The sequence below is a fragment of the Columba livia genome, assembly GCF_036013475.1.
Source record: "Columba livia isolate bColLiv1 breed racing homer chromosome W unlocalized genomic scaffold, bColLiv1.pat.W.v2 SUPER_W_unloc_5, whole genome shotgun sequence".
Lineage (NCBI taxonomy): Eukaryota > Metazoa > Chordata > Aves > Columbiformes > Columbidae > Columba > Columba livia.
The window spans coordinates 3,829,076-3,901,164 of record NW_027043000.1 but is presented as its reverse complement, the minus strand read 5'-3'; the positions used below and the strand labels follow the sequence as shown (position 1 = coordinate 3,901,164).

At 40.4% G+C, this 72,089-nt stretch overlaps 1 protein-coding gene across 1 annotated transcript; it reads right to left on the bottom strand.

The window, feature by feature from the left end:
* Positions 1–27,724: 27,724 nt before the first annotated feature.
* LOC135577511 (T-cell receptor-associated transmembrane adapter 1-like) lies at positions 27,725–35,785 on the bottom strand (the record flags this gene model as incomplete). Its single annotated transcript, XM_065047646.1, has 3 exons — positions 27,725–28,003; positions 35,094–35,152; positions 35,731–35,785. Coding segments are annotated over 3 exons (393 nt in total), but the record flags the coding sequence as incomplete, so codon positions are not given.
* Positions 35,786–72,089: the final 36,304 nt, after the last annotated feature.

Here is a 72,089-nt window from a genome sequence, read left to right as displayed (position 1 = left end):
CGAGATATCCATCTGTGCTTATCAATAAGTTTGCATTCCATTGCTAGGTTTACCAAAACATGTGTCTGGTTCTCCAGGAAAATGCAGCTAATATGAAGGCTTTAGCTGACAGGCAAATTCACTAAAAGAGAAACTTGTTTTTAGCAAAACCAGGACATTCCACCCCTTATAATATGCCATTCACTGAATGCTTAAACCTTATCAATACAATCTATCAATACAATCTAATTAATCACTACTACTATATATATATATACATATGTACATATATACACAGGAGTAACTAATCAGTGGACCATCCTTTAAAAAGTTCATTAAGTTCATTTTGTCACGACAGTCTCCCAGGGCAGGAAAAATGGTACAAGTGCATCTCATGACCACTGTTTGTGGGTTAAAGACATCAACTTCGAAGAAGTTGTCAGGCGCCACTCGAAGAAGCTAGCTTTGGTTTCATCATCACTGTCTTGATCTGAAAGACACTTATTAAATACCGTTAGTATGGCAATTCACATCATGCAGTTCAGTATTGCATATTTTCACCTAAACTCAAATCCCCTTGAGGTTCACACCGAACTTCTCCATCCTTAAGCAGCACCCACCAGGTGCTGCCAGGTCCCTGGGCAAAAACAATCCCAGGAATGGGCTTGCCTTTGCCTGAGGCAGGAGTAACCCAGACTGCCTTTCCTAACATGTTTTTCATGTGTACTACAGGGACTTTATCTCCTTCTACAGTCCGTAGAATTTCTGATTGGGCAGGCCCGGCTCAATTGGTTGATCCCCTGGTGTTGACCAACCAAGTGGCTTTTGCTAAATGTGAATCCCAGTTTTTAAAGGTTCCACCACCAAGTGCATTTAGTGTAGTTTTTAACAAACCATTGTACCTTTCAGTTTTCCCAGAGGCTGGTGCATGATATGGAATATGATATACGCACTCAATACCATGTTCTTTGGCCCAATTGTCTATAATACTGTTTTTGAAATTAGTACCGTTGTCTGATTCAATTCTTTCTGGCATACTGTGTCGCCAAAGGACTTGCTTTTCAAGGCCCAAGAAAGTTTTTTGGGCTGTAGCATGAGGTACGGCATATGTTTCCAACCATCCAGTGGTTGCTTCCACCATTGTAAGTACATAACACTTACCTTGATGTGTTTGTGGAAGTGTAATATAATCAATCTGCCAAGCTTCTCCATACTTATACTTTAACCATCGCCCCCCATACCATACAGGCTTTAACCGTTTCGCTTGTTTGATTTCAGCGCAAGTTTCACATTCATGAATAACCTGTGAAATAGTGTCCATAGTTAAATCCACCCCTCGATTGCGAGCCCATTTATATGTTGCATCTCTACATTGATGCCCTGAAGCATCATGAGCCCACCGAGCTAGGAAAAGTTCACCTTTATGTCGCCAGTCCAAGTCCACCTCAGCTACTTTAATCTTAGCAGCTTGATCCGCTTGCTGGTTGATTAGATGTTCCTCGGTGGCTCGACTTTTAGGCACATGAGCATCTACATGCTGAACTTTCACAGGCAGGCTCTCTAGCCGAGCAGCAATGTCTTGCCACAGTGTGGCAGCCCAAATAGGTTTACCTCTGCGCTGCCAGTTGCTTTTCTTCCATTGCTGTAGCCACCCCCACAAGGCATTTGCTACCATCCATGAGTCAGTGTAGAGATAAAGTATTGGCCACTTCTCTTGTTCAGCAATGTCCAAAGCCAGCTGGATGGCTTTCACTTCTGCAAATTGACTAGATTCACCTTGTCCTTCAGTGGCTTCTGTAACTTGTCGTGTGGGACTCCACACAGCAGCTTTCCACCTTCGATGTTTTCCTACAAGACGACAGGATCCATCTGTGAACAGTGCATACTGCTTATCAGTCTCTGAAAGAGTATTAAACGGTGGTGCTTCTTCAGCACGTTTTACTTCCTCCTCATCTGGAGACATCCCAAAGTCTTTGCTTTCTGGCCAGTCTGTAATCACTTCTAAGATCCCTGGGCGATTGGGATTTCCAATTCGAGCTCGTTGCGTGATCAATGCAATCCATTTACTCCACGTAACTTCGGTTGCATGATGTGGAGAGGGAATCGTCCCTCTGAACATCCAACTCAGCACCGGCAGTCGAGGTGCCAGGAGGAGCTGTGCTTCAGTGCCGATCCCTTCTGAAGCAGCTCGAACTCCTTCGTATGCTGCTAGTATCTCTTTTTCAGTTGGAGTATAGTTGGCCTCAGATCCTTTGTATCCTTGACTCCAGAAACCTGAGGGTCGACCTCGGGTTTCTCCTGGTGCTTTCTGCCAGAGGCTCCAGGTAAGTCCATAATCTCCGGCTGCGGTGTAGAGCACAATTTTAACATCTAGTCCAGTCGAACTGGTCCAAGGGCCACTGCATGAGTTATCTCACGCTTAATTTGTTCAAAGGCTTGTCGTTGTTCTGGGCCCCACTCAAATTGGTTCTTTTTACGAGTCACTTGATAGAGAGGGCTCACAATCTGGCTGTAGTCAGGAATATGCATTCTCCAAAAACCTACAATGCCCAAGAAAGTCTGTGTCTCCTTTTTATTAGTAGGTGGAGACATTGCAGCAATTTTGTTGATCGCATCCATTGGGATCTGACGACGGCCATCTTGCCATTTTATTCCTAAAAACTGGATCTCTCGTGCAGGTCCCTTGACCTTGCTTCATTTTATGGCAAAACCAGCATCCAAAAGAATCTGAATTATTCTCTCACCTTTCTCAAAGACTTCTTTCTCTGTGTCGCCCCATACGATGATGTCATCAATACATTGCAAGTGTTCTGGAGCTTTACCTTGCTCCAGCGTGGTCTGGATCAGTCCATGGCAGATGGTAGGACTGTGTTTCCACCCCTGGGGCAAGCGATTCCACGAGTACTGGATGCCACTCCAGGTGAAAGCAAACTGCGGCCTGCACTCTGCTGCTACAGGAATAGAGAAAAATGCATTAGCAATGTCAGTTGTGGCATACCACTTAGCTGCCTTTGACTCCAGTTCAAATTGCAGTTCTAGCATGTCAGGCACAGCAGCACTCAGTGGTGGTGTAACTTCATTCAGGCCATGATAGTCTATAGTTAGTCTCCACTCGTTACTAGACTTACGCACTGGCCAGATTGGGCTGTTAAAAGGTGAGCGAGTCTTACTGATCACACCCTGGCTTTCCAATTGACGGATCAACTTCTGGATAGGAATCAAAGAGTCTCGGTTGGTGCGATATTGCCGGCGATGCACTGTCGTGGTAGCAATTGGCACCTGCTGATTGTCGACCATCAGCAGTCCTACAACAGAAGGGTCATCTGAAAGACCAGGCAAATCAGACAGCTGTTCAATTTTCTCAGTGTCCACAGCTGCTCTACCAAATGCCCACCTATACCCTTTTGGGTCCTTAAAATACCCTCTCCTGAGGTAGTCTATGCCAAGGATGCATGGAGCATCTGGACCAGTCACAATGGGATGCTTTTGCCAGTTTTTTTCCAGTTAGGCTCATTTCAGCCTCTACAAGAGTCAGTTCCTGGGATCCCCCGGTCACTCCAACAATACTGATGGATTGCGTTCCTTGATAAATAGAAGGAATTATTGTGCACTGAGCACCAGTGTCCACTAAAGCTTTGTACTCCTGGGGGTGTGTTGTACCAGGCCATTGTATTTGTACAGTCCAATATACTCTGTTATCCCTTTCCTCCGTCTGGTTGGAGGCAGGGCACCTCTAATTTCTGTTTTGCACAGTCTCTGGGTGTGAATTAGAGGTTCCTTCGAGAGCATCAGGATCTCTTCTGCTCCTTTTGTAAACTGGAGCAGCCACCTTCCTAGGAGTTTTTCCTTTTATCTCACGTACTCGTTCTCGAAGTTCTGAGGTAGGTCTTCCATGCCACTTATTCATGATTTCTCCCTGCTCATGTAGGAAGAACCACAGTGAACCTCTTTTTGTGGGCTGCCTCTGTCCTCTCTCTCTCGATTGGAAACGCCTTTTCCTAATAGCTGAAACATAGGTTTGTACAGGTTGTGAATGGTATGTGTCTTCTCTGAGTTCTTTGATTTCTTGCAACAGCTTTTCAAACCGGTCATCAGATTTTTCACACAGTTTCTCTACAGCAGAGACACAAGCCCGTTGAGGACAGCCTTGCTGGTTCTCAAAGTTCCGGAGCTGCTCAATCACTTCAGTAATATTTTGTACAACTCCAGCTGACCAGACCATTCCTGCCAATGACTTAGCATATGCAGGGGGTGCACTTTGTACAAATCTGCGCCACAGAGATCGTGTACAATTTATTCTATCTGGGTCTGTCCCTTCTTGGTTGTCTGATCCAAAATAGATTATCTCTCGCACAGCTAATTCTCTCAGGAACTGAATACCTCTCTCCATAGTATTCCATTTCCCTAACTTGGATATACAATCTTCCTTGTAGGGAAATCTTACTTTCATAGCTGCCAGGAGTCGGGTCCAGAGGGTAGTGGTGTCAGACTCTCTTGAAATCGCCCTATCAATGGTGGAATCTTTTGATAGAGATCCCAGCTGCCTGGCTTCACCACCTTCCAATTCCATTGTTTCTGCCCCATTGTCCCAGCATCGGAGCAGCCAGGTTAAAATATTCTTGCCTTCACGACGACTAAAGTATTTTCGCAGATCTCTCAGTTCACCTGGAGAAAAGGACCGAGTGGTGGTCACTTCATCTCCTCCCTGTGCTGATGGTGCCCCTTGGGTTGATGTTGGCCCTGTGCCATCATGTGCTGCACGGGTAGTCTTTCTAGTGACTTTCTTACAACCGGCAACTGATGCTGATATGGGTTCACCATCATTTGATTAATTTCCAGAGTCGGAATGACTGTCACAGTGGTTACTGTGGTTACAGCAGCAACAGTGACCAGTGTGTGAAGAAGGGGGGGCTGCCTTGTTAGCCTTTGAGGCTGGAGAAGTAATGTTATCTGCAGCGACCTCGGCAGAGGAACTCTGCGGAGGAGCTATAGCTTCAGCCTGCAAAGCCGCTGTTGGGGGGGCAGTGGCTGCAGCGTCAGCTTTTGCTGTTTTGCTCTTTCTCGAGCGGCTAGGAGTGCTTTTTGCTAAAGCACTCAGGACTAAATAGAGACGCAAACCTCCTGTTGCCATTTCTCTTAACAGAAGCACAAACTGACACACATTCAGCAAACCAGATAACACCATCACAGTTCTATCAAAACTCCAAGGATATTCAAAGCTCTCTAAAACATTTGCGAACTGTCCTAGCGAAAAAACGAAAGTATTGTTAGTCAGCCTTTCTAAAGAATCGCTCGACCAATTAGCAAACACAAAGCCGTACTGCTCTTTAATCTCTCCTGGAGGCTTTTCAAGGTAAAGCAGAAGCGAGTAGAAATTCATTAGCGGCTGCAGTATAATGAAATAAACCAGTGACAAACCACACAGTATCATCATGACCATTGTCCAGTTCCTTGTTGTTATGTAATGAATACTTCGATTTAAAAAGAAGGCCCAACACAGATATGGAATCAGTGAGCACAATGTAGAAAATAACTGATACAACTTATGCCATAACATCTTTAAATCAGTGTAATTCACTTTGCCTTAATACAACTAAATAATATCCAAAGCAAACGGACGTGCAAGTATCACAACTCTATGAGTTGGCACCGTGTCAAGAAAATTGAAAGGTACGTCAGAGCAGTAGAAAAGCCAAAAATCTTCAAATTTACCCCTTTCTCTGGGCCCCACGTTGGGCGCCAATTATCTGTCGAGGGTTAAGATTGTGGGGTGACAATAAAACCCTGGCAGATGCATTGTTAACCCCCTCTCCCCCCCCACTTCCCCCGTTTTGCCCCTCCCTCTCCCCCCTTTTCCACTAAGGAGAGGCGATTGGGAGGGAAAGAAGGACAGAGAGAAGAGAGTTGGAAAAATTAACAATGTTTTACTAATGCTACTAATAAGAATAGAGAAAATAATACCAAATATACAAAACCAATCTTGAAAGTCTCAGCAACTGCAGAGCCGGCACCCAAAGTCCTGGATTAGACTCTGCAGCCAATCGGAGCTGGATTCAGTCTCTCACTAGGCCTCAGTTTGCAGGGACGACTAGCAAGGTCCTCTCCTAATGTCGGCCATAAGCAGAAGGGAAAAAGGGCAAAGGGACGAGATCCTCGTGATCTCCCACTTTTGTATGAAGTATTCACGTGAATGGAATGTTATACACAGTTGGTCAGTTTCTTGCTCACTTGCTTCTCGTCGCCCCTCTCGCGAGATATCCATCCGTGCTTATCAATAAGTTTGCATTCCATTGCTAGGTTTACCAAAACATGTGTCTGGTTCTCCAGGAAAATGCAGCTAATATGAAGGCTTTAGCTGACAGGCAAATTCACTAAAAGAGAAACTTGTTTTTAGCAAAACCAGGACACCAACATATCTGTGCTGTACTACACATCAGCTTTTCCCCCCAATCATTTATTCCAGTAAAAACTTGTATTTTATTGTAACATACAGGACCTTTTCAGAACAATGAGAAAATCTTCATATGGCATACATCTCCCTAAGTAGTATCAGAATTACACTTAGGTGTGCAGTCTTGATTTGACTTTCATCGTGATACTTGGTCTCTAATGAACCTTTTCCTGCAGGCAGCCTGATTCATTCAGTATACAGAATAATCTGCTAAATTTTTGCTAGTTCATCATGCAACTTAATGAGATTCTTTGAATACTCATTTTTTAATATGCCTGCTTATCTAATTATTTCAAAAAGTTAGCAACTTCCAAATCTCTCCACTTGAACATCCATGTAAGTTAGGGCTGGAATTTTCAAATTCAATTAACATCTGCCGAAACTGACATATACAACAAAAAGCTGTTTAATTGATCAGGTGAGATTATTTTAAACAACTTGTGATGACAGCAATATCAATTATAATGTATTTACTCAAGCTTTTAATTATGAACATTATTGGTTTTGTGTGGTTCCCCCCACAAAAAACAGTGAGTATCCTAGAGAGTTTGGCATAAAACCAGGATGTCTTCTATTAAGTCAAGACTCTTTGGATAAGATAATCTATGGCACTTATTTTCTTAAACACTTTACCTGCATTCCTTTCACTTCCTCTGTTACACTGCAATTAGAAACAGGAAAAGAAGAAATATCAGAAGAATATTAGAATAGTAATTAATGGATGCCTTTGTTTACTTTGGTACATCTCACAACTAGGCACTTCCTAAATAATAATTCCATTTCCATCAGGTTTCCCACGGCCTGATGAGAAAAGCCACAAATACAATACGTGTTAAAAGTTACCTGATCGCTTACTTCTTGTCACAATATTGCTGTTAAAATCGCTACAAGAATGTAAGCTTTAGCTACCTTGGCCCAGGCTAAGAGAGATAATTCCTCTTACAGTTCTTAATGTATTTAGTCTGTAAAGTTGTGCAGCAAGGATTAGTAGATGATGCACAAGGTATTACCCAGGAGTGGAAAAGGAAAGGGAAAAACAGCCCCTTTGCTCTCTCCATTAGATACTCTCTTGTTTCCCAAGACTGAATTTTACCCCTTGTCCCCTCACTCTGTGGGGTTCCAAACAGCTTCTGTGTTAACTCCCAAGGCACACCACCTAACTTAGCTTTTTAGGCAGATATTAGAAATGTAGCAACAAGGTGACTTTTTGCAGTTACGGCAGAAACACTGAGATTTAAAATAAATTCACTGATGAGTACTTACCAGGGAGTTCAGGAAATAGTAAAAGTAATAACTGCTTGTTTAATGTATCAAATCCAAACAGCCTCCAAAACAATTGTAGATAACAACCATCCTGAAAGCCCCCAGCTACTAAACAATTTATTTAACCAATCCCATCAAAATCTTCACACCCATGTCCTTGAACTAATTACAAAAAATCTGTCGCGGCCCTACTCTGCCATGTGGCATGTCTTACAGAATCTACATCTAAAAAAAAATCCACTTAAAGCCTTTTAAGTTCTGTTAGCTTGCTTAACTAGCCAGCATCCTAATTTTCTAAAATATTTAAAGCTTTTAGCTGTGCCAACACCAGATACAAGAGATCCTAAAACCCTTAACCTTGATCCCCAAAAATCTACATTATCATCACATTTTGACTCATATACACACAAAAAGTGTTTTTCTCATCTTGCTCTTCTGGGATCTATTATCATAGATAGATTGGGCGTTAAGAGAGTTAATAGTCCCAAAATACACAGTCCTTCAACAGCATTAGAAGGAATTCCTGGTCAGGCTCTATCTCCACAGATCAAGAATACACCATACAGGAGGATTTGGGGTCGCTGTTCCTACATGATCAATGACATCCCTTGGATTCTTCTGCGAGGCACTGCACCAACGAGTTTCATTTCTATAGTCACCAAGGGTAGCATTAGCATTTTGCAGTTTTATCCATTCATGCTTTAGCATATTGTCCTGGCACTTTTCACAAACCGACTGGATACAAGTGTCCATGGGCATATATGCCAGCAATTCCAGTTCCTGTGGTTCAAGATCTGCTTCCAGGAGGCAATTAATCCAAGGTGCCATGTTAGTATTATTACAGTTTGATGCAATGCCTTTACATTGACCACTATTTTGAAACAGTTGTGTGATGCTGCTGTAGTCATCAAGGGGGATGCCAACCAAGCATGTGTGGAATGGGTTTTCCGGAGATGCCATAGCTAGGCATATGGAGTCCTGGTCAGTCATGTTGGCTAAAGTAATCCACATGTTAGTCTTTGTCAGTGCGGGCATCCAAAACACAGCAGCTGCAACAATCATTGTCAGGAAGATAACACAGGTTTCACGTTTCGTGCCAGCAACCATTGCAGCCCTTGATCTGTAAAGACACAAGCATAACCTCTCCCCCAGGTTATCAACTGATGTGGCCTATTCCATTGACCATTAACTAGTGATTTGGCCATAACTAATGTAGGTTCTTTCTGATTTAGCATGGTTTTGGGTCACACTTGCAAAGTATTTCATCACATACAATGCTTTTGACAATTGGTTTTATGGTGTTTTCCCTACTTCTCCCCCCTTTTTGTTTTAAAAAAAGAACAAAACCAAAACAAAAAACACAGTTCAGAAGCAGATACGTGCATTGGACCTTGACTACGTACTCAGAGTCACAAATCAAATTGAGAGGTTCCTCCTTAAAAAGCTCTAAGTAATGTAAATCTGTGCCAAGTTCTGCTAATTGGGTTGAACCTTCAATAATTTTTACAGAATGATGCCAATTGTTATCTTCACACCAAACCACTACAGCTTTATGAGACTTCCCAGAACCATCAACAAAAACCGTGCAAGTATGTAGAATCAGACCAAATACAAGTATGGCCTGTGACCTGATGTTAAAGCCTTGCAGGCTCTGCAGCAATTTACATTTTACATTTATCCATGCCAAAAGCTGTGCTGTTAAGAAAACCAGCTAGTGCAATTTACAAAGGCATAGATTACAAATAAAATAAAAAAATCAGAATTAAATTTCACAAATGTTACATATATGACAAAAGGATCATGGCCTATTGAAACTTAAATTCATTCCCTGCTTTTCTTGATCAGAGTAACAAGCAGTATATCAGTCTGCTAGCAATCTCATCATACTGTTCCACAATAGCCACAGGTTGTTTCTATGTTGTAGCTATAAATAGACAAATCTGCAAGTCCAATCGAATACATTCAACCTGTAAGGTTGTCATAAATTTATTCCTCAAAGTTTCCAACTCCATTTTGGCACTATCAAACAATTTATCTCCCAAGTCCATCCATTGTGACACACTAAATGCTGTCACAGGATTAACCTCTAAACCTTGTGCTTTGCCCCATAGGAACATTTTTCTTAAAGTCAGTTCCGGAAGGCTAACACCCTGCTTCTTCAGAAGCAGCTTCCATGTGGATAATACAGTACCCTCTTCTTTAGATAAGTTTCACCCTCCCTGTTCCCGGTAGCTCACCTACTCCTTAGCGAGGTGTCTTTTCAATCGATCCGGATCTTCGGCAGCTCTCCTTGGCTGCTCTTATCAGCTGTACCGGGCTCCCTCTCCACAGCTCTTCTTCGGCTGTTCACAGCTTCACGCTGTCACCTTGTCAAGCGAGATCCTCTTCAGGCAGGATCAAGTCGGGGTCACCATATGTCGCGGTTGAGACGGACAAATGACATGGACCAAGTTCTTTCAAGATGAAAGTAATAGGTGCCATTTATTGCTACAAATGCATTTTTATACAATTCTACCAGTTCATGTGTCTTTTCACTGTTGGTTACAACTTACAGCACTAACACCTCATTGGTTAATTTTGCTATCATCCATGTTATTCTTCTATCCCCTTCTCTCTCACGGGTACATCTCTCCTCTCTCCGGATACTCCTTTACTCCCATCCTTCTCAAGGGTAAATCTTAATACGTCAAGGCTGATCTCTACTCTCATATTTTTTGTCAAGGATTCCACAGACCCGCTGCAGTTTCCCATACACATCCTCCCATGATTTTGGTCCTAGAAATAACAAGAGAGATCAGTATAAACACAGCTTTTCTTATAGCACTATATATACCCAGTATCATTCTAACAAACATAAACATTTAGGAAGAATATATTACATAGTAACAACACATTTTCAAATCTGAACAGCCTCCAATACAATTGTAGAAGCAAAAACTCATAGGTAAACAAGCCAAGAGAAAATTGTAATTCTAAGTTAATTGAGAAGTCAGGCAAAACAAAACAAAAACAAAACAACAACAAAAAAATCACATGCTAAGTCTAACAACACTAAGCTAAAATCCAAGGAGCATTACAGCCACACATGCCATGAAGAGGGGAAATAAAGCAAATTATTTTACTCTTAAAATTTTATTGAATGCATGCTGACTACATGGTTTCTGACGTTCGTTAAAGCCATAGTTAAGGCTTGACAGGAGTGAGATCCATATTAATTCCATACTGAATAGAGGTTAGTAAACCAAAAGTGTAAGCCAGCCTTTACAAATCAACGGTTGTGAATTACAGTGCTGTATGCCACCCTCTCCTTCTCTTGATGGACAACGTATACAAAATGCTATGAAATGCAAGTTTCCCAGTCTGTAAAAGCCTTTAAAAGATAAATCATATTTGGTGCAATGATTAGATAAGGCTTGGTACTGTGGTAGCACATCACGTGTATGTGTGGTAAATTCTACTTTACAAGAATTGATAAAGTAACTTACGAAACATAATCATCACTTCAGTGACAATAAAAACTGGTAGAAAATTTCATTTCCCTGTAAAGCCACCAATACAGTGCACACACAGGATGAGATTAATTACTTTCCTTTGACATTCCCTAGCTTAGGAGTCACTCAGTTTACAACCGTCTTCTAATTTCTTAATATGTAATTTTAAAGTAGAAATAGAAGTAGCCGCAGATATTTTGTATTTGAGGTAATCACTAACCTGGGAAAATAAGGGTGTGTTCCTGTTATTTCAGTTTCATTGGGAGAAGATCAGTCTTTCAGCCAGTCTACCCAGTAGTTCCTTTTGGCTGTTTGGAATTCCTGCAACACTTCACTAGACTGACAGGAGCCCTCAATTGCAAATAATTTCTTACACCACCCCTGCGAGAAAATGAGAGTGGCATTCAGCAGTTGCACATGAAAACTATCCTATAGCAGTAGTAACTGGTATATTTGATAGGGTATAACCAAAAATTTCAAACTCCATGACCTTAGGAATCACAAAGTCAATGAACGTTAGCTAATGCTTTTGCCCAGAGTATGCATTTATGCAGACTGCAAAGCAAGATAGTGCATCAAACTGTAAAGAAGCAAAAGAAATGAAACAAGGAAAAACTATAATGTTAAAATGTTGATGTTAAGGAAACAGCAGCTGTCATTTGTCTTGTGTGACCTGAGAATGGCCTGTCTTTTCTGAGTGCTCCTCTGTACTTCTTTTTGGAAACTACCAATCACCCCATTGATTGGCAAAGCTCACCCAGCTGCACAGAGTGAGTTTGAAACCTGTGATTCTTCTCAAGGTGAATATGGTGACAAAATCATTAGCCATTCTCAGTACACATCTACCTTAAATAAAACCTACCCCCCCTGTGATGATGATATAGGCAGCCCAGCTTCTCCAGACACTCACAGCTGGCATCTGCATCAATCTTGTTGACAAAGACACTTCTTGAGAGCAAGTGCTAGACTGTTTTTTTCTCTCCCTGGCGGGGCTTTGAAGCAAAAGCATTCCTGTGGGCTCTGGCAGCCCTCAGGATCAGCGGCTCAGCTCTGCCCCTTCACCGCTCGTATTTGCTAAGGGTTACAATGTAACATGAGCTAACATTAGGCTTTCTTTTTCCTTTTCTGCTGCCTATTAAACTAGCAAGAAGCATTCCGATAATCAGGTCAACTTACAATATACCTTCATGACTTCAAAGCACCTCCCCAACAACAAGTTGCAGCTTCATGTTGGTTTAGAACAAGACTTTGGGGAGTCACACTTGAAAGTTTTTTTTCCATGTGCCACTTGTTTTCACTGAGATGCTTTATGAACAGCTGATGAATTCAGAAGAATGACACCAATAGAAAATGGTGACCATAATGCATTTATCTCAAACAGCTGTGTAACAAATGATGCTTAAGTAGTTAAAGGAAATTTATGTTAATCAACTTATAAAAAACTAGATAGAATCTTATGACTAGTCCCAAACACATGTGGAGTCACTGTAGGTAAATGTTTTTTGATATGATGTGCCAGAGTGTTTACATTAAGCAGTAAAGATATTTGCTTCTTAATTACACAGGTTTCTGCTCAATGATTTTAGATCAAAGTGTGGAAAATTACCATGTCAGCTACTTTAAAATTTAGCTTAACAAAAAATGGCTAAGAAATTCCTTACATACATAATTTTTTTAAATACAACACAACACTCCTCCTGAATAGGTAATTCACTTCATATAATTACAGTTAGACAGACAAATTAGTCAAATTTAAAATAAAATATTCTCTTTAAAATGCCTTTATAAAAAAGAGTCTGTGTAGACAGATAGTTTTCATTTTTTTCAAAGCCAATTACTTCATTAGTTTAAAAACTCGGTTTAAACTAGCAATATGCATTCGATCTTGACTACATACTCAGAATCACAAATGAAATTTAGAGGTTCCTCCTTAAAAAGCTCTAAGTAATGTAAAGCTGCGCCAAGTTCTGCTAATTGGGTTGAACCTTCAATAATTTTTACAGAATGATGCCAATTGTTATCTTCACACCAAACCACTACAGCTTTATGAGACTTCCCCGAACCATCAACAAAAGCTTTGCAAGTATGTAGGATCAGACCAAATACAAGTATGGCCTGTGACCTGATGTTAAAGACTTGCAGGTTCTGCAGCAATTTACATTTAGGCATGCCAAAAGCTGTGCTGTTAAGAAAACCAGCTAGTGCAATTTACAAAGACATAGATTACAAATAAAATAAAAAAATCAAAATTAAATTTCACAAATGTTACATATATGACAAAAGGATCATGGCCTATTAAGACTTAAATTCATTCCCTGCATTTTCTTGATCAGAGTGACAATTGATACATAACAGTCGGTATATCAGTCTTCTAGCAGTGTCATCATACTGTCCCACAATAGCCACAGGTTCTTTCATAGACAAATCTGCAAGTCCAATCGAATGCAGTCAGCCTGTAAGGTTGTCATAAATTTATTCCTCAACATTTCTAAGTCCATTTTGGCTGTCATATTTATTGGGTATTGTTTTCCCTTACCAGATCGAAGTCCTGTTTCAGATCTATCAGTGAAGTATTTGCTTTATCGAAACATTGGCTGTTAATACTAGTGGAAATACACTTGCAGCAAGCACATCTGCGCCATCCAAGCAGCTTCTTGTAGGCCATGCAACTAAACAGAATTCTCAGAAAATGTTATTTGAGCTTACAATTTACTTAACAAATCTTAACCTAAGAGAGGTATAGGACTTTCTGGCAACTACAAGAATTCATGTATTAAAACTTTGTTCCAAATTTGGCATTCTGTTGGTCTCAAAAAACCGTTCTCTCCCATGACCTCAAAAACTAGCATGGTGAATTTACTAAGAAGTCTCTTACAACTAATTACCACAGAATAAGTCTATTAACAAACTTTTCGTTTAATTTTCCATTTTCATTAGAACTACGGGTCTGCTAGGGATGCCTTTAAACTTCACCCTCAGACTGCTCCATTCAGTATTACATCGCTGCAGTGGGGGGGAGATGATTCACGCCATGTGGGGACCCGGCTGATTGAGGAACACACCTCTTTCTCACAGCAGATTCTGTTCTCAGCTTCTTGAAGTGGCCTTGAGATTCCTTTGAGCCAGACTAATTCAGCAACAAATCTTTATCCATCAAAACCCCTCCACAGGGTAGTGGCAGCTATTATTGGAAAGATTCACTGTGGGACTGAGGGTACTTTATATAACTGGACCAAGTTCTTTGGGATGTAAGACATTATTTGATCTCTTTTTCTTCTTACTGTTTTTGTTTGTTTGTTTTTTAAATTATAACCCAGTTACTAGCAACATTTTTCGTAGGCTTGGTTTGTGCAGAAGACTAAAGATGGGTGATTCTTGTCTGTAAATATGATCTCATTTGCAGTGCAAAATGTATGCTTTGTGTGTCTTTCCCCTGTTTTTCTCTGTGTTTTTCAAGCCAAATTATCAAACATGTTTCATATTGGAATTTTCATAGGTTAGTCTGTTTCTGTGAAGTTAATAAAGCAAAAGTCTAGATTTAAAAAGAAAAAAAAAATAAATTTTCCACCACCTGGAAGTATCCTGAGAGAGAAGCTGGAAATCAACTCAGGAAATCAATGCTAGGAATGCTTCAATTACAGACAAATTTCAGCTGAAGGTTGCATGCTTTTAGGCAACCAGGTATCTCAACAAAATATAAATCGATACAAAACCAGGCATTTATTTAAGGCATATAGATTTTGTGTTGGGCAAGAGAGAGCCAGTCAAACTCATGATTATCACGTGATGCCGCTTGTGTTTTCACTTGAATGATGTCCAAAATAAATACACGTAATTCTTTTCGTAGGCCATGGCATTAGATGTAGGCTCAATTCAGCCTAATCTGCATGCCTGTGACCGAGCTTTATTATGCCATATGGATGGAAATGAGCTGTCTATACTTCTCCTGCTCCCTCATTAATGTCCCAGATGGAACAAAGGGTCAAGTCCGTGCTTAAATTTCTTGATGAACTACGACACTAATGCATGGTAATTTTCGTGAGGAGCTGTGTGAAAATTTTTGTTATATATTGTCATGGGATACACACAAAAATTCTGAGACAGACCACATTACCCTAATTCAGAAATCCAGAATTAAACTTAGAGATACCTGTAGCTGGTTAACTGGCCTTTGAGGCTGGGACTTCATCTGCCCGTAACAACATTCCTCTACAGTTTATCAAAGTAGAAAAATGTTTTAGTTATTAAGGCACACTACTGAGTCTTAAAAGATCAAATTAACAGCTCCTCCCTGTTACAGAACCAACTTTGCCCAGTTTACTTTGGTAGAAGTTTGTTTTGGTTTGAATTCACACACAGATCTCTTTCTCTATTAACAGAAGGGCGACTAGCTAAGAAATTCAGACATGCATACTGTGAAAATGAAAAGCATTTTCTGTTCATACGGAAGGAAAGTTTCTCATTATTCACTAAGTGGGCGTCATTTTAGACTGCTAGGGGTACATCTTGCAATTAGAGCGTAACCACATATTAATGTATTTTTCAGCACGGGCAAACTTATACTGGGCCACAAAAGAGGCTGTGAGTTGCAGCAGCTGGTGATTAAATTGTATTCCTGACTGTACTTCCAGTTTTCTGAAAAATCTGGTGTAAGTCATTTTTTCATCACGTATCTCATTTTAGCCATCAGTAAAACAGATTATTTCCTCACAGTTTTCAGACTTGTTCCAGCATATTTGTCAACATTGCTGATGATCTGTGGACAGCCACAACAGAGAACTGGTCTGTGTCTGTTTCTACCAGCTTGTGTGGGAGCATTGACTTTAGGCAGGGAGTATTATGTGTCTTAGATTGCTGTAACTGCATGGATGAAGCTGTTATTTCAACTGGTGCAGCTTTACATGAAGAACAGCTCTTGGTTTTGAGATATCTGGCTGAACAGGATCATTTGGACTGCAAAAAATCCAATTCAGTATGAGACCTGGTCTTAAAAAGAGTAGTGCAGTATGATGGTTTGCAGTTCTATCCCAAGCTGGTATTAATTCTGTGTTGAGAAACACAGAAAGCGTTGGTCAGTCAGTTTTTAACTACACTTTTAACACAGCCTCTGAACAGACACGTGTTCTCAAAGTGAAGCTTACCTAAAATATCTTGATTGAGATTGCCATAAACTGGGTCATCTTCTGTGTAGTAGCCATCATAGCTAGAAGGGCAACGGAAAAATACTTTTAATTCACAGAATATGCTTGATTTAGGACTTCACTATTAGACTTTAAACATTTTACACGCATGTGGCAGTAGCAAGCATATTGTATGTGATCCGAAAAACAAGACCAAAAATATCGGGGTGGGGGAAACAAGTGTGGGGACACAGCACAGAAATGGCTATGTGCATGTTCTGAAGAGAGATTTGTTATCTAGCCAAGAATAGAACTCTTCTTTCCTGGAACTTACTTAAGTATAAAGCTAATCTCAAGACCACTAAGCTACCGTTTGATGTAGTTCTAGAGGTATTATTGATCACTGAAACGAACCCACTTCATGTCCTCTGAGCCCGCTTTGCAATACAAACTAAAGCACTAAATGGGTCTCTTGGGGCAATGTTCTTAAAAACTCCAGTCTTGATTCAACTAAAATGTTTACGTTGACCCAACTAGAGAAGACCAAGGCAAAGTTCAGCTTTGAATTTTGAACGGTGTTCTGTGTTTTATCAGCCCGTGTCGCTTGGAAATATTTTTAACCATGTTTGTAAAATGGGAATTGTTAGTGGGAAGCAGTGAGCAACCTTGTTCCTTTTGCATCCATGTACTGTGCCTTGTCAAGGGAATGAAATAATGGAATCTAACACCACTTTTACCGTGATATTTTTCAACTGAACAGGCAGCAGTAGACAGAGACTTCCCAACTTCAGGTAAATTTGTAATTGAGGATTGGATAGGGGAAACAGGTGAAGGCTTTTGTATATTTGTTTCAAGGGCCTTTTATATTTTGGTTGACATGAGACCCTTTCCATTTCTGTTTTTTAAAGTTTGGCCTATTTTTTTTTTACTATGGGATAAGAGAAACAGACTTGAAACAGATCATTAGGTATCCAGCAGCTGTATACAGACTCCATTTAATTGCTTTTGAACATCATGTATAAAATAAGGGTATGAAATGTAAATACATGTTTTTATCTATTGTAACTTATTGTTTTCTGATATTTATTTTAAATTATTATAGACTTATTGAGTTTGAGTGATAGTAAATATTGTTTTAGCTCTATATCTTGCACTTCAGTATACAAAATTATCATATTAACATGCAATTATTTCATTTTTGATGAAATGACTGGAGTACATCACTTCCACATAATGTTTTTCCTGTTTTCTTCGGATTTTTCTTTTCCACAACCAGCGTGTTCTCTGGTGTTTCCAGGCGGGCTTCATGAGACACTGGATTTTTCCCTATGCTGTCCCTCCAAAGCCGTCTCTCATTATTTATTGCTTATTTCAACCTTTCCAGAAAGAAATATTTTATCAATCTTACCTTGGACCGTTGTCTTCATAGTCTTTATAATTTTTAGCTGGAAAATTTGTTAAAAAAAAATAAAGGACAAATGAAACACGCTATTTTTAGAACACTTCAGATAACTGTCCAACTGACGTGCTTTTGATTTCACCGTAGACAGTAAAATTGAATGCTCTAGGCTCTGAGGACCTTCATTTGTCCCCCTGCTTTTCTTTTAATATCCTGTCATATTCTAATTCGCTTGTACTTGGTGAGTTTAGTTTATAAGCATAGGCCTGTTTATGTAGGTTATGTACATATGTGTGTTTAACGTGACTGAACCCGCTAGTGTTTGCCTGAGCACCCATGTGCATATAGCACAGGTGCAGTTTTCCCTGTGGAAACGCACTTTTTCTCTGAATGGGCGTGGTGAGGATGTGCAACTGAAATCTACAGAATTGCATGCATAAGAGAGGTTGCAATGGCATCATCAAATCTGTTGAAAGTCATAGTTAATTTTAACTGAAACAAGAGTATGACTGTAGTCGCCCTCTAACGTGAATTAAACAAGCCAGTTCCTTATTGTGAGTGACACATTGATTTAAGAGCTACATTAGCATCCCACAATGAAAAGCAATTTGGATTTTTTCAAAACAAACTAATTAAGCGTAAAATGTGCATGAAATCTGGAATTCAAATAATCATTCAGGAATTTTGGGCAGATAAAATTTTCTCAAACGTATTTTGTATCAGTGCAGCTACTTAAAATTCTTTTTAAACTAAAGTACGAATAATAACCAGTTACATGAAAAGTACACCTCAAAAAAGAAGTTGCAGATGTTAAAAATGTACATTAAAAATACAAATTTAGCCAAAACTTAATTCCTCAACTTGTACGTGTTCTGTTGGTTTTTCTTCAGAGAATGGACTCCGGTAGCTGTGTTTGGCAGTGGACTGGGCAGCTAGCAACCATTGTATAATCATACCTGGCTCCCCTAAACATGTTTAAAAGTTGCATGCTCTCTACTAGAATCATTCTTGCCGAAAGATAATTAATCCATTTGTTGGCTTGAAATCTTCAAGCAGTGATGGCTTTCTCTGCAAACACTTTAACCCCTCAAACTCCATTCCTTACAGAGACATTACTTACCTTGCTTCTTTTTCATATAGTGTGAAATGTTCAGTATCAACGAAACAAGAGCCAAACTCAGAAAGGCCAAAACTCCCCAGACAGAAAAATGGCAGTCCATTTCTGCAACCGAGAGAAAATAATTCCATAGTTTGTGTTGTCAACAATTTTACTGTATTCTTTGTGGTGGGCTGATTTTTGCTTTCTGTAATTGAAGCTACTATTTTGTTGTTTACTCTGTGACAGCCATTGCTATACAAGCTAAATAATTAATATCAAACCCAGATGCTAAATAATAAGAGAGCAATGTCAATAAGCTGTTAACAGAACTACTATTTCATAGAAATTTTGCCAAAGTTTGGACTATTGGTTTACCTGTAAGATGCAGTAAAAGTCAGAAATCGATAAAGAAAAAAGTCAATAGCTTTGAAATTATTTTTGTAATTGTCGTTAACTTATGCATTCAACTTATGCATTTAACTTATGCATTAAAAGGTGTAGCTGGAACAGAGCAGTCAAGGGGAGAGACTAGATGGTACTCTCAGAATGAGATTAGAGCAGGTTCTTAACACACTTATTTGGTTTTGCTGTAGCTGGATTCCTTCAGGGGGCTGATGTTTTGTTTGGTCCTTAAAGGAAAGCTGAGGTAAAAGAATACAGGAATACACGTTTCCCGTGTTGCCAGCCACAGGTGGCGGAGGCAATGGATGTGCTCCTGCTGAGAAGACAGAGATTTTTTTCCCTGGTTGACTGGCTCCAGCTCATCTTGGGGACAGCTCCTTTACGGGCTTTGTTCCCTAATTATGCTGGGGTTGCAAAAGCTCTTTTACTTTTGTTTTATTTCAAGCCAGAGATGTGTTTATGATGTTGAAACAAGAGAAGATAATCCTTGGCAGTAAAAAATCACAAATCACATGGAATTCTATGATGCAGGTTTCCTTCATGTCAGAACTCTCTTTTAAAAGGGACAAAACAGAGATGTAACTTTCTGACAGGCTTGTAGCTGTTTTTATCACATTCTACTTCCAGTGGCCATTTATCCTTCCTTCCTTTTATACTAAACAACCAATTTCCAGTCCTTTCTTTTCTCCTAGAGTTCTCCCAAAGGTGTTTGAGGGTTCTCCATCACAGCAATACTACTTTTCATGTTGAGAGGCACTTTATTGCAAGGTACAGACATTCTTGAGGAGGGATGACACCTCCATGAAGCAGCTACATATCATTCTGATTTTTCAGAGAAGGAGTTAAAAGAAAGGGACATCATACCTTGAGAAGATGTTGTCAGGCCACGTCAAGAACCATCGGTGTTTGGAATCTGGTTAGTCTACAATTAGTCACTCGGCATTTGCATCCTATGCAACCTGTCCAAAACTGCAAGAAGTCTGTGTCAAAGGCAAGAGCTTTAAAGTCTCAAGATCGTGCCTAACTAATAAGAGTCATCCTTGTCCTCCTTTCTTCTTCTCCTACAAAATCTCTTTATTTATTTATTTTTTTTTTTTTGCAGGGAACAAAACCAGTATTGTTGCATAAGAGAAGTGAAGCACGTGTAACTGAGATAGAAACTACAACCCTGTGATTCATTTGAAAGAGAGTCAATACCTAAAATAAAGTTCTGATCTAAGTATGTACCTTTTTCTTGATCCTGAATGCTGTCATTTATTTTTCTGATTCAGGAATCCTTTTTTTTCCCCCCAGTGTTTCCAGGCAGAAGGAGAACTCTTAGTTTTACTTTTTTATTTTAATATTTCCAGCCCTTAATTGAAGTGCAGGAGGAAAACAAATTTTTGATTACAAGTATTATTTTTGTGTTTCCGATTCTGATTTAAATTGGAATATTATCTGGAAAAAAGTAGAGGTTTGAAAAAAAAGTTGTTTCCCTTTTCAGTCTCAGGTTTAACATCTACAGTATTTGAGCAGTCCCACTTCTCTAGGACTTTAAAAATATTCTAGCAAAACAAAAGGCATGAAACTGGGATTTCTAATACAACATACCAATGTGTTAAACCTCACTATCTATAGTTCTTTCTTAAACATGATTTAGGAAATTGCATAGGTGTGGGGAGATTAAGAAAACAATATTTATATGTATTCCTAGCTGAACACAACTGAGTTTATTTTTAAATTTATTTTCCACAACTCTGACTTAAACACCTGGTTGTATTTCAGGGGAATGTATACAAACATACGTGTGGCTTCAGGTTGTTTTGGTTTTTGTCTTTGCCATAGGAGCTATTTGTTTGTCAGACAACACTAGTTTTATCTGAGAAACAACAGCAGTTTTCATTTACCCTATAAAACCATAGTAAAGGCATGATCAGAGACATACAGGTGCCACTCTGAGTTCTCTATGTTTTTCCAGTGTCCGTTTCAAGTTAATCTTACGTTCCAAGTACAAAATACGTGAGATTTTGATTATATATCTTAGCTTTACAGATATACAACTCGCAGCTCTTTCCCACGTGTTCTTGTACTACCCTTACAGCTGTTGCCAGTTTGCTGTTTACATTTATAACTGAATACATTAAATATTTACTACTTTGGCAACAGCAGCAATAGAAGAAAAGCAGAATACCTGTGCGAAGAAAAAAATTCGCCTCCTCAGATAACTACACTGCTGTCCCTGTATGTATAATAGCAGATGCAACCCATGACAGTTAACTGATTGTGCTGGTTGTTGATGGAAACTGAGAAATAAACAGAAAGAGAAGTCTATTAGACTAATTATAGTCTGTTCTGAAATAGTCTCTTGTATTCTATACTCCAATTTTAATTATCATTCAAGTAATTTGCTGTCAAATGTAGCAAAAGCAGATTATTATTTTTTACATATTACATATTTATTCCAAAGAACCTGTAGCACTGTGTTCAGGGGCATTCTCACTCTATTGCAATCAAATTGCATATTTTTAAAAATATTTGTTATATCTTTGAAAAAAAAAATAGTCCTAAGCAAAAATTAGGCCCCTGGAAATAGTACATTATGATTCTAATGGGATAAGCTCAAATTTCATCAGGGTTTTCTGTCATAGTCTATCTCCGATGGGGAAATGTAAGAGCGATGTTGGTTGTTCATAAGAAACTATATTGAAGCTATTCTTAGACTAATGCGCTCCTCTGTGAAAGAGTTCATCATATAGCCAAAGGTTTCTTCATGAGAAGGACGATTCTCGTTTTATTGTTCCAAGCTGGGAAGTGTAAGTGGCAGAAGTACTATATTTAATCATTATAAAGGTGAGAGTGTTTTGACTATCTAATACCTGAATCTCTCTAGTATTAATTATATATTCCCGTTCTGCTGTTCTTTCACTTCTATTTGGAAACAGGGTCAAACTTGGAGTTGCACCCAAGTAAACACCTACCTTAGGTAATTTGCTCCATCTGGATGATGTTTTTACTTTTCTGAGCTTAGGGATGGAGTTACTCGACTCCTCTTAGTATATTTTACAGTGCTGTAAACTATATTCAACAACAAAATACAGGCAAGTAAAAGACTTTCTAAAGACATAGTTACTTGTGCCTTTTCTCCTTTTTAAATCTATTATTGATGACTTTCTCTACCAACAGAGAAAAAACACGGGAACAAATAAACTTTTGGTCACTTGTCAGGTTTTCTATTTGCAGGGCTCGTTATACTGTAATTGGAGGGGGATGGAGAGGAGGAAGCAAACAAAAAAGAATAACCAAACAAACAGAAGCCCCCCAGACATTCTAAACTTTCCTGGATTAATTTCTGCAATTCAATACTACTGCAACTCAAAGGAGAAGATATAATCTTGTACTTACCTTTGGGGGCAGGGGACAGATTTAACAATTTGGGGCTAGAAATAGGTGTTTGTCCTCCTAACAGCATAAGAATAGGTAGCAGAAGTACTATGTTTGGTTCCTTCTTGTTCTAATGTATTTTGTTTAGAGAATCTCTCACAAAGGCTAACAGGAAGATACCATACTTCAACCAGTTTCTCCTACTGAAAAGGAACGTGAGGTGCAGAATATAGATACATGTCTAGCTGGACATGCCATCTATGGTATCGACTCATCATTCATACAAGCAGATGAATTACTTTGGTTGCTACCGGATTTAAAATGATCATCTGGAGCACAAAATTATTTGTTTCCTGTTCTTTCTGCAAATTTGTCAAGATGAGATAAAATTAGCGTTTTCCCCCCTCAATTACTGAATGGTGAGATAAATAATATTACATACTGATGACCCTTAGATAAAGAAACCCATTAAAAGACTGATGAATGTTAAATTAGCATTAAACATGTTTCCACCTGTGTGAGTTTTTAAGGCAATATTAATTCTCCGGAAAGGATTCCTTAAACTGCAATTAATTACAGCACAACTAATTGCTTTGTAAGTTTTCAGCTTCATACTTCAGAAGGGAAGCAGCGCATTGTAAAATAAGCCTTCAGCACAGTAAATATATTAAGCACAAAACTAACACCAATCCTTAGTCTTCATTAATTAACCTTAATTAAGGAAGGTTTAAGTTGTCGATGATGACTCATCATCATAATGATTATTATTAATAATTTGAATTCAGAGCCCTGACCAACTTTCTTGGAATACTAGTGCTCTACCAGTGTGTTTTTACTGCTGATTTGTTTACAAGTTTATAATACTGAAAATATAACACTTGCCGGTAAATCCGAGATCTGCAGAGGATTCAGAATGAAATGCTTATCAGCCTGAACAAGAAGCTTACAAGGAATAAACTCCTTTGGAGATAATTAGGGGCATAATGGAAAGGTGAACACTGAGAATGCAGCAAAGGATTTCTGGGTTTGTGGTCCTGGTGGTGTGTTAATAAATCTGCTCTCCAAGGGCAAATCTCTGTTGTACAGTGTCAGCTTTGACTGGCTACAGAAGGATTGTTTCTTTACTATTCCTTTAGCAGAACAAGACATGGAAAAGTTTGCCTTTACTGTTCCATCTGTAAATAATGGAGAGCCAGCGAAAAGGTATCATTGGAAAGTGCTGTCACAAGGGATGAAAAATTCACCTACCATATGTCAATGGTATGTGGCAAAAGCTCTGAATCCAGTACGTGCTTTGTTTCCATCAGGGTATTGCTGTCATTATATGGATGACATTTTGTTGGCTGCAGCAACGCCACAAGAATTGAGTGAAATGGAAAATAAAGCACGTGAGTCATTAAATCAGTATGGGCTGGTTGTTGCACCTGAGAAGGTGCAACGACAACAGCCATGGCTTTATTTGGGCATGAAAATTTTGGATCAGACAGTGATACCACAACCTATAAAACTGCAAGTAAAATTCAAAACACTGAATGAAAATTGGCAGGAATGATCAATTGGGTAAGGCCTTATGTAGGAATCCCCTCTTCTCAATTGCAGCCATTGATTGATCTCTTGCGAGGAGACACTAATATTTCTGCCCCTCGCACTTTGACAACAGAAGCACAGCAGGTCATTGCGAAAATTGAACAAGCAATCAGTAGTAAGCACGTATGGAGAATTGATTTGACAGTGTCTGTACAAGCAATTGTTTTGATTGATCAATGCATTCCTTTTGCTATGATCGCACAATAGCATGAGAAGTGGGGAGATCCTCTACATATTTTAGAGTGGGTCTTTTTGCCAGCCAAATCAAAAAAGACAGCCCCAGGTCTTTTTGAACTGGTGGCTCAGGTAATTATTAAAATCAGATTACGTTGCATGGAATTAATGGCAAGAGATCCAGAAACGATCACGCTTCCTGTGCAAAGTGATTATTTTGAGTGGTGTATGGCTAATAGTTCTGCACTACAAGCAGCTATGATGAATTATACGGGTCAAATCAGTTATCATTTGCCCTCACATCCAGTGATTAAATTAGGCAGTCAGGTAAGATTTGGTCAGAAGCAATTGAATCAATCGAGCCCAGTAAATGGACCTACAGTATTTACAGATGGATCAGGAAGGACGGGCAAGGCAGCCATTGTTTGGAAGGATGGGCCACAGTGGTGACATCAAGTAGAATATCAGGAAGGATCACCACAAGTGGTCGAACTTAGAGCAATGACCATGGCGTTTCAGGCCTTTCCTGGCCCTGTGAATATTGTGACAGATTCTGCTTATGTGGCTGGGCTTGTACAATGGTTGGATAAAGCTGTATTGGGACATGTGTCTGATGAAAAGTTATTTGGTATTTTAGTAAGGGTCATCATTTAATGTTTCTTCATTAAAATGGTTTTTATCAATGCTTTGACAGTATTTACTTTTGCTTATCCAATGGTAGTCAGTCTAAGACCATGATAATATGGTTGCTTTAATTCCAAGTCTGCCTGGTTTCTGCAGCCTAAGAACCAAGCATATACTGACTTGATTTCTGCGCACAAAAGCAAGTGCTAGCGCAAGACAGGCAGTGAGACTGGGCAGCTTTGGATGCAAGGGCTGGCCTTTTGGTCTTGCATAGAAGTTAAGGCAAGTTAAAGAGGCTCGTTAACTATGAGCTAAACAAAACATGAACCAGGCTGTCAAAGAACTATTTCTTTTTTTTTTTTCCTTGTAAATTTGTCACATCTCTGGATATGTCCACCCACTTCTGCCTTTACAAGAGGTGTTGGTTCTTTGTACTGTGGGCTTTTTTGTTTGTTTCTTGTAACTGCTTTCAGGGTTTTATTTTTCAGGACCTGAAACACTTGCAGGGCTCTATGTGCTTGAGAGTTTCAGACTCCTTGACACTGTGCTCTGCATGGATTTTAAAGGCTCTAACATCCTTATTTTGAGAAGGCAGAACTCTCTGACACTTAGAGGTAGGCACATTATTAGTTGGTGCAAAAGTAATTGTCGGTTTGGACTGTGAATTTTAAATCATTATAACTAGACTCAAACACATCTTTAAAATTCAAAATAGGAACCATTACAGTCAACACATTTTTGCCAATAATAAATAAGTTTGTTTATTCCTGCGGCATAAAAATCCATGCTTCGGGATTTGAGAAACTCTTGGAAAGCATTTTCTGCATCCTGCTGGTATTGGAAGCTTTTTCCCTGCAAAAAGTTGTCAAGATGCTTGAAGAAGTGACAGTCAGGCGACTATGGCAGATGAGGCAAAACTTCGTAGCCCAATTTATTCAACTTCTGAAGCGTTGGGCAAAGTGGGGTTGGGCATTGTCGTGGAGAGGAATTGGGCGCTTTCCATTGACCAAGGGCTGGCTGCGGGCTTTGCAGTTTTCAGTGCATCTCATTGATTTGCTGAGCATACTTTTTGGGTTTCGCCAGGATTCAGAAAGCTGTAGTGGATCAGACGGGCAGCAGACCACCAAACAGTGACCATGACCTTTTTTTGGTGCAAGTTTGGCTTTGGGAAGTCTTTTGGAGGTTCTTCTCTGTCCAACCACAGAGCTGGTCATCGTCAGTTTTTGTACAAATTTCACTTTTCATCAATCCATCACCTTTTTCACCTTTCCAATTTGCTTCAAATGCCAAACAACCGTAGGACGGTTGACGCTAAGCTCTTCAGCAACTTCTCCTGTAGTTGTAAGATGATCAGCTTTGAGGATTGCTCTGAATTGGTTATTGTCAACTTGCAATGGCTGGCCGCTACCCTCCTCATCTTCAAGGCTCTCATCTCCTTTGTGAAACTTCTTAAACCACCATTGCACTGTACGTTCCTTAGCAGTTCCTGGGCCAAATGCCTGGTTGATGTTGTGAGCTGTCTTCACTGCTTTATGACTCATTTTGAACTTGAATAAGAAAACCACTCAAATTTGGTTTTTGTCTAACATTTCCATAGTCTAAAATAAACATAAAATATATAGCAAATAATAAGTCATTAGCAAAAAAAAAAAAAAAAAAGAAAAAAGAAGAAAAAACATAAAGCAAGAGAATAACATTAAAATGATGCATAAAATAACCACATTTATTTAAGAATGTATCCCAATATCAAACGGAAAATTTCAACAGTGTGAAAGCCACAATTCCTTTTGAAGTAGCCTAATACATCACGATGCCTTACTGTTTCCTGCTTCTACTACTTAATGACTCCTGGAACATAAAAATAAAACCCCATTCTATAAAAGGTTACCATCTGATGAGTTTAAAGTCTTAAGATGAATGTGCACACAATATGTGAATTATTTGGGGAAATAAAAAGGCTCTTTCTACTTTTGTAAAATAGATGAAACAATGGCAGTGAAAAACCCACACAGAATATTAAACATCACATAGAATATTAGAAGGAAAAAGACCTCCCTAGGAGATTTAATGTTACAGATATTTGGCTAATATCTTTAATGTGGGCTGGATACAACATAACATTAGTAGAGGAGTTGAGATTTGAGATGTATCCTGGTATTGCTCAGAGAAGGAAACTAAAGATATATAAGGATATTGCTAAATCTTGCAAGATGTGCAATTACTACTTTAAACAAGCTATTAACTTATTCTCCAATTAGCTTTAGATATGTTGTGTTATTACCATAGACCAGTCACCGTAAGGAAGTATAAAATGTCGAACAGATGATCGGTTTTTAGTTTAACTAAATCGTTAAGTGTGCAAGCATGAAACACAATTTCCTTCCAAAGGTGGTGTTCAAAACTATATAGAGGAGTAGTTATACTCTGCTAGAGCTCTACAGACAACAGGGTGGGTCTTTTGGGACTGTTTGAAAGTTGATGGTTGTTTTAAACTAAGGATTAATTTTACTGGAATCAATACCATGTGAATGCTGAGATACCAGCTTCTACAACTCCTTTCCAAAATGTCTTCAGAAGGGCAGGTCCTTCAAAGTGGCAGTCTGGATCTTATTTCTTGCTCAGTCTCTAAATGTGCTTGGAAGACACTTTAGAACACTTAACTTACCCATTTTCTAACATGGTTTGGTATGTCAGTTTGTCAGGTTATTGCCTCTAATCATTCACTGTTTTTCCAGAACGAAGAAGCAGATATCACTTTATGATTACATATTTGGTTTATGAAGCCACTTCAAATGTTCTCTCCTTTGTAGTACGAATCAAGCCCATTAATCTCATGGGATCATCATGAATGGCTTCTACGTTTGTCGTGTTTTCAGCAGCCAGCTGCTCACTGTTGAGATAAATGCTAACTTTGGAAGCCATCATGGTGGGGTTAGATGATCTTTCTTCTTCATCCTCCTCTAATGAAGGGCCTTTCTTTCTCCTCGGTTTTCTGCGTTTTCCCTTGACACTGTGATCAAGTGAGGCATAACACATCTGATGGGCAGACTCCACCTAGATGAACATGCACTTTAACATTCAGTAGTTATGCTTGCTCTAAAGTTATGTCTAAGACTTTGAGTATGTCTACACCGTAATCATAATAGTGGCTGAATTTTAACCAAATTAGCTCATTAAAAGCACAAATGATTCAGCTGTGGCAGCACAGAAAACAGACCAACGTAACCTAACAGTAAATGACTCGTGTTCTTGGGGTAGTGTTGGAACGATAAAGGACTCAGCATTCCGATTCAATGTGAATCACGCAGAGACATTTATTACAGAAACAAGCCTCCTTATATATGCAACTATATTCTAATCACGCGTCCACGCTCCAAGCATGGATTCGCTAAATGAGTATCACGGGCTGTCCATGCGCTGGAGTCTCACTGATGATACGTCCAATGATTCACGCCATGTTGGGACCCCGCTGATTGAGGAAGTCCCCTCTTTCTCACAGCAGATTCTGTTCTCAGCTTCTCGAAGCGGCCTTGAGATTCCTTTGAGCCAGACTAATTCAGCAACAAATCTTTATCTATCAAAACCCCTCCGCACTTCCCCCTTTCTGTTCTTGAATTAGTCAGGCCCCTTTAAACGCACGGTGAATCATTTTTGAAATATACTGCAACATAGAACACGTGATTAACAACATAATTACAATTACATATAATGCAGTTAAACCTTACTTAATAAGATCAAACAACTACCTGCCTATTCTTAAAACCTTAATTCTACTATGACAACCTTATTAACACACTATTTTAATAGATTCAAAATAACCAGACAAGTTAATACAATATATTCTCTTAAATTCCTAAAAGATTTATAACTGCGCAGTTTATAGGGTAACATATTTAATACCATCAGCATATACTAATAATTGAATTAATATCTTTAAAGTTATCTTAACCTATTTAAAAGATCAATAGCTTAAGATTAATATCCCTTCTAAATCTTTAGCAGTTGCTAAACTTAGATTACTATGGTAGGGATATCTCATAATTTTACCTTATCTATGCATTGACTATCTAATCATAATACCACCCTTTTGGATCTCCTGCTGATTGTTCAAATTGCCATTCTCCACAGAAGGTACACCACCTTCTTACTAATAGGCTTCTAGACCACCAGGTCTGTGAGCATCTATAACACTGAATTAGGATCCATGGTTTACATCTGAAACAGTCCTCACAACTTGTCTCCCTCCTGTCCATCTCCATCCGTTGAATCTTTGTGGAATCCACTTCAATCCTCGGCCTGTAATGACATAAACATAACCTTTTCCCCAGGTTATCAATTGATGCGGCCTTTTTCATTGACTAGTGATTTGACCATAACTAACGTAGGTTCTTTCTGGTTTAGCATGGTTTTGGGTCATACTTGCAAAGTGTTTCATCACATACAATGCTTTTGACAATTGGTTTTGTGGTGTTTCCCCTAATTCCCCCCCTTTGTTTTTTGTTTGTTTGTTTGGTTTTTTGTTTTTTTTTTTTTTTAAACCAAAAACAAACAAACAAACAAAAAAAGTTCAGAACCAGATACGTGTGTTGGATCTTGACTACGTACTCAGAATCACAAATCAAATGTAGAGGTTCCTCCTTAAAAAGCTCTAAGTAATTTAAAGCTGTGCCAAGTTCTGCTAATTGGGTTGAACCTTCAATAATTTTTACAGAATGATGCCAATTGTTATCTTCACACCAAACCACTACAGCTTTATGAGACTTCCCAGAACCATCAAAAAAAACCGTGCAAGTATGTAGGATCAGACCAAATACAAGTATGGCCTATGACCTGATGTTAAAGGCTTGCAGGTTCTGCAGCATTTTACATTTAGGCATGCCAAAAGCTGTGCTGTTAAAAAAAATAGCTAGTGCAATATACAAAGACATAGATTACAAATAATAAAAAAAATAAATCAGAATTAAATTTCACAAATGGTACATATATGACAAAAGGATCATGGCCTATTAAGACTTAAATTCATTCCCTGCATTTTCTTGATCAGAGTGACAATTGCTATATAACAGTCGGTATATCAGTCTGCTAGCAATGTCATTATACTGTCCCACAATAGCCACAGGTTTCTCATACACAAATCTGCAAGTCCAATCGAATGCAGTCAGCCTGTAAGGTTGTCAAAAATTTATTCCTCAACATTTCTAACTCCATTTTGGCTGTCATATTTATTGGATATTGTTTTCCCTTACCGGATCGAAGTCCTGTTTCAGATCTATCAGTGCAGTATTGGCTTTATCGAAACATTGGCTGTTAATACTAGTGGAAATACAGCATTCGAAATTTCCTTGGAGATTTCTCACTTACAGCAAGCAGATCTGCGCCATCCAAGCAGCTTCTTGTAGACCATGCAACTAAACAGAATTCTCAGAGAACGTTATTTGAGCTTACAATTTACTTAACAAATCTTGACCCAAGAGAGGTATAGGACTTTCTGGCAACTATAAGAATTCATGTATTAAAACTTTGTTCCAAATTTGGCATTCTATTGGTCTCAAAAAACAGCCTTTCTTTCGTTCTCTCCCATGACCTCAAAAACTAGCATGGTGAATTTACTAAGATGTCTCTTACAACTAATTACCACAGAATAAGCCTATTAACTAATTTTTGGTTTAATTTTCCAGTTTCATTAGAACTACGGGTCTGCTAGGGATGCCTTTAAACTTCACCCTCAGACTGCTCCATTCAGTATTACATCGCTGCAGTGGGGGGGAGAGAAAACCCCCCTTTCACCGCTTTAAAAGTGGGCAGCCAGTTTTTTCCATTTTTTTTTTTTTTTCCTTTTTTCTCTTCTTGCTGCAGTTTAGATATACCCAAGGTCATGCAGCTGGCATAATGGCTGGTACGAAGTGGGAGGCTCTGGGAAACTTCTCAGTTACAGTGAGTTGCACACAGGCCTGGGATATTTTGCTCTTTTGTTTTCCCATTTCATTCCAACCATAATACACTTTATATGCAATTCCAAGTAGCTCAGCAATAGTTACATTCCTTAGCTCCATATACCTTTTACAATTTACAGATGTCAAAAACCAGTATAATAAACATAAATCCATTATTCTATTCTCCTAGATCCAAATCAGTTAATATTCTAGCAACTTTTAAATACAACCTCTTCCAAATTCACATCTATCATAGCATTTAGGTGTTTTGGTGTGGTTTTTTTTTGTTTTGTGTTGGTTTTTTTTTTTTGTTTTGTTTTGTTTTGTTTTGTTTTGTTTTGTTTCAAAGCAGAGTTTAACAATTTAAATGCTTTTCTGGTCTCAAAATTACTAGATAACAATATAAGCAATTACTCTAATGTGTAAGGATGCATCCTAAGGGGGAGCAAGGTGGAATTTTGGCAGTGGAACCGGTTCCCATTTTGTAATTATCTTCCCAAACAAGATTCTTTTGGTACCAAATATAAATATGCAAACTAAAATACTGAGCTGAGATATGAAAACCAAACACCAAGTTCAAATATTCAGATGGATCACAGTTACACTAATTTAAGACAATATCTCCATTTTTGCATTGCACCTTTGGGCCGCTTACTGCCCAGCCAGGTGGAGGCACCTCTGGGTCTCCCTGACAAAACAGGTCAGTGTGCGCTGGAGCCCCATTGGCACCCACTCCCCTGCCACCGCAGCAAGCTGGACTGGGCAAGGCTGGTGCACTACAGCTGTTATTCCAAAACCAGGATTCTTTACATGGTGTGCATATGGAAAAGCCAAATCCAGCACACCGAGATGAGATACAGCCTGTCACAGAGTTGTGCAAGTCTGAATGCTGGAATAAACGTAGCATGCTGGAGAGAAAAATAACAGCTATTACACGCAAAATTTTACCATCACATTCATGCAGTAAAGAACTAAATTACTTATCACAAAATGCACATTTTGAGTCAACGGATTCTCATGATTTAACAGTCTGTGAACTTATCGTACCATATAGAAAGACCTACCAAAATTGCAACATGCTTAAACGGATACCCACAAAGAAAACAGGTTAATAAGGAAAGCATCTTGCAGACTTTAACAAGTTTTCTGACCTGTGTGTTATCAGTTAATTCTCTCTCAGCTTGTTGAAGTTCAAATTGCACCGCCTGTAAAACTGCAGAGATTTATTTTGTCCCGCTTTTCTGGCCTTAAAAACAACATTAATCGCAACAGAGTGTTACACTTCAAGATTGTATTCTCCAGACACTTTTCCCAATCGCTTAACTTATACAGCAGCCAACACTGATTTCAATATTTAACAAGATCTTCCTTCCTCATAATTCCTAAGTTTTAAAACACCTCCCAATACCGATTTTTTAGGAACACAACTGAAAACAATAATGCCTGACCCCATCTTGCAAGTAAAAACCTTGAGAAGAGGGAGGGAGGGGGGAAGGGGAGGAATGCACAGGGCTGCTTGCAGTGTGAGTGTGAAAAGCGGGCAGAAGGTTTTACAACACTCTTAAAAACAACTAGTAAAACAATTAACTCACATTCCTGACAAGCTGCTTGATTTTCAGAGAGGCAATACACAGGACCACATAATAGGTACTGTAAAACTCGCAAATAATATGTTGATAGCAAACATTAGCATTCTCTACTGCTAATTTCAATACTAATGCTTCCTTAGCTTTCAAGTTTTCAACCTGCTTATTGATGGCCTCTTGAAAGTGGTCAATAAATTGCATGTAATTCTCATTGGGACCCTGATTAATAGTTGCAAATGATTTGGCTGTTTTGTTGGTTTCAGGCACCTCTCAGCTTGATATGCAAAGTCTGTTGACTGCCTCAGGATTTCAGAAAGTTATCGTGCCTGTAGTTGTGGTATGTCAATTAGTGTCTCTTCCAGGAGTTGTGGGATACCTGCCCCTTTGAACGAATCCCCATCGTTCTGTCCTAAATGATCTATAGCTGTTACATTGCATAGGTCTAATTTTGCTTGAGTCTTTCATGGTTCTTATCTGATCTCGGGGCAACTCGTACACATACTTAACTTTTCAAGAAAAATGCCTCAAGCCCTCATTCTCTTCCGAGTCATCAGATAACACGGACTTGAACGATGCTGGAGAATCATTAGTAACAGGGGGGTTCGGAACAGTGCACATTCTCGGCAATACTTTGTAGCATCATAATTATTCGTATAAGCTGAGTCCCCAAGCGCATCCCCTTTCCCGTCACAATCAGCATGACTGCATTGCTGACTGTTGGATTCACTCACTCATAGCTGATCTGATCTTTCACACAGTTCTTTTGCCCAGTTCATATCCGGCAACTCCTTCTGCTCTCTCGTAGGAGTTAGAGAGGCAGAAGGCGGTAAAGGCGGACACGAATCAGTAAAAGGACTGATATTACACATATTTACGACTTTAGCATTCTCATCTTTCACCAGTTCTTTTGACAAATTGTCTGATTCCAGTCCTTTAGACTTCTTGATCTCTCTAGAGTCAGGTAATGGTATAGGAGTCCATACACTCGGTAATTTTCCTCCCTGCGCCCCAGACTGCTTTATCATCGGGGGTGCCGACGGCACAACAGGGGATGGAGTGGGGAGGGGGTCAAAAGACTCGATCTGGGTAAACTTTACGGTTATTTTTAAGTTTGCTATCAGGCTGCCCCCTTAAAGTCTTTTAAGGTGGAAATTATAAGCTTCCATGTAATCGCTAATGATTTAGTTTCTTTATCATCTCCATTGCTGACCTTATTCCGTAATTTCTTCCCTTTATCGTCCCAAAGTTAACGTTTAAAAGCCTTCTCGTTTTCTCCCGGGTAGCCGTGAATTCTACACCAAATTAATAGTCTACATATGTTACTTTTTTCCTATGTAAGTCCTCTCATAGAGAGAATATGCAGGAGGAACTTAACTGCAGCTTGTGCTTCAGAGAACACGTTCTGTCCCATAACTTTACTCTTCCCTCCTCCTGTTCCCAGCCAATCAACTTTTCCCTTTGCTGTGTCGACGACTTTATTCCCGGGGCGTCCTTACGCCTCTGTCCAGTCTTCAGTCCAGCTGAAGCCGCTCCCGGCTGGGCCGCTCCAGGCTTTTCCCCGATCGTAGTGGTACACCAGAGTATCACGTCGGGATCACCATTTGTTGGAACGATAAAGGACTCAGCATTCTGATTCAATGTGAATCACGCAAAGCCATTTATTACAGAAACAAGCCTCCTTATATATGCAACTATATTCTAATCACGCGTCCACGCTCCAAGCATGGATTCGCTAAATGAGTATCATGGGCTGTCCATGCACTGGAGTCTCGCTGATGACACGTCCGATGATGGGACCCCGCTGATTGAGGAACACCCCTCTGTCTCACAGGAGATTCTGTTCTCAGCTTCTCGAAGCAGCCTTGAGATTCCTTTGAGCCAGACTAATTCAGCAACAAATCTTTATCTATCAAAACCCCTCCACAGGGTTATGGCAGCTATTATTGGAAAGATTCACTGTGGGACTGAGGGTACTTTATATAATTGGTCCAAGTTCTTTGGGATGTAAGACCTTATTTGATCTCTTTTTCTTCTTACTGGTTTTGTTTGTTTGTTTTTTAAATTATAATCCAGTTACATTTTTCATAGGCTTGGTCTGTGCAGAAAACTAAAGATGGGTGATTCTTGTCTGTAAATATGATCTCATTTGCAGTGCAAAATGTATGCCTCGTGTGTCTTTCCCGTGTTTTTCTCTGTGTTTTTCAAGCCAAATTATCAAACATTTTTCATATTGGAATTTTCATAGGTTAGTCTGTTTCTGTGAAGTATAATAAAGCAAATGTCTAGATTTAAAAAGAAAAAAAAATAAATTTTCCACCACCTGGAAGTATCCTGAGAGAGAATTCAATTCAGCCTGATCTGCATGCCTGTGACCGAGCTTTATTATGCCATATGGATGGAAATGAGCTGTCTATAATTCTCCTGCTCCCTCATTAATGTCCCAGATGGAACAAAGGGTCAAGTCCGTGCTTAAATTTCTTGATGAACTACGACACTAATGCATGGTAATTTTCGTGATGAGCAGCGTGAAAATTTTTGTTATATATTGTCATGGGATACACACAAAAATTCTGAGACAGACCACATTACCCTAATTCAGAAATCCAGAATTAAACTTAGAGATACCTGTAGCTGGTTAACTGGCCTTTGAGGCTGGGACTTCATCTGCTCGTAACAACATTCCTCTACAGTTTATCAAAGAAGAAAAATGTTTTAGTTATTAAGGCACACTACTGAGTCTTAAAAGATCAAATTAACAGATCCTCCCTGTTACAGAACCAGCTTTGCCCAGTTTACTTTGGTAGAAGTTTGGTTTTTTTTGAATTCACACACAGATCTCTTTCTCTATTAACAGAAGGGCGAATAGCTAAGAAATTCAGACATGCATACTGTGAAAATGAAAAGCATTTTCTGTTCATATGGATGGAAAGTTTCTCATTATTCACTAAGTGGGCGTCATTTTAGACTGCTAGGGGTACCATCTTGTGTGGGAGCATTGACTTTGGGCAGGGAGTAATATGTGTCTTAGATTGCTGTAACTGCATGGATCAAGCTGTTATTTCAACTGGTGCATCTTTACATGAAGAACAGCTCTTGGTTTTGAGATATATGGCTGAACAGGATCATTTGGACTGCAAAAAATCCAATTCAGTATGAGACCTGGTCTTAAAAAGAGTAGTGCAGTATGATGGTTTGCAGTTCTATCCCAAGCTGGTATTACTTCTGTGTTGAGAAACACATGTGTTCTCAAAGTGAAGCTTACCTAAAATATCTTGATTGAGATTGCCATAAACTGGGTCATCTTCTGTGTAGTAGCCATCATAGCTAGAAGGGCAACGGAAAAATACTTCTAATTAACAGAATATGCTTGATTTAGGACTTCACTATTAGACTTTAAACATCTTACATGCATGTGGCAGTAGCAAGCAGATTGTATGTGATCTGAAAGACAAGACCAAAAATATCGGGGGGGGGAAACAAGTGCGGGGACACAGCACAGAAATGGCTATGTGCATGTTCTGAAGAGAGATTTGTTATCTAGCCAAGAATAGAACTCTTCTTTCCTGGAACTTACTTAAGTATAAAGCTAATCTCAAGACCACTAAGCTACCGTTTGACATAGTTCTAGAGGTATTATTGATCACTGAAACGAACCCACTTCATGTCCTCTGAGCCTGCTTTGCAATACAAACTAAAGCACTAAATGGGTCTCTTGGGGCAATGTTCTTAAAAACAGAGACTTCCCAACTTCAGGTAAATTTGTAATTGAGGATTGGTTTGGGGAAACAGGTGAAGGCTTTTGTATTTCTGTTGCAAAAACCGTGCAAGTATGTAGGATCAGACCAAATACAAGTATGGCCTATGACCTGATGTTAAAGGCTTGCAGGTTCTGCAGCATTTTACATTTAGGCATGCCAAAAGCTGTGCTGTTAAAAAAAATAGCTAGTGCAATATACAAAGACATAGATTACAAATAATAAAAAAAATAAATCAGAATTAAATTTCACAAATGGTACATATATGACAAAAGGATCATGGCCTATTAAGACTTAAATTCATTCCCTGCATTTTCTTGATCAGAGTGACAATTGCTATATAACAGTCGGTATATCAGTCTGCTAGCAATGTCATTATACTGTCCCACAATAGCCACAGGTTTCTCATACACAAATCTGCAAGTCCAATCGAATGCAGTCAGCCTGTAAGGTTGTCAAAAATTTATTCCTCAACATTTCTAACTCCATTTTGGCTGTCATATTTATTGGATATTGTTTTCCCTTACCGGATCGAAGTCCTGTTTCAGATCTATCAGTGCAGTATTGGCTTTATCGAAACATTGGCTGTTAATACTAGTGGAAATACAGCATTCGAAATTTCCTTGGAGATTTCTCACTTACAGCAAGCAGATCTGCGCCATCCAAGCAGCTTCTTGTAGACCATGCAACTAAACAGAATTCTCAGAGAACGTTATTTGAGCTTACAATTTACTTAACAAATCTTGACCCAAGAGAGGTATAGGACTTTCTGGCAACTATAAGAATTCATGTATTAAAACTTTGTTCCAAATTTGGCATTCTATTGGTCTCAAAAAACAGCCTTTCTTTCGTTCTCTCCCATGACCTCAAAAACTAGCATGGTGAATTTACTAAGATGTCTCTTACAACTAATTACCACAGAATAAGCCTATTAACTAATTTTTGGTTTAATTTTCCAGTTTCATTAGAACTACGGGTCTGCTAGGGATGCCTTTAAACTTCACCCTCAGACTGCTCCATTCAGTATTACATCGCTGCAGTGGGGGGGAGAGAAAACCCCCCTTTCACCGCTTTAAAAGTGGGCAGCCAGTTTTTTCCATTTTTTTTTTTTTTTCCTTTTTTCTCTTCTTGCTGCAGTTTAGATATACCCAAGGTCATGCAGCTGGCATAATGGCTGGTACGAAGTGGGAGGCTCTGGGAAACTTCTCAGTTACAGTGAGTTGCACACAGGCCTGGGATATTTTGCTCTTTTGTTTTCCCATTTCATTCCAACCATAATACACTTTATATGCAATTCCAAGTAGCTCAGCAATAGTTACATTCCTTAGCTCCATATACCTTTTACAATTTACAGATGTCAAAAACCAGTATAATAAACATAAATCCATTATTCTATTCTCCTAGATCCAAATCAGTTAATATTCTAGCAACTTTTAAATACAACCTCTTCCAAATTCACATCTATCATAGCATTTAGGTGTTTTGGTGTGGTTTTTTTTTGTTTTGTGTTGGTTTTTTTTTTTTGTTTTGTTTTGTTTTGTTTTGTTTTGTTTTGTTTCAAAGCAGAGTTTAACAATTTAAATGCTTTTCTGGTCTCAAAATTACTAGATAACAATATAAGCAATTACTCTAATGTGTAAGGATGCATCCTAAGGGGGAGCAAGGTGGAATTTTGGCAGTGGAACCGGTTCCCATTTTGTAATTATCTTCCCAAACAAGATTCTTTTGGTACCAAATATAAATATGCAAACTAAAATACTGAGCTGAGATATGAAAACCAAACACCAAGTTCAAATATTCAGATGGATCACAGTTACACTAATTTAAGACAATATCTCCATTTTTGCATTGCACCTTTGGGCCGCTTACTGCCCAGCCAGGTGGAGGCACCTCTGGGTCTCCCTGACAAAACAGGTCAGTGTGCGCTGGAGCCCCATTGGCACCCACTCCCCTGCCACCGCAGCAAGCTGGACTGGGCAAGGCTGGTGCACTACAGCTGTTATTCCAAAACCAGGATTCTTTACATGGTGTGCATATGGAAAAGCCAAATCCAGCACACCGAGATGAGATACAGCCTGTCACAGAGTTGTGCAAGTCTGAATGCTGGAATAAACGTAGCATGCTGGAGAGAAAAATAACAGCTATTACACGCAAAATTTTACCATCACATTCATGCAGTAAAGAACTAAATTACTTATCACAAAATGCACATTTTGAGTCAACGGATTCTCATGATTTAACAGTCTGTGAACTTATCGTACCATATAGAAAGACCTACCAAAATTGCAACATGCTTAAACGGATACCCACAAAGAAAACAGGTTAATAAGGAAAGCATCTTGCAGACTTTAACAAGTTTTCTGACCTGTGTGTTATCAGTTAATTCTCTCTCAGCTTGTTGAAGTTCAAATTGCACCGCCTGTAAAACTGCAGAGATTTATTTTGTCCCGCTTTTCTGGCCTTAAAAACAACATTAATCGCAACAGAGTGTTACACTTCAAGATTGTATTCTCCAGACACTTTTCCCAATCGCTTAACTTATACAGCAGCCAACACTGATTTCAATATTTAACAAGATCTTCCTTCCTCATAATTCCTAAGTTTTAAAACACCTCCCAATACCGATTTTTTAGGAACACAACTGAAAACAATAATGCCTGACCCCATCTTGCAAGTAAAAACCTTGAGAAGAGGGAGGGAGGGGGGAAGGGGAGGAATGCACAGGGCTGCTTGCAGTGTGAGTGTGAAAAGCGGGCAGAAGGTTTTACAACACTCTTAAAAACAACTAGTAAAACAATTAACTCACATTCCTGACAAGCTGCTTGATTTTCAGAGAGGCAATACACAGGACCACATAATAGGTACTGTAAAACTCGCAAATAATATGTTGATAGCAAACATTAGCATTCTCTACTGCTAATTTCAATACTAATGCTTCCTTAGCTTTCAAGTTTTCAACCTGCTTATTGATGGCCTCTTGAAAGTGGTCAATAAATTGCATGTAATTCTCATTGGGACCCTGATTAATAGTTGCAAATGATTTGGCTGTTTTGTTGGTTTCAGGCACCTCTCAGCTTGATATGCAAAGTCTGTTGACTGCCTCAGGATTTCAGAAAGTTATCGTGCCTGTAGTTGTGGTATGTCAATTAGTGTCTCTTCCAGGAGTTGTGGGATACCTGCCCCTTTGAACGAATCCCCATCGTTCTGTCCTAAATGATCTATAGCTGTTACATTGCATAGGTCTAATTTTGCTTGAGTCTTTCATGGTTCTTATCTGATCTCGGGGCAACTCGTACACATACTTAACTTTTCAAGAAAAATGGCTCAAGCCCTCATTCTCTTCCGAGTCATCAGATAACACGGACTTGAACGATGCTGGAGAATCATTAGTAACAGGGGGGTTCGGAACAGTGCACATTCTCGGCAATACTTTGTAGCATCATAATTATTCGTATAAGCTGAGTCCCCAAGCGCATCCCCTTTCCCGTCACAATCAGCATGACTGCATTGCTGACTGTTGGATTCACTCACTCATAGCTGATCTGATCTTTCACACAGTTCTTTTGCCCAGTTCATATCCGGCAACTCCTTCTGCTCTCTCGTAGGAGTTAGAGAGGCAGAAGGCGGTAAAGGCGGACACGAATCAGTAAAAGGACTGATATTACACATATTTACGACTTTAGCATTCTCATCTTTCACCAGTTCTTTTGACAAATTGTCTGATTCCAGTCCTTTAGACTTCTTGATCTCTCTAGAGTCAGGTAATGGTATAGGAGTCCATACACTCGGTAATTTTCCTCCCTGCGCCCCAGACTGCTTTATCATCGGGGGTGCCGACGGCACAACAGGGGATGGAGTGGGGAGGGGGTCAAAAGACTCGATCTGGGTAAACTTTACGGTTATTTTTAAGTTTGCTATCAGGCTGCCCCCTTAAAGTCTTTTAAGGTGGAAATTATAAGCTTCCATGTAATCGCTAATGATTTAGTTTCTTTATCATCTCCATTGCTGACCTTATTCCGTAATTTCTTCCCTTTATCGTCCCAAAGTTAACGTTTAAAAGCCTTCTCGTTTTCTCCCGGGTAGCCGTGAATTCTACACCAAATTAATAGTCTACATATGTTACTTTTTTCCTATGTAAGTCCTCTCATAGAGAGAATATGCAGGAGGAACTTAACTGCAGCTTGTGCTTCAGAGAACACGTTCTGTCCCATAACTTTACTCTTCCCTCCTCCTGTTCCCAGCCAATCAACTTTTCCCTTTGCTGTGTCGACGACTTTATTCCCGGGGCGTCCTTACGCCTCTGTCCAGTCTTCAGTCCAGCTGAAGCCGCTCCCGGCTGGGCCGCTCCAGGCTTTTCCCCGATCGTAGTGGTACACCAGAGTATCACGTCGGGATCACCATTTGTTGGAACGATAAAGGACTCAGCATTCTGATTCAATGTGAATCACGCAAAGCCATTTATTACAGAAACAAGCCTCCTTATATATGCAACTATATTCTAATCACGCGTCCACGCTCCAAGCATGGATTCGCTAAATGAGTATCATGGGCTGTCCATGCACTGGAGTCTCGCTGATGACACGTCCGATGATGGGACCCCGCTGATTGAGGAACACCCCTCTGTCTCACAGGAGATTCTGTTCTCAGCTTCTCGAAGCAGCCTTGAGATTCCTTTGAGCCAGACTAATTCAGCAACAAATCTTTATCTATCAAAACCCCTCCACAGGGTTATGGCAGCTATTATTGGAAAGATTCACTGTGGGACTGAGGGTACTTTATATAATTGGTCCAAGTTCTTTGGGATGTAAGACCTTATTTGATCTCTTTTTCTTCTTACTGGTTTTGTTTGTTTGTTTTTTAAATTATAATCCAGTTACATTTTTCATAGGCTTGGTCTGTGCAGAAAACTAAAGATGGGTGATTCTTGTCTGTAAATATGATCTCATTTGCAGTGCAAAATGTATGCCTCGTGTGTCTTTCCCGTGTTTTTCTCTGTGTTTTTCAAGCCAAATTATCAAACATTTTTCATATTGGAATTTTCATAGGTTAGTCTGTTTCTGTGAAGTATAATAAAGCAAATGTCTAGATTTAAAAAGAAAAAAAAATAAATTTTCCACCACCTGGAAGTATCCTGAGAGAGAATTCAATTCAGCCTGATCTGCATGCCTGTGACCGAGCTTTATTATGCCATATGGATGGAAATGAGCTGTCTATAATTCTCCTGCTCCCTCATTAATGTCCCAGATGGAACAAAGGGTCAAGTCCGTGCTTAAATTTCTTGATGAACTACGACACTAATGCATGGTAATTTTCGTGATGAGCAGCGTGAAAATTTTTGTTATATATTGTCATGGGATACACACAAAAATTCTGAGACAGACCACATTACCCTAATTCAGAAATCCAGAATTAAACTTAGAGATACCTGTAGCTGGTTAACTGGCCTTTGAGGCTGGGACTTCATCTGCTCGTAACAACATTCCTCTACAGTTTATCAAAGAAGAAAAATGTTTTAGTTATTAAGGCACACTACTGAGTCTTAAAAGATCAAATTAACAGATCCTCCCTGTTACAGAACCAGCTTTGCCCAGTTTACTTTGGTAGAAGTTTGGTTTTTTTTGAATTCACACACAGATCTCTTTCTCTATTAACAGAAGGGCGAATAGCTAAGAAATTCAGACATGCATACTGTGAAAATGAAAAGCATTTTCTGTTCATATGGATGGAAAGTTTCTCATTATTCACTAAGTGGGCGTCATTTTAGACTGCTAGGGGTACCATCTTGTGTGGGAGCATTGACTTTGGGCAGGGAGTAATATGTGTCTTAGATTGCTGTAACTGCATGGATCAAGCTGTTATTTCAACTGGTGCATCTTTACATGAAGAACAGCTCTTGGTTTTGAGATATATGGCTGAACAGGATCATTTGGACTGCAAAAAATCCAATTCAGTATGAGACCTGGTCTTAAAAAGAGTAGTGCAGTATGATGGTTTGCAGTTCTATCCCAAGCTGGTATTACTTCTGTGTTGAGAAACACATGTGTTCTCAAAGTGAAGCTTACCTAAAATATCTTGATTGAGATTGCCATAAACTGGGTCATCTTCTGTGTAGTAGCCATCATAGCTAGAAGGGCAACGGAAAAATACTTCTAATTAACAGAATATGCTTGATTTAGGACTTCACTATTAGACTTTAAACATTTTACATGCATGTGGCAGTAGCAAGCAGATTGTATGTGATCTGAAAGACAAGACCAAAAATATCGGGGGGGGGAAACAAGTGCGGGGACACAGCACAGAAATGGCTATGTGCATGTTCTGAAGAGAGATTTGTTATCTAGCCAAGAATAGAACTCTTCTTTCCTGGAACTTACTTAAGTATAAAGCTAATCTCAAGACCACTAAGCTACCGTTTGACATAGTTCTAGAGGTATTATTGATCACTGAAACGAACCCACTTCATGTCCTCTGAGCCTGCTTTGCAATACAAACTAAAGCACTAAATGGGTCTCTTGGGGCAATGTTCTTAAAAACAGAGACTTCCCAACTTCAGGTAAATTTGTAATTGAGGATTGGTTTGGGGAAACAGGTGAAGGCTTTTGTATTTCTGTTGCAAGGGCCTTTTATATTTTGGTTGACATGAGACCCTGTCCATCTCTGTTTTTTAGAGTTTGGCCTATTTTTTTTTTACTATGGGATAAGAGAAACAGACTTGTAACAGACCATCAGGTATCCAGCAGCTGTATACAGACACCATTTCATTGCTTTTGAACATCATGTATAAAATAAGGGTATGAAATGTAAATACATGTTTTTATATATTGTAACTTATTGTTTTCTGAAATTTATCTTAAATTATTATAGACTTACTGAGTTTGAGTGATAGTAAATATTGTTTTATCTCTATATCTTGCACTTCAGTATACAAAATTATCATATTAACATGCAATTATTTAATTTTTGATGAAATGACTGGAGTACATCACTTCCACATGATTTTTTAGTACATCACTTCCACATGATTTTTTTCCTGTTTTCTTCAGATTTTTCTTTTCCACAACCAACGTGCTCTCTGGTGCTTCCAGGCGGGCTTCATGACATACTGGATTTTTCCCTATGCTGTCCCTCCAAAGCCATCTCTCATTATTTACTGCTTATTTCAACCTTTCCAGAAAGAAATATTTTATCAATCTTACCTTGGACTGTTGTCTTCATAGTCTTTATACTTTTTAGCAGGAAAATTTGTTAAAAAAAAAAAGAAAGAGCAAATGAAACATGCTATTTTTAGAACACTTCAGATAATTGTCCAACTGACATGCTTTTGATTTCACCGTAGACAGTAAAATGGAATGCTCTTGGCTCTGAGGAACTTCATTTGTCCCCCTCCTTTTCTCAAATACTTGTGACTAATACAAGAAATGTTGGTGTGCTACCCTGTCCTGTGGCTGCAAAGTCCACATTAGTTTACAAGTCCCCCAAAATGTATTGTAACACCTGTGATTAATTTCTTATTTCCTTCTCCTTCTGCTTCTACCTCATCTTTTTCTCTGCCTAGGGAGGTGCATCATGTGTTCATATTACAAGGCGAAGGGTTTGTTTACTTATTTTGCTAGTTCTGCTGCGTATATCTCAGAAAGAGTGACCATGCAGAAAAAGAAACTGAGGCAGAGAGGCATTGGCTCCAAAGAGATTTGTTGCTAGAGCTTGATTAATAACTCAGGAACGCTTGACTTTCTATCTTCTGCTCCAGAACTCCTGAATTTAGCACAGTAAGCTCAGATTACATGAGCAATGCAACATCAGCCAACCTTACCAAAACCTTGCTCAGCATTAGTTTTGTAAATGACTGTGATTTTTCATCGTAGAAATCTCTGCCTAGCAGCACTAAAAGACAAACCAAAAAGGCACTCCCTCATCCCACAGCTCTCCAGCAGCTCTTTTAATATCCTGTCATATTCTAATTCTCTTGTACTTGGTGAGTTCAGTTCATAAGCATAGGCCTGTTTATGTAGGTTATGTACGTATGTGTGTTTAACGTGATTGAACCCGCTAGTGTTTGCCTGAGCACCCATGTGCATATAGCACAGGTGCAGTTTTCCCTGTGGAAACGCACTTTTTCTCTGAATGGGCGTGGTGAGGATGTGCAACTGAAATCTACAGAATTGCATGCATAAGAGAGGTTGCAATGGCATCATCAAATCTGTTGAAAGTCATAGTTCATTTTAACCGAAACAAGAGTATCACTGTAGTCACCCTCTAACGTGAATTAAACAAATCAGTTCCTTATTGTGAGTGACACATTGATTTAAGAGCTACATTAGCATCCCGCGATGAAAAGCAATTTGGACTTTTTCAAAACAAACTAATTAAGCATAAAATGTGCATGAAATCTGAAATTCAAATAATCATTCAGGAATTTTGGGCAGATAAAATTTTCTCAAATGTATTTTGTATCAGTGCAGCTACTTAAAATTCTTTTTAAACTAAAGTACGAATAACAACCAGTTACATGAAAAGTACACCTTAATAAAGGAAGTTACAGATGTTAAAAATGTACATTAAAAATACAAATTTAGCCAAAACTTAATTCCTCAACTTGTACGTGTTCTGTTGGTTTTTCTTCAGAGAATGGACTCCGGTATCTGTGTTTGGCAGTGGACTGGGCAGCTAGCAACCATTGTATAATCATACCTGGCTCCCCTAAACATGTTTGAAAGTTACATGCTCTCTACTAGAATCATTCTTGCCGAAAGATAATTAATCCATTTGTTGGCTTGAAATCTCCAAGCAGTGATGGCTTTCTCTGCAAACACTTTAACCCCTCAAACTCCATTCCTTACAGAGACATTACTTACCTTGCTTCTTTTTCATATAGTATGAAATGTTCAGTATCAACGAAACAACAAGAGCCAAACTCAGAAAGGCCAAAACTCCCCAGACAGAAAAATGGCAGTCCATTTCTGCAACTGAGAGAAAATAATTCCATAGTTTGTGTTGTCAACAATTTTACTGTATTCTTTGTGGTGGGCTGATTTTTGCTTTCTGTAATTGAAGCTACTATTTTGTTGTTTACTCTGTGACAGCCATTGCTATACAAGCTAAATAATTAATATCAAACCCAAATGCTCAATAATAAGAGAGCAATGTCAAGAAGCTGTTAACAGAACTACTATTTCATAGGAATTCGGCCAAAGGTTGGACTATTGGTTTACCTGTAAGATGCAGTAAAAGTCAGAAATCGATAAAGAAAAAAGTCAATAGCTTTGAAATTATTTTTGTAATTGTCTTTAACTTATTATTTGCAGTAAATTTTGGGCTCAATTCTGGAGTTCGTGAATGTAGTTCTGAAGATTAATTCAGTCAAAACAACTTCACTGGAAATGTCTCTGAATAATAGCTAAGACCATCAGGGTTTAAGAATCTCTGCAACAGATTTCAAAGGTTGGTTATGTCTTTTCTTGCATTTCCTATTAAAACCACTTGTACTCATATCCTCGCTCTCCTTCCTGAGAAAGTAGATGTTGTAGTGGCAAAGGAGGAGTGGCTGGGAATCAGTGAACTACTACAGAGAAAAACCTGAACAGCCTCCTTTTGCACTGAGCTCACCTCTCCTTGGAGCCATGATAGAAATACAGGAAGGAACTCCCCCTGCACCAAGTGAATTTTGCCATTTAATTAATTCTTCGATTAACCTAACTCATACAGATTTTCCATCACAAACCATGCTGAAGACAAGAGCCTATTTGTGACAGTCTAGTGGCCAAAGTGATTGGCGTTCTGCAAATGGCTTGTGAAAACCCTTCCTTTACAGAGGAAATGCTGAGCGAAATACATGAGTGAAAGGAGCTTGAAGCTAGATTTTTCACCTTCCCTAGAGGCATGTTTTATATTTCTCTAGATTCAGAGTGTTTGAAATAAAGCCTGGCCCCCAAAACTAAGGAATTCCACTAATATTGCATTAAAAGAACTCTCTTTTAAAAGGGACAAAACAGAGATGTAACTTTCTGACAGGCTTGTAGCTGTTTTTATCACATTCTACTTCCAGTGGCCATTTATCCTTCCTTCCTTTTATACTAAACAACCAATTTCCAGTCCTTTCTTTTCTCCTAGAGTTCTCCCAAAGGTGTTTGAGGGTTGTCCATCACAGCAATACTACTTTTCATGTTGAGAGGCACTTTATTACAAGGTACAGACATTCTTGAGGAGGGATGACACCTCCATGAAGCAGCTACATATCATTCTGATTTTTCAGAGAAGGAGTTAAAAGAAAGGGACATCATACCTTGAGAAGATGTTGTCAGGCCACGTCAAGAACCATCAGTGCTTGGAACGTGGTTAGTCTACAATTAGTCACTCGGCATTTGCATCCTATGCAACCTGTCCGAAACTACGAGAAGTCTGTGTCAAAGGCAAGAGCTTAAAATCTCAAGGTCGTGCCTAAATAATAAGGGTCATCCTTGTCCTCCTTTCTTCTTCTCCTACAAAATCTCTTTATTTATTTTTTTTTTTTTTTTTCAGGGAACAAAACCAGTATTGTTGCATAAGAGAAGTGAAGCACGTGTAACTGAGATAGAAACTACAACCCTGTGATTCGTTTGAAAGAGAGTCAATACCTAAAATAAAGTTCTGATCTAAGTATGTACCTTTTTCTTGATCCTGAATGCTGTCATTTATTTTTCTGATTCAGGAATCATTTTTTTTCCCCCGAGTGTTTCCAGGCAGAAGAAGAACTCTTAGTTTTACTTTTTTATTTTAATATTTCCAGCCCTTAATTGAAGTGCAGGAGGAAAACAAATTTTTGATTACAAGTATTATTTTTGTGTTTCCGATTCTGATTTATATTGGAATAATATCTGAAAAAAAGTAGAGGTTTGAAAAAAAAGTTGTTTCCCTTTTCAGTCTCAGGTTTAACATCTACAGTATTTGAGCAGTCCCACTTCTCTAGGACTTTAAAAATATTCTAGCAAAACAAAAGGCATGAAACTGGGATTTCTAATACAATGTACCAATGTGTTAAACCTCACTATCTATAGTTCTTTCTTAAACATGATTTAGGAAATTGCATAGGTGTGGGGAGATTAAGAAAACAATATTTATATGTATTCCTAGCTGAACACAACTGAGTTTATTTTTAAATTTATTTTCCACAACTCTGACTTAAACACCTGGTTGTATTTCAGGTAATGTATACAAACATACGTGTGGCTTCAGGTTGTTTTGGTTTTTGTCTTTGCCATAGGAGCTATAAAGCTGTCCCTTTATGTATAATAGCAGATGCAACCCATGACAGTTAACTGTTTGTGCTGGTTGTTGCCCACTTGAAGTGCATGTACACTAATGCACGCAGTATGGGCAACAAACAAGAGGAGCTGGAAGCCATCGTGCAGCAGGAAAGCTATGACATAGTTGCCATCACAGAAACATGGTGGGATGACTCATATGGCTGGAGTGCTGCTATGTGTGGCTACAAGCTCTTCAGAAAAGATAGGCAGGGTAGGAGAGGTGGAGGGGTGGCTTTATATGTTAGAGAGTCACTCGACTCTGTTAAACTTGAGGTCAGCAGTGACAAGGTTGAGTGCCTGTGGACCAGAATCAGAGGGAAGTTCAACAAGGCTGACATCCTCGTGGGTGCCTGTTATAGACCGCCCAACCAGGACGATGAAGGAGATGAATTATTCTACAAGCAGCTGGCAGATGTCTCAAAATCGACGGCCCTTGTTCTTGTGGGTGACTTTAACCTGCTGGATATCTGCTGGGAGCTCAATACTGCACAGAAGAGGCAGTCTAGGAAGTTCCTAGAGTGTATAGAGGACAATTTCCTTCATCAGCTGGTAAATGAGCCTACCAGGGGCAAGACCCCGCTAGACCTACTGTTTACAAACAGAGAAGGGCTGGTGGAAGATGTAGGGGTTGGAGGCCGCCTGGGGCATAGCGACCATGAAATAATAGAATTTTCAATACTCAGAGATGCAGGGAGAACCATTAACAAAACCTCTACGCTGGACTTCCGGAGGGCAGATTTTTGCCTATTCAGAAGTCTAGTTCAGAGCATACCCTGGGAAACAATGCTTAAAAACAAGGGGGCCCAGGAGGGTTGGACATGCTTCAAGCAGGAGGTTTTGAGTGCACAGGAACAGGCTATACCAGTGTGCCGAAAGGCTAGCCGGCAGGGAAGACAACCGGCTGGGCTAAACAGGGAGATTCTGAATGAAATCGGAAATAAGAAGAGACTTTACTGACTGTGGAAAAAAGGGCTGGCTACTTATGAAGAATTTATGGAAATAGCTAGATCATGCAGAAAAAAAATCAGGGAAACAAAAGTGCAATTTGAAGTTAATTTGGCCAATTCTGTCAGGGATAATAAAAAGTCCTTCTTCAAATATGTTAATAACAAAAGGAGGGGCAAGGAAAACCTCCATTCTCTGTTGGACTTTGAGGGAAATATAGTTAACAAAGATGAGGAGAAAGCTGAGGTACTTAATACCTACTTTGCCTCAGTTTTTACCAGTGAGACAGGTGGCCCTCAGGACAACTCATCTCTGGAGGTGGTTGACAGAGATAGGAAGCCAAATAGGCCCCTTGTATTCCAGGAGGAAATAGTTGGTGATTTACTGAGCCATCTGGATCCTCACAAGTCTACGGGACCAGATGGGATCCATCCTAGGGTGATGAGGGAGCTAGCAGAAGAACTTGCCAAGCCTCTCTCCATCATCTTCCAACAGTCCTGGCTCACTGGGGAGGTCCCATATGATTGGAAATCGGCCAATGTTACCCCAGTCCACAAAAAGGGCTGCAAAGCTGACCCTGGCAACTACAGGCCTGTCAGCCTGACCTCGGTGCCTGGCAGGGTTATGGAGCAGATCATCCTGAATGGAATCACACAGCACCTTCAGGATGGACAAGGGATCAGACCCAGCAAGCATGGGTTTAGGAGGGGCAGGTCCTGTCTGACCAACCTGATCTCCTTCTATGATCAGGTGACTCACCTGGTGGATGAGGGGAAAGCCGTGGATGTGGTCTATCTGGACTTCAGCAAGGCCTTTGACACTGTCTCCCATAATATACTCCTGCAAAAGCTGGCAGCCCATGGCTTGGACAAGTGTACTCTACGCTGAGTTAAGAACTGGCTGGAAGGCCGGGCCCAGAGAGTGCTGGTGAATGGGGCTGCATCTAGCTGGCGGCCAGTCACTAGTGGTGTTCCCCAGGGGTCAGTGTTGGGTCCAGTCCTGTTGAACATCTTTATTGACGATTTAGATGAGGGGATTGAGACCATCATCAGCAAATTTGCTGATGACACCAAGTTGGGAGGGAGTGTCGACCTGCTGGAAGGCAGGAGGGCTCTGCAGAGGGATCTGGATAGACTGGAAAAATGGGCTGATTCCAATGGGATGAAGTTCAATAAGGCCAAGTGCCGGGTGCTGCACTTTGGTCACAACAACCCCCTGCAGCGCTACAGGCTGGGCGCAGAGTGGCTGGAGAGCAGTCAGACAGAAATGGACCTAGGGGTACTAATTGACAGGAAGCTCAACATGAGACATCAGTGTGCCCAGGTGGCCAAGAAGGCCAACGGTATCCTGTCCTGTATCAAAAATAGCGTGGTAAGCAGGACAAGGGAAGTGATCCTTCCCCTGTACTCTGCATTGGTGAGGCCACACCTGTGTTCAGTTCTGGGCCCCTCAGTTCAGGAAAGACATTGAAGTGCTGGAGCAGGTCCAGAGAAGAGCAACACGACTGGTGAATGGACTTGAACATAAGACCTATGGGGAGAGGCTGAGGGAGCTGGGGTTGTTTAGTCTAGAGAAGAGGAGGCTTAGAGGTGAACTCATCGCCCTCTATAACTACCTGAAGGGAAGTTATAGCCAGGTGGGGATTGGTCTCTTCTCCCAGGCAGTTAGCAATAGGACAAGGGGGCATGGGCTTAAACTCTGCCAGGGGAAATTTAGGCTGGATATTAGAAAGAAATTCTTTACAGAGAGAGTGGTCAGGCATTGGAATGGCCTGCCCAGGGAGGTGGTGGACTCGCCATCCCTGGAGGTTTTTAAACTGAGATTGGACATGGCACTTAGTGCCATGATCTAGTAAACGGACTAGAGCTGGACCAAGGGTTGGACTCAATGATCTCTGGGGTCTTTTCCAACCCAGTCGATTCTGTGATTCTGTGATTCTATGATGGAGAGTGAGAAATAAACAGAAAGAGAAGTCTATTAGACTAATTATAGACTGTTCTGAAATAGTCTCTTGTATTCTATACTCTAATATTAATTATCATTCAAGTAATTTACGGTCAAATGTAGCAAAAGCAGATTATTATTTTTTACGTATTACATATTTCTTCCAAAGAACCTGTAGCACTGTGTTCAGGGGCATTCTCACTCTATTGCAATCAAATTTCATAATTTAAAAAAATTTGTTATATCTTTGAAAAAACAGTCCTAAGCAAAAATTAGGCCCCTGGAAATAGGACATTATGATTCTAATGGGATAAGCTCAAATTTCATCAGGGTTTTCTGTCATAGTCTATCTCCGATGGGGAAAAGCAAGAGCCATGGTAGTTTGTTCATAAGAAACTATATTGAAGCTATTCTTAGACTAATGCGCTCCTCTGTGAAAGAGTTCATCATATAGCCAAAGGTTTCATGAGAAGGACGATTCTCGTTTTATTGTTCCAAGCTGGGAAGTGTAAGTGGCAGAAGTACTATATTTAATCATTATAAAGGTGGGAGTGTTTTGACTATCTAATACCTGAATCTCTCTAATATTAATTATATATTCCCGTTCTGCTGTTCTTTCACTTCTATTTGGAAACAGGGTCAAACTTGGAGTTGCACCCAAGTAAACACCTACCTTCGGTAATTTGCTCCATCTGGATGATGTTTTTACTTTTCTGAGCTTAGGGATGGAGTTACTCATCTCCTCTTAGTATATTTTACAGTGCTGTAAACTATATTCAACAACAAAATACAGGCAAGTAAAAGACTTTATAAAGACATAGTTATGTGTGCCTTTTCTCCTTTTTAAATATATTATGACGACTTTCTCTGTCAACAGAGAAAAAACACGGGAACAAATAAACTTTTGGTCACTTGTCAGGTTTTCTCTTTGCAGGGCTCGTTATACTGTAATTGGAGGGGGGTGGAGAGGAGGAAGCAAACAAAAAAGAATAACCAAACAAACAGAAGCCCCCCAGACATTCTAAACTTTCCTAGATTAATTTCTGCAATTCAATACTACTGCAACTCAAAGGAGAAGATATAATCTTGTACTTACCTTTGGGGGCAGGGGACAGATTCAGCAATTTGGGGCTAGAAATAGGTGTTTGTCCGCCTAACAGCATAAGAATAGGTAGCAGAAGTACTATGTTTGGTTCCTTCTTGTTCTAATGTATTTTGTTTAGAGAATCTCTCACAAAGGCTAACAGGAAGATACCATACTTCGACCAGTTTCTCCTACTGAAAAGGAACGTGAGGTGCGGAATATAGATGCATGTCTAGCTGGACATGCCATCTATGGTATCGACTCATCATTTATACAAGCAGATTAATTACTTTGGTCACCACCGGATTTAAAATGATCATCTGGAGCACAAAATTATTTGCTTCCTGTTCTTTCTGCAAATTTGTCAAGATGAGATAAAATTAGTGTTTTCCCCCCTCTCCAACTGAATGGTGAGATAAATAATATTACATACTAATGACCCTTAGATAAAGAAACCCATTAAAAGACTGATGAATGTTAAATTAGCATTAAACATGCTTCCACCTGTGTGAGTTTTTAAGGCAAGATTAATTCTCCGGAAAGGATTCCTTAAACTGCAATTAATTAGTGCACAACTAATTGCTTTGTAAGTTATCAGCTTCATACTTCAGAAGGGAAGCGGCCCATTGTAAAATAAGCCTTCAGCACACTAAATATATTAAGCACAAAACTAACACCAATCCTTAGTCTTCATTAATAAACCTTAATTAAGGAAGGTTTAAGCTGTCGATGATGACTCATCATCATAATGATTATTATTAATAATATGAATTCAGAACCCTGACCAACTTTCTTGGAATACTAGTGCTCTACCAGTGTGTTTTTACTGCTGATTTGTTTAAAAGTTTATAATACTGAAAAGATAACACTTGCCGGTTTTTGTTGTTTCTAGGAATACTCCCCACCCTTTATCCAACAGACAATCAAGTTATGTTGGCAAACCTTGGATGCTCTTTTGTGTTGGACCTGGCAGCATGAATCTATCTCTACAGCTGCCACCAGTCTTTAAGGTCTCCAGCCTTATTTTTTCCACCAGCTTTCTTAAAAACAGGAAGCGTGGTTCAGGCTTATGCAACCTCACTAGCAAACTGGCAGTCTCCTTCAGTGTTTGCCTCATTCAAATGTGTAATTTCATTCAAATGAATTTGAAATTCATTTGCATATGTAATTATGTATGTATTTATTAGTGTATTTATTATCCACCTGCCTTGCCACAGAAGAGCATGTACAGGAATATTAGTTCCATTTTATGTGATACAAACCTGCTTTTGTGATATTCACATGAGACCCACGCTCTAAGTCTTCCTGTTTGTGACGTTGTGTTGAATTCAACAAAAGTATTTAGATACCTCTTTGATGACTCCTTGTCTCTTGAGATTTCTAAACCAAGTCTGAAAGTTCATCTCCGAGAGAGACTATGGTTTAGCTGAAATAGGATTCAGAGGCACGATGCAAAAATGATACCATTGCCAGCTCTGGAAGTTCAGGTTAGGATATCATGATATGTTTCCTCTATTCTTTAAAGTCTATAAATCTGGACCCACAATCCAGAACATTTGTGGAAAGACAGGGTACATCAGCATGTGGCTTACGATGTGTATTTATCTTTAAAATTTAATGAAACATGCCCATGTTTGGGTAGAGAAGCCATTGGAGTAGCTTCTTCCAGAGGAAGATTGCACTGTGAGCACCGTCAAAGAAGTTTTCTGTTAACTTCTGAGGGCTTGTTTTTTTTATGGTTTCTGTTTATTTGATTGTTTTTGCAGAGCAGAAGATTTTATTTCCAATCGTGCATAATGTAGAAGGCAGAACGGTTTCTTAACAGAAAAAGTGAATCACATGACTACATTTATCTTTTTTGAATACGTACATTGAAATAGCCCTCAGTGTAGTCTAAGGAGCAATGTAAAACATTGTTCTTCAAGAAAAGTTCTTATGTGAGAATATAACCTGTGCAGTATATGCTTATTTGAGATGTTATTACTTTGGAAAATTATTTTTACATTAACTGCCTTAGATCAATGCTTAAGAAATAATTTACTGGATTAGCATCTTATTTGAACATGAAGGAGCAGGTTAGTCTTGATTAATATAATATAACCTTCCATCTGAGTCCAAAGGTGATATAGACTCTTAACTATTTAGAGCTTTATCATAATGAAGAGAGTTGATGAGGAGAAATTAATAGAAAAACACTGAAAATTGTGGGAATTCTTCCACTTTATACCGTTCTTGAGGTTGTAATTAACATGATGAAAAATCGCATGAAAATGACACTATTTTAAAGTGGACATAGTTTTGGCATCTGCCATCAACTGAATTTAGAGACCACACTCATCAATACGAGTAGAATCAAAATTTCTCATCGATAAACCAAAAGGCACGGGTCCATCACATTTCACTGAAAACCAGGATATATAATAGAACTAGAACTCCTTTTGGTAAGTGATGCATTCTATCATCTGTAGTCTGGACTGTGGCTTAAAGCAGGGAAGACATAGAGTTTTATGAAGTGGAGACTGCAATTCATGTGTTTTTGAAAGTAAAGGTTTTGTCACAAGCCCAGGGAAGGAGAAGGACTCAAGCAGTTATAAGGACTGGATTGAGTCATTCCATTTGTACGATCAAGTGAACAGAAGAGTCCCAGGGCAATCTGATAGGAGTCTGCACCTCAAGAGGAGGCCTCTTGTTCAGCAAAGAAGGATCTTATACTAAAAGAGAAGCTGGGGAGAGTGGGAGATACGCATTGTAATACTGGAGACAGTTGCTTAGTTTCTCAGCTAAGAGCATGAGGAATAAATCCGAGATCTGCAGAGGATTCAGAATGAAATGCTTATCAGCCTGAACAAGAAACTTACAAGGAATAAACTCCTTTGGAGATAATTAGGGGCATAATGGAAAGGTGAACACTGAGAATGCAGCAAAGGATCTCTGGGTTTGTGGTCCTGGTGGAGTGTTAATAAATCTGCTCTCCAAGGGCAAATCTCTGTTGTACAGTGTCAGCTTTGACTGGCTACAGAAGCAAAGTCTATTGGATTGGACACGAGCTTGGTATGCTATTTTGAGCAGCCTGCAACAGAATGGAAGCTCTCTTCAATAGCAAGAAATTATTTGCTGCAGGCTGTAAAATCCATTGTGAATATAAAGGACTTCTAACTTCTCATTCTTGTCCTTTATATCAGTGTTACATTAAAAAACTTAGTGAGCCAGTAGCGTGCTTAAAGTGCTGTTATTCGGGATGATAAAGGCAAGGACAAATCAAGTCCAATTTTAGAAAGATGGGACATAAGGTAATATTATTCCATCCACATCTATTGTGCACAAAGACATTTCCTCTTCTTTTCAAAGTCCCCAAGCTATAAACTGCTGGGTGCATATTCTGGGAAAGTATCTCTGACTGCTTGGCTACTTATGTGATCTTTGGTAAACATATGCTGCTGATATCTCCAAGGTAAGAACCTATGTCAAGTGGACATCTGAGTTGGCTGGGAATAGCTATTGGTATTTAAGTGCTTGGAGAAGGTAAATGGAGTATTATTAAATATTGATGTGCACAGCTGTATATGAAGGAGTAAGTCTGCTCAAATGGAGTCAAGCAAACAGTAGTGTTTGGCTAAAGGCTAACATGATTGAGTAAAGCTGACTGAGACAACACTTGACAAAGTAAAAAAAAAAAAAAAAGAGCTTAAGAGGTAGTATTTTGTTTGTTGTTTTAGAGAACGACAAGGAGAAGAATCCTAAAGTAGGCATGAAAGACAACTCTACCTTAGGGAGGAAAGGCATACTTAGAAAGAAGAGGGTAGGTCTCAAATTTCTTTCTTTGAGCTTAGCTAAGTCTTCCTAAGCTTGATATTAGTGTAGAGAAAGGGGGGCAGGGGAGAAGTATGTTATGGATGTAGGGGGCTGTTGTTGCTTTTTTGTTTGTATGTTTTTGTCTTGGATATACATTGTGCCATCTACAGAGTGGAATTGTTAGAAAACCTGGAAGTGCCTGTGTTCAGTACTCATGTTCTAGTAGATGGTAACTCACACTTACTATGAAGTTCCTTCTACATGTGTGTTTATCCATCAGTGGTATATATGAAACTGGAAGGCTTACACTAAATTTTTGAGGAAGGAGATATGTGGCAGCAGCCAAACATTAGATATCTGTATCTAACTTTTGTGATGAGATAGCAGAGTGTTGCCATGGAGCATGGAGCTAAGGCAGTGGCTGACCAAGGAAAGATTATAATAGTGCTGAGATCCCAAGAGAGGAAGTGAGCCAGTTTCCAGAAGCAATACAGTTATCAGAATTTTTATATTTAAAGGGCTTTTCTGGTTGTGGATGAAGCATGGAAGGATGGAATGTTTTACTGTTGGTGTCTTAAAAAGGTAACAACACCCTTAGCAGTTGCCAGCAGGCTCTTCCAAGCCTGGAATTTGCTCTACATGAGCAGAAACCTCAAGGGAAAAGAATTTTCAGCCTTATTGACCTGAAAGCAGTTTCAGAGTTTTTTCCTTTCCTTTCCTCTACCCTAAGAAATCAAAAAGCTGTCTTGAATCCTTCCTCTCTGTTTTCAAAGAAGAAAGTGTTTTCTATGCCACTGAAAGAAGACTTCTGGGGACTAGCTTAACTCTTTCTCAGAAAATGAGCGTTAAAACTAAATACTACATTTTTCAAATGTAATTAAAGAAAATGCATATTTAACAGGCAGCTGGCACAAGTCTTCAATGCATTGGACTTGATAAATCTGCATCTCTTATTTACTTAGCAAGTAAATCTTGGGAGTTTTGCGCAGGTCCATGTGGTGGGTTCGATAATCAACGTCTAGGATACCTGCAGACCGGTCCCTGTTTGTGTGGAGACAGTGTGCCTGAAAGTCTGTGTTGGTTAGCGCCTCCTGTATCTATCTGTCTCTCCACAAGCATGTGACATGTCTTTCCCTCCACAAGCATGTGGGTTGATTTCGTCGCACATGTGCATCTGCGCTAGTGTTGAGCTCAGCGAAGTGTGTCTGTTGACACTTGGTGTGTGTTGGCTGTGCCTGTGTGTAACACAGCACAGCCATGACTGCTCAAGTGAACAGAGAAAAGGGAAATCATCTAGGTAGAGGCAATAAAGCAAAACCGAGGAAGGATTGACGTGTGTGGGGGGGACTATGGTGGGTCCATGGATTCCCTGACGGAGGGCATGGGAACAGAAATTAGCCTTGAAGATATGAAGGCCTACCCGTGAAAAAGAAGGGAGTAAAAGAGGATCCCGAGATGTTAAGGATGTACCCGTGAGAGAGAAGGGAGTAGAAGAGTAACATTGATAATAGCAAAATTGGCCAATGAGATGTTACTGCTGTAACTTGTAACCAATAATGAAGAGATACATTAATTGGTAAAACTGTATAAAAATGCACTTGTGGCAATAAATGGCATCTACTACTTTCAAAACAACCACCTACCAACCAAACACCTAAATGCTATGTTGGATGTGAACTTGGTATTGTATGAGGTTGTGTTTAAAAGCTGCTAGAATATGAACTGATTTGGGTTTAGGAAAATGGATTGATGCTTTGCTTAATACACTGTTTTTTGACATCTGTGAATTGTAAAAGGTAAATGGGGTTGAGGAGTGTGGCAACTCTTGAGCTGGTTGGAATTGTGTATGAAGTGTGTTATGGTTGGAGTGAAATGGGAGAACAAAAAAGCAACATATCCCAGGCCTGTGCCTGAACATGGATTTCGGGCCTGTGTGAAGCTGCAAGATAAACTCAGCTCATTGCAATCGAGGAGTTTGCCAGAGCCTCCCACTTCATACCAGTGATTACGCCAGCTGCGTGGCCTTGGCTACATCCGAACTGCAGCAAGAAGAGAAAGAAGAAAAAAAAAAAAAAAGGAAAAACCTGTTTGCCCGCTGCTAAGTGGAGAAAGGGGGGCTTTACTCCCCCCGCTCTGTCTCTTTAATTCTTTTTTTTCCTGGAGTATTGTCATCCATCCTTGTTGTGGCACCTTGTTGCTTCTCGGCTTTGAATCAGGGGTTGTTGGTGTTGTTTCTTTTTGCTTCTGTCTTTTTTCCTAGGTTTTGACACATCTGGGGAGAGAGCTCATCATTTTACCTCCTTGCTGAGGTCGGTCTTTTCACACTGGTCAGCTTTTGGGGGTCAGAGTGCTCAGTGCTTCTCTGGGTCAAACTGGTACTGATTTGGGTGTGGAGTGGAGCCAGGTTGGTTTGATGTGGAGTTCAAACTGATCCGTTTTCATGCTGGGCTGGAGATCCTGCCATCTCAGATGGGGGCAAGAGGGAGGTTTTATTCCCCCCTCCCCAGCGATGTTACTGCTAGGGAACTGTCATACTGCATGAAGGAGTCTGAGGGTTGAATTTTAAAGGCATTGCCAGTGGATCCATAGTTCTAATGAAGCTGGGAAATTAAACCAAATTTTTTTTTTTAATAGACTTATTCTGTGGTAACTAGTTGTAAGAGACTTCTCAGTAAATTCACTGTACTAGTTTTTGAGGCCATGGGAGAGAATGAAAGAAAGGCTGTTTTTTGGGACCAATAGAATGCCAAATTTGGAACAAAGTTTTGATACATGAATTCTTGTAGTTGCCAGAAAGTCCTATACCTCTCTTGGGTCAAGATTTGTTAAGTAAATTGTAAGCTCAAATAATGCTTTCTGAGAATTCTGTTTAGTTGCATGGCCTACAAGAAGCTGCTTGGATGGTGCAGATCTGCTTGCTGCAAGTGAGAAATCTCCAAGGAAATTTCAAATGCTGCATTTCCACTAGTATTAACTATAAAGCAAATACTACACTGATAGAACTGAAACGGAACTTCGATCTGGTAAGGGAAAACAATTCCCAATAAATATGACAGCCAAAATGGAGTTGGAAACTTTGAGGAATAAATTTATTACAACCTTACAGGCTGACTGCATTCGATTGGACTTGCAGATTTGTCTGTTTAGAGCTACAACATAGAAACAAGCTGTGGCTATTGTGGGACAGTATGATGAGATTGCTAACAGACTGATATACCGATTGTTACTCTGATCAAGAAATGCAGGGAATTAATTTAAGTCTTAATAGGCCATGATCCTTTTGTAATACATGTACCATTTGTGAAATTTAATTTTGATTTTTTATTTGCAGTCTACATCCTTGTAAATTACACTAGCTGATTTTTTTAACAGTACATCTTTTGGCATGCATAAATGTAAATTGCTGCAGAACCGGCAAGTCTTTAATATCAGGTCACAGACCGTACTTGTAGTGGGTCTGATCCTACATACTTGCACAGTTTTTGTTGATGGTTCTGGGAAGTCTCATAAAGCTGTAGTGGTCTGGCATGAAGATAACAATTGGCATCATTCTGTAAAAATTATTGAAGGTTCAACCCAATTAGCAGAACTTGGCGCAGTTTTACATTACTTAGAGCTTTTTAAGGAGGAACCTCTACATTTGATTTCTGATTCTGAGTATATGGTTAAGGTCCAACACACACATCTGATTCTGAACTGTTTTGGTTTTTTTTAAACAAAAAGGGGGGACAAGTAGGGAAAACACCACAAACCCAATTGTCAAAAGCATTGTATGTGATGAATCACTTATATCTAAGTGATGCAGCCTAAATTTGCCCTGTGATGAAACACTTTACAAGTATGACCCAAAACCATGCTAAATCAGAAAGAACCTGCATTACTTATGGCCAAATCACTAGTTAATGGTAAATGGAAAAGGCCACATCAATTGATAACCTGGGGAAAAGGTTATGTTTGTGTCATTACAGGCCAAGGATCGAAGTGGATTCCTGCGAAATGGGTTAAGCCATGGCTGAATAAAGACAACAAAGACTTAACGGATGCAGACGGACAGGAGGGAGATAAGTTGTGAGGACTGTTTCAGATGTAAACCATGGATCCTAATTCAGTGTTATAGATGCTCACAGACCTGGTGGTCCAGAAGCCTATTAGCAAGCAGGTAGTGTACCTTCTGTGGAGAATGGCAATTTGAACAAACAGAGGGAGAGCCAAAAGGGTGATATTACACTTAGATAGTCAATGCAAAAATGAGGTAAAATTATGAGACATTCCTACCATAGTATCTACTGCACTCCTCCTCCCTAGTCTAGCAGCTGGTAAAGCTTTAGGAGACATATCTAAGTTAAGCTATTGGTCATTTAAACAGGCTAATCTATCTTCTGAGATACTAACTCAATTAATAGTAGATGTTGATGGTATTAGGCATGTTACCCTTCAAAATCGTGTTGCTAGAGATTTTTGTTGTTATCATAAGGACATGGTTGTGATGAATTTAAGAGCAAGATGTTGTATTAACTTGTTTAATCATTCTGGATGTATTCATAGTACTTTAGACAAACTAAACCAGCACGTTAATAAGATTGTCATAGTAGAATTAGGGTTTGACAAATGGTGGGTAGTTGTTTGATCTTATTATGTAAGGCTTATCTACATTATATGTAACTGTAATAATTGTTGTTAATCATATGTTGTATGCTGCAGTGTATTTCAAAGATGATTCCGCGCATTGTAAACAAGGCCTGGCTGGTTCAGAAACAAAAAGGGTGAATTGTGGGAGATTTGAGGAATTTTCTTGAGGTTGTTGTGTGGATGGGTTTCTATTAGATGGAGATTTATTTCTGAACTAGCCAAAGGAATCTCAAGGCCAGCTTCAAGGCTGAAAAACAGCACCTGCTATGGGAGTGAGGCCTCAGGGCCTCAAAAAGATGTAAATCAACAGACCTATTAGCAGTGAGACTCGGGCACATGGACGGCTCGTGAACATGGACAATATTCAATCAGCTAATGCATGCTTGGAGCGTGGACGCGTGTTCAGGAAATAACTGCATATATAAGGAGGCTTGTTTCTGTAATAAATGGCTTCGCTTGAATTCATATTGAATCGTGTGGAGTCCATGAGTTTTCGCCCTCGCAAACCTCAAGCAGGTGCTGGATACAAGCGCAGAGGGGTGAAGGGACACACCGACCGGCAGCTGAGAAGGTGGGGCGCTGCTCGGTGTTAAGGAGCACGGCCTTTTCTGGTGAATTAGTGAAGCATTTCCTTCTTGCTTTGCAGGCCGCCTTTGGAATCAGATGAGCACTTGCGCTGAGCTGGGCTAGAGGCCAGAAAGAGCGTGGGGCTGGGGACTTGTCCCAAGCACTACAGTCATTTTGTTTCTTGCTGTCTTAGGTGCCATGAGTGACAAGGGCTTCAGCGTCCACCTCTGGAATGAGCAGGTGAATGGAATGCCATGGGAGTTTTGCGGAAGTGGCAGTTGTGGAAATAGTTATCACCGATGGATGCAATACTTATTGCTGGCACTGACTGGCTCTTCTTGCTGTTTTTTTGTTGCTGTTGCAGATGTTTTAAAGGAGTCTGGTGACTGCAGGAAGATGCCCACTAGACGATGCGGTGTTTCTTTTTGTTGCGGATGGATTCAGACCCATGCCTCTCTGAAAGCTAAGTGAAGGGACCAGGGCAGGGGAGGCGCTGGGAATTGCAGGGAGAGGTTTTAAAGTTGGTGTAGGGGATGGGATGGTCCAGGTACAGTCCCGTTTTGCCACGTAATTAGCCGTGCAGCTACGGTATTTTACCTGTATTTTCGCCACATTTTTAGTTGTTCACGTACCTTATTTTACCTGAACATTCACCACATTTTTAGCAGTGCACATGCCTTTCTTCACCTGTATATTCGCCACATCTTTATTGATGCAGCTGCCGTATTTTACCTGTATATTTGCCCCTTTTTTAGCAGTGCGTGTCCTGTGTTTTACCCGTATATTCGCCACATTTCTAGCGGTGTAACTTTACTTTACCTGGATGTTCACCACATTTTTAGCGCTACAGCTACCGTAGTTTACCTGTATATTCGCTACATTTTCAGCGGTGCAGCTACCGTATTAAACCCGTATATTCGCCAGTTTTTTATTGGTGCAGCTGTATTATTTTACCAGAATATTCACCGCATTTTTAGCAGTGTGTATGGGGATACAGCGGAAGATTTGGCGTGCAGTGTGTTTATCATATATTTCCTGTATATTCACCAAAATTTTACCCATGCAGCTACCGTGTTTTACCTGTTTGTTCTTCACATTTTAACCCGTGCAGCTGGCATTTTTTACCTGTATATTCGCTAGTTTTTTATTGTTTTTTTATTGGTATTGCTACCATATTTTACCTGTATATTTGCCGCATTTTTAGTAGTGCGTTTCCTGTGTTTTGCTAGTATATTCTCCCCATTTTTATTGGTGGAAGTAGCATATTTTACCTGTATATTCATCACAGTTTTAGTGGTGCAGCTACCATAGATTACCTGTAGATTCCCCACTTTTTTATTGGTGCAGCTACGATGTTTTACCCTAATGTTCACCACATTTTTAGTAGTGCGTGTACAGTATTTTACCTGTATAGTCACCATGTTTTATAGCGGTGCAACTGCCGTATATTACCTGTATATTCATCACAGTTTTAGTGGTGCAGGTACCATATTTTTCCTATACATTCACCATATTTTTAGCGGTGCAGCTCCTGTATATTACCTGTACATTTTCACATTTTCAGTGGTGAAGGTACTGTATTTTTCCCGTATATTCGCCACCTTTTCAGCGGTGCAGCTGCCATATTTTACCGGTATGTTTGCCACATTTCTGGCGGTGTAGCTTCCGTATTTTTCCTGGATGTTCGGCACATTTTTAGCACTACAGCTACCATTATTTGCCTGTATATTCGTCACAATTTTAGTGGTTAATGTACCGTATTTTTCATGTATATTCTCTGCATTTTTAGTGGTGCAGCTTCCGTATATTATCTGCATATTTTCACAGTTTTAGTCTTGCAGTTACTGTATTTTACCTGTATATTCCCCAGTTTGTACTGGTGCAGCTACGGTATTTTACCTGTATGTTCACCACATTTTTAGTAGTACAGCTACCGTATATTACCTGTTGTCGAGGGTTTAGATTGCGGGGTGACAATAAAACACTGGCAGATGTATTGTTAACCTCCTCTTCCCCCCCACTTCCCCCTTTTTTGCCTCTCCCTCTCCCCCCTTCCCACTAAGGACAGGTGATCAGGAGAAAAAGAAGGGCAGAGAGAAGAGAGTTGGAAGAAATTAAAAATGTTTTACTAATGCTACTAATAAGAATAGAGAAAATAATAGAAAATATACAAAACCAATCTTGAAAGTCTCAGCAACTGCCGAGCCTGCACCCAAAGTCCTGGATTGGACTCTGTAGTCGATCGGAGCTGGATTCAGTCTGTCACTAGGCCTCAGTTCGCAGGGACGACTAGCAAGGTCCTCTCCTAATGTCAGCCATGAGGAAAAAGGGAAAAGGGCCGAGATCCTCGTGATCTCCCCCTTTTATATGAAGTATGCATGTGAATGGAATGTTATACACAGTTGGTCAGTTTCTTGATCACCAGTTTCTCGTTGCCCCTCTCGTTAGATGTCCATCCATGCTTATCAATAAGGTTGCATTCCATTGCTAGGTTTACCAAAATGTGTATCTGGTTCTTCAGGAAAATGCAGCCATTATGAAGGCTTTAACTGACAGGCAAACTCACTAAAAGAGAAACTTGTTTTTTAACAAAACCAGGACATTCCACCCCTTATAATATGCCATTCATGGAAATACTTAAACCTTATCAATACAATCTATCAATACAATTTAATTAATCACTACTACTATATATATACATATGTACATATATACACAGGAGTAATTAATCTTAATCTGTGGACCATCCTTTGAAAAGTTCATTAAGTTCATTTTGTCACAACAGTCTCCCAGGGCAGGAAAAAATTTTACATCAAGTGCATCTCATGACCACTGCTTGTGGGTTAAAGACATCAATTTGAAGAAGTTGTCAGGCGCCACTCAAAGCAGCTAGCTCTGGTTTCATCATCACTGTCTTGATCTGAAAGACACTTATTAAACACTGTTAGTACAGCAATTGACAACATGCAGTTCAGTATTGCATATTTTCACCTAAAATCAAATCCCCTTGAGGTACACACCAAACCTCTCCATCCTTAAGCATCACTCACCAGGTGCTGCCAGGTCCCTGGGCAAAAACAATCCCGCGAATGGGCTTGCCTTTGCCTGAGGCAGGAGTAACCCAGACTGCCTTTCCTAACATATTTTTCATGTGTACTACAGGGACTTTATCTCCTTCTACAGTCCGTAGAATTTCTGATTGGGCAGGCCCGGCTCAATTGGCTGATCCCCTGGTCTTGACCAACCAAGTGGCTTTTGCTAAATGTGAATCCCAGTTTTTAAAGGTTCCACCACCAAGTCACTTTAGTGTAGTTTTTAACAAACCATTGTACCTTTAAATTTTTCCAGAGGCTGGTGCATGATATGGAATATGATATACCCACTCACTACCATGTTCTTTGGCCCAATTGTCTATAATGCTGTTTTTGAAATGAGTACCGTTGCCTGATTCAATTCTTTCTAGCGTACCATGTCGCCAAAGGACTTGCTTTTCAAGGCCCAAGATAGTATTTTGGGCTGTAGCATGAGGTACGGCATATGTTTCCAACCATCCAGTGGTTGCTTCCACCACTGTAAGTACATAACACTTACCTTGACGTGTTTGTGGAAGTGTCATATAATCAATCTGCCAAGCTTCTCCATACTTATACTTTAACCATCGTCCCCCATACCATACAGGTTTTAACCCTTTAGCTTGTTTGATTTTGGCGCAAGTTTCACATTCATGAATAACCTGTGAAATAGTCTTCATAGTTAAGTCCACCCCTCGATCGTGAGCCCATTTATATGTTGCATTTCTTCCTTGATGCCCTGAAGCATCATGGGCCCATCGAGCTAAGAAAAGTTCACCTTTATGTTGCCAGTCCAAGTCCACCTCAGCTACTTTAATCTTAGCAGCTTGATCCGCTTGTTGGTTGATTAGATGTTCCTCGGTGTCTTGACTTTTAGGCACGTGAGCATCTACATGACGAACTTTCACAGTCAGGCTCTCTAGCCGAGCAGCAATGTCTTGCCACAGTGTGGCAGCCCTAATGGGTTTACCTCTGCGCTGCCAGTTGCTTTTCTTCCATTGCTGTAGCCACCCCAACAAGGCATTTGCTACCATCCATGAGTCAGTATGGAGATAAAATATTGGCCACTTCTCTTGTTCAGCAATGTCCAAAGCCAGCTGGATGGCTTTCACTTCTGCAAATTGACTAGATTCACCTTGTCCTTCAGTGGCTTCTGTAACTTGTGGTGTGGGACTCCACACAGCAGTTTTCCACCTTCGATGTTTTCCTACAAGACGACAGGATCCATCTGTGAACAGTGCATACTGCTTATCAGCCTCTGAAAGCGTATTATATGGTGGTGCTTCTTCAGCACGTTTTACTTGCTCCTCATCTGGAGACATCCCAAAGTCTTTGCTTTCTGGCCAGTCTGTAATCACTTCTAAGATCCCTGGGCGATTGGGATTTCCAATTCGAGCTCGTTGCGTGATCAATGCAATCCATTTACTCCACGTAACTTCGGTTGCATGATGTGGAGAGGGAACCGTCCCTTTGAACATCCAGCTCAGCACCGGCAGACAAGGTGCCAGGAGGAGCTGTGCTTCAGTGCCGATCCCTTCTGAAGCAGCTCGAACTCCTTCGTATGATGCTAGTATCGCTTTTTCAGTTGGAGTATAGTTGGCCTCAGATCCTTTGTATCCTTGACTCCAGAAACCTGAGGGTCGACCTCGGGTTTCTCCTGGTGCTTTCTGCCAGAGGCTCCAGGTAAGTCCATTATCTCCGGCTGTGGTGTAGAGCACATTTTTAACATCTAGTCCAGTCCAAACTGGTCCAAGGGCCACTGCATGAGTTATCTCACGCTTAATTTGTTCAAAGGCTTGTAGTTGTTCTGGGCCCCACTCAAATTGGTTCTTTTTACGAGTCACTCGATAGAGAGGGCTCACAATCTGGCTGTAGTCAGGAATATGCATTCTCCAAAAACCTACAAGGCCCAAGAAAGTCTGTGTCTCCTTTTTATTAGTAGGTGGAGACATTGCAGCAATTTTGTTGATCACATGCATTGGGATCTGACGACGGCCATCTTGCCATTTTATTCCTAAAAACTGGATCTCTCGTGCAGGTCCCTTGACCTTGCTTCGTTTTATGACAAAACCAGCATCCAAAAGAATCTGAATTATTCTCTCACCTTTCTCAAAGACTTCTTTCGCTGTGTCGCCCCATACGATGATGTCATCAATATATTGCAAGTGTTCTGGAGCTTTACCTTGTTCCAGCGTGGTCTGGATCAGTCCATGGCAGATGGTAGGACTGTGTTTCCACCCCTGGGGCAAGCGATTCCACGAGTACTGGATGCCTCTCCAGGTGAAAGCAAACTGCGGCCTGCACTCTGCTGCTACAGGAATAGAGAAAAATGCATTAGCAATGTCAGTTGTAGCATACCACTTAGCTGCCTTTGACTCCAGTTCAAATTGCAGTTCTAGCATGTCAGGCACAGCAGCACTCAGTGGTGGTGTAACTTCATTCAGGCCACGATAGTCTACAGTTAGACTCCCCTCGTCACTAGACTTACACACTGGCCAGATTGGGCTTTTAAAAGGTGAGCGAGTCTTACTGATCACACCCTGGCTTTCCAATTGACAGATCAACTTCTGGATAGGAATCAAAGAGTCTCGATTGGTGCGATGTTGCCTGCGATGCACTGTCGTGGTAGCAATTGGCACCTGCTGATCGTCAACCATCAGCAGTCCTACAACAGAAGGGTCATCTGAAAGACCAGGCAAATCAGACAGCTGTTCAATTTTCTCAGTGTCCACAGCTGCTCTACCAAATGCCCACCTATACCCTTTTGGGTCCTTAAAATACCCTCTCCTGAGGTAGTCTATACCAAGGATGCACGGAGCATCTGGACCAGTCACAACGGGATGCTTTTGCCAGTTTTTTCCAGTTAGGCTCATTTCAGCCTCTACAACAGTCAGTTCCTGGGATCCCTCAGTCACTCCAACAATATTGATGGATTGCGTTCCTTGATAATTAGAAGGAATTATTGTGCACTGAGCACCAGTGTCCACTAAAGCTTTGTACTCCTGGGGGTGTGTTGTACCAGGCCATCGTATTTGTACAGTCCAATATACTCTGTTATCCCTTTCATCCACCTGGTTGGAGGCAGGGCACCTCTAATTTCTGTTTTGCACAGTCTCTGGGTGTGAATTAGAGGTTCCTTCAAGAGCATCAGAATCTTTTCCGCCCCTTTTGTAAACTGGAGCAGCCACCTTCCTAGGAGTTTTTCCTTTTATTTCATGTACTCGTTCTTGAAGTTCTGAGGTAGGTCTTCCATGCCACTTATTCATGATTTTTCTCCCTGCTCATGTAGGAAGAACCACAGTGAACCTCTTTTTGTGGGCTGCCTCTGTCCTCTCTCTCTCGAGATTGGAAATGCCTTCTCCTAATAGCTGAAACATAGGTTCATACAGGTTGTGAATGGTATGTGTCTTCTCTGAGTTCTTTAATTTCTTGCAACAGCTTTTCAAACCAGTCATCAGATTTTTCACACAGTTTCTCCACAGCAGAGACACAAGCCCGTAGAGGCTGTCCTCAAAGTTCCGGAGCTGCTCAATCACTTCAGTAATATTTTGTACACCTCCGGCTGACCAGACCATTCCTGCCAATGACTTAGCATATGCAGGTGGTGCACTTTGTACAAATCTGCACCACAGAGGTCGTGTACAGTTGATTCTATCTGGGTCTGTCCCCTCTTGGATGTTTGGTCCAAAATAGATGATCTCTCGCACAGCTAATTCTCTCAGGAACTGGATACCTCTCTCCATAGTATTCCATTTCCCTAACTTGGATATACAATCTTCCTTTTAGGGAAATCTTACTTTCATAGCTGCCAGGAGTCGGGTCCAGAGGGTAGTGGCATTAGACTCTCTTGAAATTGCCCTATCAGTGGTGGAATCTTTTGACAGAGATCCCAGCTGCCTGGCTTCACCACCTTCCAATTCAATTGTTTCTGCCCCATTGTCCCAGCACCGGAGCAGCCAGGTTAAAATATTCTCGCCTTCACGACGACTAAAGTCTTCTCGCAGATCTCTCAGCTCACCTGGAGAAAAGGACCGAGTGGTGGTCACTTCATCTCCTCCCTGTGCTGATGATGCCCCTTGGGTTGATGTTGGCCCTGTGCCATCACCTGTTGCACGGGTAGTCTTTCTAGTGACTTTCTTACAACCGGCAACTGATGCTGATATGGGTTCACCATCATTTGATTCATTTCCAGAGTCTGAATGACTGTCACAGTGATTGCTGTGGTTACAGCAGCAACAGTGACCAGTGTGTGAAGAAGGGGGGGCTGCCTTGTTAGCCTTTGAGGCTGGAGAAGTAATGTTATCTGCAGCGACCTTGGCAGAGGAACTCTGCGGAGGAGCTGTAGCTTCAGCCTGTGAAGCCGCGATTGGGGGGGCAGTGGCTGCACCGGCAGCTTTCTGTGTTTTTTTGAGGTCATGAGAGAGAACGTAAGAAAGACCATTTTTTGAGACCAATGGAATGCCAAATTTGGAACAAAGTTTAAATACATGAACTCTTATAGTTGTTAGAAACTCCTATACCTCTCCTAGGTTAAGATTTGTTAAGTAAATTGTAAGCTCAAATAACGTTTTCTGAGAATTCTGTTTAGTTGCATAGCCTACAAGAAGCTGCTTGGATGGCGCAGATCTGCTTGTGCAAGTGAGAGATCTCCAAGGAAATTTCAAATGCTGTGTTTCCAGTAGTATTAACAGCCAGAGTTTCGATAAAGCAAATACTACACTGATAGATCTGAAACAGGACTTCGATCTGGTAAGGGAAAACAATATCCAATAAATATGACAGCCAAAATGGAGTTGGAAACTTTGAGGAATAAATTTATGACAACCTTACAGGCTGACTGCATTCGATTGGACTTGCAGATTTGTCTATTTATAGCTACAACATAGAAACAACCTGTGGCTATTGTGGAACAGTATGATGAGATTGCTAGCAGACTGATATACTGCTTGTTACTCTGATCAAGAAAAGCAGGGAATGAATTTAAGTTTCAATAGGCCATGATCCTTTTGTCACGTATGTACCATTTGTGAAATTTAATTCTGATTTTTTTATTTTAGTTGTAATCCATGTCCTTGTAAATTGCACTAGCTGGTTTTCTTAACAGCACAGCACTTAGTATGCATAAATGTAAATTGCTGCAGAACCTGCAAGTCTTTCACATCAGGTCATAGGCCATACTTGTATTTGGTCTGATCCTACATACTTGCACAATTTTTATCGATGGTTCTGGTAAGTCTCATAAAGCTGTAGTGGTCTGGTGTGAAGATAACAATTGACATCGTTCTGTAAAAATTATTGAAGTTTCAACCCAATTAGCAGAACTTGGCACAGCTTTAAATTGCTTAGAGCTTTTTAAGGAGGAACCTCTAAATTTGATTTGTGATTCTGAGTACGTAGTCAAGGTCCAATGCACGTATCTGCTTCTGAACTGTGTTTTTTGTTTTGGTTCTGTTCTTTTCTAAAACAAATAGGGGGGAGAAGTGGGGAAAACACCACAAAACCAATTGTCAAAAGCATTGTATGTGATTAAATACTTTGCAAGCGTGACCCAAAACCATGCTAAATCAGAAAGAATCTCCATTAATTATGGCCAAATCACTAGTTAATGGTCAATGGAAAAGGCCACATCAATTGATAACCTGGGGGAGAGGTTATGCTTGTGTCTTTACAGATCAAGGGCAAAAATGGTTGCCAGCACGAAACATGAAACCTGTGTTATCTTCCTGACAATGATTGTTGCAGCTGCTGTGTTTTGGATGCCCGCACAGACAAAGACTAACATGTGGAGTACTTTAGCCAACATGACTGACCAGGACTCCATATGCCTAGCTATGGCATCTCCAGAAAACCCGTTCCACACATGCTTGGTTGGCATGCCCCTTGATGACTACAGCAGCATCACACAGCTGTTTCAAAATAGTGGTCGATGCAAAGGCATTGCATCAAACTGTAATAATACTACCATGGCACCTTGGATTAATTGCCTCCCAGAAGCAGATTTTGAACCACAGGAACTGGAATTGCTGGAATCTATGGTCATGGACACTTGTATCCAGTCGGTTTGTGAAAAGTGCCAGGACAATATGCTAAAGCATGAATGGATAAAACTGCAAAATGTTAATGCTACCCTTGGTGACTATAGAAATGAAACTCATTGGTGCAGTGCCTCGGAGAAGAATCCAAGGGATGTTGATAATGTGGGAACAGTGACCCCAAAACCTCCTGTATGGTGTATTTTTGATCTGTGGAGATAGAGCCTGACCAGGAATTCCTTCTAATACTGTTGAAGGACTGTGTATTTTGGGACTATTCACTCTCTTAATGCCCAATGTATCTATGATAATAGATCACAGAAGAGCAAGACAAGAAAAACACTTTTTTGTGTGTATATGAGTCAAAATGTGATGATAATGTAGATTTTTGGGGATCAAGGTTAAGGGTTTTAGGATCTCTTGTATCTGGTGTTGGCACAGCTAAAAGCTTTAAATATTTTAGAAAATTAGGATGCTGGCTAGTTAAGCAAACTAACATAACTTAAAAGGCTTTAAGTGGACTTTTTTTAGATGTAGATTCTGTAAGACATGCCACATGGCAGAGTAGGGCCGCGATAGATTTTTTGTTATTAGCTCAAGGACATGGGTGTGAAGATTTTGATGGGATTTGTTAAATAAATTGCTTAGTAGCTGGGGGCTTTCAGGATGGTTGTTATCAGTAATGAAAACAGGACTGATCATTTTGATGATTGTTGTGGTTGTGTTACTAATGTTGTCATGCATGATTTCTCTGCTGCAAAGGGCCCTGCAGCGGACAATGAGGGCAGCATTTTTAGCAAAAATAAAAAAAGGGGAAATTGTGGGAAACTGCAGCAGGTCTGTGGAATCCTTGACAGAAAATATGAGAGTAGAGATCAGCCTTGAGATATTAAGATTTACCCTTGAGAAGGATGGGAGTAAAGGAGTATCCGGAGAGAGGAGAGATGTACCCGTTAGAGAGAAGGGGATAGAAGAATAACATGGATGATAGAAAAATTAACCAATGAGATGTTAGTGCTCTAACTTGTAACCAATAGTGAAAAGACACATGAACTAGTAGAATTGTATAAAAATGCACTTGTAGCAATAAATGGCATCTATTACTTTCATCTTGAAAGAACTTGGTCCATGTCATTTGTCCGTCTCAACCGCGACACTTCCTCACAAGGGGAGGAGGAGGGGCAGGCGCTGATCTCTTCTCTCTGGTGACCAGTGACAGAACCTGAGGGAATGGCAGGAAGATGTGCCCGGGGAGGTTTAAGTTGGACATTAGGAAAATGTTCTTCCCCCAAAGGGTGGTGGAGCACTGGTACAGGATCCCCAGGGAGGTGTCATGGCTCCAAGTCTGACAGCGTTCAGGAAGAGACTGGGCAAGGCCCTGAGACACATGGTGTGAACTGTGGGGTTGTCATATGCAGGGACAGGAATTGCACTCTATGATCCTTGTGGATCACAGGACATTCTGTGATTCTGTGATTGCCCGGTCCATACCGCTCCCCAGCTGGGGGGCAGCACAGCCTGCAGACCCAGGGAGCCCTGGCTAAGCCTTGCTTAGAACAAACAAACAAAAACCAAAACAAAGTCAAAACAAACAAACAAACAAACAGTTTTACATGAAGTGGCTCATGCTCTTTTTTTTAAATATTGGCCTTTTGACGACGGCAGTGCACCACCTTGCAGGCAAAGCAGAATTTCCTGGTCTCGGCACCTGCTTTCACAGCAGCCACCCCACGGGGCCCCTGGGCCGCCACGTTCACCCCAGCAGCGTTCCCGCTGGCAGAGCTCTCCTCAGAGCACCCAACCCCACACGGCCCACAACCGCTAAGCAGCAGCTACAGCCCGCAGGCAGGCCACGGCTCCAGGACCCACCTGACAGGAGGAGCCCGCGGTCGGGAAACAGCCACAAGACCGGGGCCCCCACCGCCCCCCAACCCAAGCACAGAGTTCGGAGGGCTGCGCTTGCGCCTGACCCCGCGGCCAATGAGAGCTCACGGTGGGACAGTGATGCTTAGTAGAACAGAGACTTCGCGCCGCGTCCAACCCCCGATTCGCTGCGAGCCCCGTAGCCAATGGGAGGACCTTGAGGCGAGCTGGCGGTGAGGAGGGGGTGGGCGCTCGGCATCTCTAGCAGCCAATCAGAATAAGAAGCGCTCCTGGCCGCGTACTCGGCCTTCAGGCTGCTGCCGCCCGGCCTCGCCCCTGCCTGTCTGAGGAGCGCCGTGCGCTTTTACGGTCCCTCTTGCCGAAATGGTGTGCGGCGGGGCCTGGCTGCCCTTTCGTCCCTCTGTCCGCCTCTGGCAGGCTGCCGGGCAGCGCGGTCCGCCCTGCCCGCCTCGCCTGGTGCGGTGGCCGGGCTCTCCACTCCGATCCTCCCTGGCCACCTCTTAAGTCCTGCTCTGTTAGTGCCGACACGTTCATTTTTCTTTCCGTGTGCTGATTTGCAGTAACTGGCACTGAATTCTCTTTGTCAATTAATTACTTCTGGTGTCACAAGCTCCCGTTTTTCCTGGCTGATGAAAG